This window comes from Poecilia formosa, unplaced genomic scaffold, assembly GCF_000485575.1.
Source record: "Poecilia formosa unplaced genomic scaffold, Poecilia_formosa-5.1.2 Scaffold6, whole genome shotgun sequence".
NCBI lineage: Eukaryota > Metazoa > Chordata > Actinopteri > Cyprinodontiformes > Poeciliidae > Poecilia > Poecilia formosa.
Window position 1 is genome coordinate 4,959,464 of NW_006799945.1, and position 70,870 is coordinate 5,030,333.

The 70,870-nt window shown below is 38.7% G+C and overlaps 5 protein-coding genes across 13 annotated transcripts in view; 3 read left to right on the forward strand and 2 right to left on the reverse strand.

Annotated features, from left to right (window-relative positions):
• Nucleotides 1-8,518: 8,518 nt before the first annotated feature.
• mtfp1 (mitochondrial fission process 1) lies at nt 8,519-15,163 on the reverse strand. Its single transcript, XM_007568942.2, has 5 exons — nt 14,892-15,163; nt 12,972-13,142; nt 11,729-11,856; nt 10,796-11,028; nt 8,519-10,009 (listed from the first exon to the last, which is right to left on the reverse strand). The coding sequence occupies exons 1-5, from the start codon at nt 14,902-14,904 to the stop codon at nt 9,943-9,945; spliced, it is 612 nt and encodes a 203-aa protein (XP_007569004.1). The 5' UTR covers nt 14,905-15,163; the 3' UTR covers nt 8,519-9,942.
• On the forward strand, nt 14,676-21,434 carry lman2la (lectin, mannose-binding 2-like a). Of its 2 annotated transcripts, XM_007568933.2 has the most exons (9): nt 14,676-14,895; nt 15,246-15,364; nt 15,577-15,694; nt 15,773-15,855; nt 15,980-16,012; nt 18,300-18,461; nt 18,551-18,665; nt 18,877-19,002; nt 19,121-21,434. In XM_007568933.2, the coding sequence occupies exons 1-9, from the start codon at nt 14,697-14,699 to the stop codon at nt 19,261-19,263; spliced, it is 1,098 nt and encodes a 365-aa protein (XP_007568995.1). In that variant the 5' UTR covers nt 14,676-14,696; the 3' UTR covers nt 19,264-21,434. The 2 variants fall into 2 exon arrangements, with proteins under 2 accessions (XP_007568995.1, XP_007568989.1); XM_007568927.2 differs by lacking the exon at nt 15,980-16,012.
• Nucleotides 21,435-27,976: 6,542 nt separating this feature from the next.
• wbp1 (WW domain binding protein 1) lies at nt 27,977-34,054 on the reverse strand. Its single transcript, XM_007568972.2, has 4 exons — nt 33,818-34,054; nt 32,791-32,893; nt 31,698-31,865; nt 27,977-29,350 (listed from the first exon to the last, which is right to left on the reverse strand). Exons 1-4 carry the CDS (start codon nt 33,878-33,880, stop codon nt 28,797-28,799), a joined length of 888 nt encoding a protein of 295 aa, XP_007569034.1. The 5' UTR covers nt 33,881-34,054; the 3' UTR covers nt 27,977-28,796.
• On the forward strand, nt 32,904-40,234 carry LOC103149678 (ADP-ribosylation factor-like protein 3). Of its 2 annotated transcripts, XM_007568962.2 has the most exons (7): nt 32,909-33,794; nt 35,391-35,508; nt 36,788-36,931; nt 37,096-37,212; nt 38,245-38,295; nt 38,498-38,683; nt 39,854-40,234. In XM_007568962.2, exons 2-7 carry the CDS (start codon nt 35,506-35,508, stop codon nt 39,899-39,901), a joined length of 549 nt encoding a protein of 182 aa, XP_007569024.1. In that variant the 5' UTR covers nt 32,909-33,794; nt 35,391-35,505; the 3' UTR covers nt 39,902-40,234. The 2 variants fall into 2 exon arrangements, with proteins under 2 accessions (XP_007569015.1, XP_007569024.1); XM_007568953.2 differs by lacking the exon at nt 39,854-40,234 and having other exon boundaries at nt 32,904-33,794; nt 38,498-39,409.
• A 16,256-nt stretch (nt 40,235-56,490) lies between these two features.
• The window catches only part of pax8 (paired box 8), a 15,553-nt gene continuing 1,173 nt past the window's right edge, over nt 56,491-70,870 (forward strand). Inside the window, exons 1-11 of one of the 7 annotated variants that reach the window (XM_016680198.1) lie at nt 56,491-56,705; nt 59,093-59,251; nt 62,550-62,715; nt 62,861-63,058; nt 63,161-63,237; nt 63,367-63,492; nt 64,228-64,406; nt 64,600-64,720; nt 64,916-65,176; nt 68,224-68,325; nt 69,353-69,442. In XM_016680198.1, the coding sequence (XP_016535684.1) occupies nt 59,230-59,251; nt 62,550-62,715; nt 62,861-63,058; nt 63,161-63,237; nt 63,367-63,492; nt 64,228-64,406; nt 64,600-64,720; nt 64,916-65,176; nt 68,224-68,325; nt 69,353-69,442 (1,342 nt within the window). In that variant the 5' untranslated portion in view covers nt 56,491-56,705; nt 59,093-59,229. The remainder of the gene's footprint in view (nt 56,706-59,092; nt 59,252-62,549; nt 62,716-62,860; nt 63,059-63,160; nt 63,238-63,366; nt 63,493-64,227; nt 64,407-64,599; nt 64,721-64,915; nt 65,177-68,223; nt 68,326-69,352; nt 69,443-70,870) is intronic. The other 6 variants (XM_016680204.1, XM_007569004.2, XM_007569021.2 and 3 more) reach the window with 6 other exon arrangements.

Sequence of the window (70,870 nt, forward strand, 5' to 3'; positions counted from 1 at the left end):
TGTTATTTAATGAGATCAGAAAATTAGCAATCACATGGCATCTTGTTTGATTTTGAAAAACTCACCGGCACAATTAAAAAAAAAAAAAAAAAGACGTTGCTCAGAAATGTGATTAGAGTACATTTAATAAGACTGCAAACGCAATTAAATTTTTAAGTAACAAAACTAACACAAGTTCACATAGTGACTTGAATGGAAGCATAAGTTCCACTCAATTCCCAGTTTCCCCAGTAAAAGCTGCCCTCACATAATTCAGATTCTGCCGCACATTTCAACCTGCAAACAGCAGAGTGTCGTCCGAGCGGCGTCGGGCGGCTTTCAGGAGAAAGATTACTACAGATAGTGCGCTTTAAGTGACCAGCCGGCATTTCCACTTGGCTGCTCCCTCTGATGCCACCTGAACAGGATTCAGCAGGAGCCTTCAAGGTCCTCATACATAATGCATCAGGAGAAGGTCTGCTCAGTTTTCATGTCCTCCTAATTCATTCCACAAAGAGGCTGCGGTCTACCGACACACAGGGTGCCCAGCTTGGATCACAAATCAGAAATTTTCACTTTACACCTGACACTTTTTTTTCACCCCCTCCCCTCTTTAAACCAGTGCTGTCATCAGGTTGGTTTCCATTCATCTCCAGAGATCAAAATGTTACTTACAGTGCCTCAAAAAGTATTCGTTTTACTCTTTGACATTTTACATTTCTTCACGTTACAAGTATAAACCTCATTGTAATGTATTTTTATTTTACCCTCAACAGGAAGTCATGCATAAGTGTGGGGTGAAATGAGAATAATTAATGTTTTTCTTTTTATTTGCGTATAAAAATGCGACAGGTGTAACATTCATTGGTATTCAGCTTTCCGAATTCTGGAAGAAATATATTTTAAATACAATTACAACGCCAAATCTTTTACGAAAAGACAAAAAAAATTCTACAAATTGAAACGCAAGCTAAAAGACTTTTGATAAACGTTTCGAACTCTAGAGTTTCAAGTTCTTTGTCTGAAGGCACAGTGTTAGACAGAATGGTGAAGAATGGCGAGCTCCTAGTCATAATTTTTTTAAACATATTTCTACTTATTCTCAGTTGGGTTTGACACGAAATTTCAGCACACTGGCATTCTTTGATCTAAGCCGATCTGTTAGTTCTGACTAAATGCTTAGGGTCGTTATTCGGTAAGAAGATGAACCTCCACCCTAAACTCTAGAGTCTTTTACAGATCCCACTAAAAATACAAACTTTTTTTGTTCTGTGATTTTGTAGAAAAGTTCAAGGGCACTTGCAAGACACTGTATAATACAGCAAAACAATATTACTAAATAAAGTTCTAATTTCATCAGGTAAAGCCTTTGATAGAATCAACATGGCGACTTATCCACCACGATTCTCCATATTCTTTGTCTTCACAATTCAGAGACACTTAGTGATACTTATTCGTTTAATGCTCGGTGACACCGCCGTGGCCTTGGCCATCATTTTTTATCCTGCCCTCCGCAAACTCCTTTTTGTGGCCGGATTTGATGTGCAGCAATTGTCTTTTGTTTCTCTTTTGCTCACAGCATAAAATCATTCATGGAAATCAATCTGAGCCAGGCCCCATCATCTCCATGCGTTTCAAAACATAGCCTTCTGCTGACCTCAATAAATTTACCGGCGAACGTAAAACATTTCAGTTAATGCCCTCAAAGTGGCCTTTCCACAAACACAGTCCTTCTATAAACGGGGGCCACTTAAAGCTCTCTGTGTGCCTGTGTAGACAGAGACTGGTAACGTATTCACTAACGTCGCATAATAGGATTGGGGCCCATTACTTATAGCTAACGATGCCGTGTGGTTCTTACAGTTTATGGTGTTTATGGAGCAAAGTCCTGCTGCACTTTTATGTAAAAGTCAAACAATAAAAATACACACTCTGAACTGTATGCAGAGATCAAAACACTTTGTCAGGAGTTATTTCCTATTGATGTAACCCAGTGTGCTTTCTCATCTGGTGAAACGTCAAAGCAAGATGTTTTATGCAGAACCACAGCGAAGCTCACATTTGTATTTCTAAATAAAATAATCAGAACTTGTCATTCCTTCTTGGGTGTATTCATAAATTAAGAAATAAAAAAAAAAAAACATCTAATGTGCATTTAGCACCAGAACTTAAGATGTATGTGCATTTAAAAAGACCAAAATAAAAAATAAAATCTTCATCCTAAAAATTCGTCCAAGAGGACCGAGAAATTTATAGAAAAATCCCTACAGGAAATTGTGCTAAATTTAAAAGGTTGGATTTTTTTTAGTTTAGAGCACAAGGATTCATTTATAAGATAAAATTAGTTTAGTTCAAGACAATTTAGACCAGTTTTCATTGATGCCAATATGTCCAAGAGACACTGTGAGCAAATGTACACTTAATTATTCATACCCCAGTCAGATTTAGGGTGAATGTATCTTTTAATTTTACCAGCATGCTAATTCTGAATGGAAGCAATATTCCGCTTTTAGAGCGGCCCAACCAGAGTTGCAAATTGAATCTGATAGAGAATCTGCTGCAGGAGCTAAAGATTAAAGTCTTTGAACGTCAAACACTTGAAGCTAATTCCCATTGCTAGTTCATCAAAATACCAATGAAAACCTGCAAAAAAGCAGCTCAGGAACCACAACAAAGGTCTGAAAGGATAAGATAATAAGGATTTTTCCATTGATTACAGAGAGAGGCATCAATACTATGCATTTACCATTTTTTTTTTTTTTTTTACTGAGTCTCTTTATTTATCATTTTATTTTGAGTGCTTGTCTCATTTCTTGCTTCTTGGTTAAATGACAAATAATTCTAAATATAAATCTAACAGGTGTAAAAATGTTGGCTGACCTGATGTAATAAACAGGACCTATAAACATCTTCATCACCATGCGCTGACCCGTTGTGAAACTCTTTTATAAGTAAAATACAATGCCTCGTATTTTAGTACAAAACAGCTGTAAATGACATATACAAGCCTTGGGTCTCTCTATTTACGTTGAATGCCTTTAATGTCTGAGCTCCGCAGCAATATTTCAGCACAATATGAATTGTGGACTCCTTCTCTGGCTTGTCATTAATTTAATCTTTTTTGTGAGGTTAATTTTATTTACTTTTTTTTCTACATGGCTCAAAGACTAAGATCTGTTTGCAAGCCTGTTTGCCTTTGCCTCCCTTTTTTGCTAACCATTGATTCAGGCCTCCTTCATTTTTTTTGTGTGACGGCTCAAGTAATTTGTAATTATTTGAGCCTTTTTGTGACGGCTCAAGTAATTACAAATTGTAAATAAATTTGTATTTTACGTTACAAAAAAAACTGCACATTCATTTCCATTAATTCATTATCTTCAACTGAGAGTGCCTTGGGCAAGAGAACCATCTTCTTCAGTGTAGTCTGAAGTAACTTCTCTTGCTTTTGGCAAATCACTTCTGCATCCACGTCTACAGTGATTAGAGTTTGCATATCCATCAGTCTTTATGTGGCAGAGCTGTCTCTTTACCTTCAATTCACCTGCAGATATTGCTTGGTTGTTGTGTTGTGTGTGTTTTTTTTCTTGCTCTAGCAGCAGGTTATCTGATAAATGATTAGATCTGAATTTGTAATCAACTCTTGGCACACAAGCACTGAAGAAAATGGATTCTCCATTGAATCACTTGTTAGCCTTAAGCAGGACAGCTTCCTTTGAAAGGAAAACTAAGAACAAAAGAATAAGGGAGTGTGCCTGAAGTTTATAAAGAAAACAACCATAACTACACATTAGCTATAAAAATTGGCAGATAGCATAAAATGTAGTGCAATTCATTATTTTTCCAGGAGCCCTAAATAAACCCAAGAAAACAACGATTCTATTTAAAAAACAAGATCCCTTCAAAATCAACAACAATAAACCATATCACTAAAGCAGATTAGAATACATAAAATTGCTTCGAGTGTGCATCACAATGAAGAGGAATGAGCATTAGCTAAAATACCGTATTTTCCAGACTGTAGAGCTCACCTCACTATAAGCTGCAGCTACAAAGTAAAAAAAAAAAAAAGAACAAAAACTGGAAATGTAATGGGCTATAAGCCGCTGCTATCTCGGCCACTCTCGGTTTCTCCAACGCTGAACCTTTGATTCGTTCATGCCGAGTTTACGTGCAGCGGCTCTATTTCCTTCCTGTATTGCCAGATCTTTAGCCCTCAACTCCATCATATAAACTTCTTGGTATTGTTTCCATGATTAGGGGGTATGGGTTTGAAGACATTTCTCTGTCGTGCCTGCTGCTAGCATGTGCTTGTTGAAAATTAGCACTTTATTCTTTGATTTACAATTTTGACTTCCAATTCTTAGCTTCCTGCTAAAGCGCTCCCTGGTGGTTGAAGAAAAATTCACAGAAAAGTCACACTGGGGTATAAATCGCATGGTTCAAAGCGTAGGAAAAAAAGTAGCGGCTCATAGTCCTAAAAATACGGTACTTAGATTAAATATTTATATGCCGTGGAAAATATAAAAACACATAGAATTAAAAAGAAAAAAACACAAATCTGAATCATGTGTCTTTTCTATGACTTCATGTTAGTGCGTCATAACCTGGTAAATCTGGGATTGTACTTATATTTTCTGCTCTTTTAAAGATTGCTTTCCCAATTGATGGTGTACAATGATGACTTTCTTTTGAAGTGATAATTGTGATATAATCAAACATCTGCACATCAGTGGCTTTGCTGCGCTGTTCTGAAAAGTCTGAACAACTTTTAAACTTGTACATTCTTGCATCTTGTGGTGGTCAGCAACATTCTGAAAATGCAACAAATTCTTATCTCCCGTCCAGCCATGCCATAAAATCTGCTCAGTGTGATTGATATTTATCATAGCTTATTGGAAATGAAAAGACTAGTTTTGCATATGGATATTAGGGTCAGTTGTGAGGGTGCAAATGAGCAGCTGAGGAGTTTTGAGAAAAAGAAAGAAAGGGGGGAGACAAGTGAGAAGGAGAAAGGGAGGTCTTTTGGCCACTTGTGGCCTTCACAACACAGGCACAAATCATAGAGGGACATGGCAATTGGAGTGACAGATGAACAATGCTGGCGTTTTCCAACCCCCTGTGAACAGGCTCATCCATCACAGCAAGGGAGATTAATTCAATTCATCAGCTTTTTGTCTCCTTGGGCCCCCTAATGCCACCTGATATTGCTCAAGGAGGACTTATAAATGTTTGTGGGTTTGATCTGTGCTCACTTGCCTGACACTGAATTAAAACATTACTCTCTACTCTTAGCAGTACACTGGTTTTTGCCAACAGCCTGACAGCCACTTCTGCCATAACTCTGATCGAGATGAATTTGTATGAAGTCCAAAACGTTTGCCAGAGGCATCCAACAAGACGTTAAAGCGAAGACTAAAAGAAAAGCAGAGGAGGGATTGATGGTTATAAGAGAAAATACAGACTCGCTGAAGAATTTATGGGAGTTGCATTTAATAACTGAAGGGAAACATTTAAATCATTGTGACAGAGAAAGGTACAGAGCCTTCAGGTATTACGGTCATCCGAGGCTAAAAGTTGAGCTTGACTGTTGGTTAGTGAATGTCAATAAATTATGGGGGGGAAAAAAAATTGCAGAAATTCGTCAAATGCTTCAAGTAAATTTTAAATATTGTACTTTGATCAAAAATAAGTGAGGATCAGTGTACCCATCCAGCGTGCACAATAAGTGTTAATACTGACATCTAGTGGCTTTTTGATGTCATGTCTCTGATATGCAAGAAACAAAAAAATAAAAATTGTACTTTGAGAGTTTCTTTGTAAATGTATACATTGACTAAAGACAAATATTTACAGGGATTTATTAGCCAATAAATTTAAGCAGACTCAAAATTTCTGGTGTTCAAAGCTAAACGGCCATGCAACCCACTCTGCTACTGACAGAGAAACAGTTGCAGGAAAAAGTTTAGCCTCAGTTATCTGTGGCCACAGCTGGCCTCACACTCCCAATAGGTGAGAGAGGGTATATGGGCAACAACATGAAGATGACAGCACCAACACCCTTCTCCTGGCTCTGATTGGTTGTGATGCCAGGCAGTGCGTCTTCTCCTCCCACTGTGCAATGAGTTTAAAGTCTCATAGAAGTTATACTCCTAGTGCAAGGAGAAATGCCCATTAAATAAAGACTCAAGTTAAATGAGACTGAAAATGTAAAAATTTGAACCATAAGAGGCTTTATTTTATATTTAGGCATAGGTCTTCTGAGGCATATAATGAATCCTGCCTCCTCTCCAGATGCAAAAGTAATAAGCTGTGCCCAGGCATCCCACAAGAGACACCAGCAATACAGCTGTTACAACAACAGTCTTCCACACTCTGGAGTCATGAACTTCATTAGAATCTGAGGGAGACAAACAAGAGTTATGCCAAGATGTCCTCAAAGCTGAGATATGCGACTTTTAGCAAAAAAGCAGCCACCTTCACCCAACAGCAGAGAAGATTCTGGAGTCGTTTGCAAATTGAAGATTTCAAGCGGCAACAGTCCATCTTCTTCTGAGGAGTTGTCAGGCAACACACTTTCATCTGGTGTAGCAGTACCGTCCATCACATTGTAATACTCTTCATTATCCAACTGAGTTATCCAGCGTCCATTAACAAAGACAAGAGAGCCTGGGCAAGATAGCACAAGCATGAAAACATAATGCAGAAGTCAGTCACTGACTAACTAGCTACAAAACAATGTCACCTTCTTACCTGCCAGAACAGTTGACATGGCCAAATGGGCCACAAGCACAAAATAGAACATGAACATGACTGCACTGAAACCCTTGGCAATTTCCTTTGCCTTTTATTTGCACTCTGTGTCAGCACAAGTGGAATCAGCTGTGCTCTGGCTCAATGAGGACCAATAACCTCGGCTCCTGGGTCAGCTGGTTTTCTACTTCTTTGAAAAGCCCCATTTCATTGGCCTACAGATGACAGGTGATAGGTATGTATGTGCAGGTCATAACTCAAAACTAGTAAATGAATGTGTTCAGACATATGTGGAGTTACATCTTAAAATTTAAATCCTGATCAAATCATTAATCAAATATTTAATAATAAACCCTAAATATTTTTTCTGGATGGCTTACTGTTATTTTGTGCATTATACCAAGAAATAGTTTAAAATGTAGCTGTGGCTACACAACAATGATAATACTGACTGTGATGAATTTGCACACAAGAATCATGATTAGAAATCTTCAAGCTGACTATAAACTGCAGTCCTGTCCATTGACTTGAATGCAGTGTTAAATAAGTATCCATCCAGACATCCATTGGCTATTACTACTCATCCTTGCAGTGTTGCAGAGTGAGGGACTGGTGCCCATCTCTAGCAGTTTTTGAGCAAGAGGCCTGGACAGGTTGCCAGTCCACCACAGAGCCACACACACTCTAAGGGCGAATTAGAGAATTCAAAACCATAACCACCAGTCACGTTCATGGACTGTGGATGGAAGTACCCAGAGAGAACACAGCCACAGAGAAAACATGCAAACTCCATGCAGAAAGACCCCAGGCTGGGATATTTCAGTCAGTCCATATTTTATTTCCCCACGGCCCAAAAACAACAGAATATGAAGATTGCACATGTTCATCATACAAATGAATTTAACTTTGTATGTCAGATCTGAGTCCCCACAATGTGGACAACAGCAATGAAACAAACTGTACATTTCTTTTCAGCTAAGGCTAAAAATGTGACTCAAGGTCACATTGATCAAAAAGTAAAAATTTCTAAAATACAATTTCTAAAACCTTTTAAAATCAGAAATGTTAAAATGTCATGTGAATATCGATGTGTTGCAAGGCAGGTCATCTCTTTTTGTTAGTGGCAGACATTTTAACATCATATCAGGAAAGGTCAAATAAAAATATATCAAATATTGTGGCTCAGTTTGAATTTACTGCATTTGGACTTGGACCTCTAGTTTTCCTGCTTTGATGAATTAAAATGTCTGGCAAACATACTTATGCATAAAGAACACAATGTGTGCTTAAATGTGTAAAACAATTGGCACGGTAAAGACATTTATGCTGTCAAGTCGTCCCACGACAAAGTTGTGCTAATTGCTGATGTCGACACCCAAACTTGTAGCAAAGTTTTTGCTAACCACGAATAAATGGAAATGAAAAACAAGAGGCAACATATTAAAGGGGCAGTACAATGTACATTGTGGGTATAGTGTCATTTTATAGCACAATTAAGTATAGTAAATATGTTACCTTTAGTTATAAAAATGCTATATATATCAAACATGACTCAAAAGAAATTTGACTTTGCAATTTAACACCTTGAAATTGGGCCTCTGTGTCTTTAAGAAACTCCTGCTCTTTCTGATCCTCTGCCTTCAGGAAGTCACCACAACGTTTTTCCGTTAAGCCTTTAATGTTGATCTTAGGAACGGTGCACTGAGAAGTAGCTCCTATGATGACCTCAGCAGATGTGCATTTCCACTAGGTGTTTGCCAATTGCTGCTGACTAGTCTGGAGGGACTGAGTGGGGGAATGAGAGGGGACGAGTGCTCTGAGGTGGAAACCGCAGCAGCAAGGAGGAGCTGCGTGGAAAAGATATTGATCAGTGAGACCAAGCGTTTTGCACACCTGATTGGCTGCTGTTGGAGATTCGAGGATGGCTCAAACGTAAATGAAAGAATCAAAGCAACACTCCAGGTATGATTTTGATGAGGGAATAACATTAGAACACAATATAAAGCTCAAAAAAGTCAATTTTACATAATACTGCCCCTTTAAACAGATGGCCTGGAGTAGCGTTCTCAGATGCCTGCAGTTCTTGTTATCAGATTTTCCTTCTTAATTTCTAAATATTTGTAAATTGAGGATATTTTTTAAATGCAGGAAACAATTCTTGCAATTTTAAACTCATCTGTACACACAATGTTTCCCTTGCATAGCTCATTATGAATTGCAGCATCTGACTTAAAGTTTCACAATTTTGACAAACGGTATCTTAAAATGTGTTATTCATTCCTAATATCTATTCAGAGATCACTATTACCTAATGTGTGATGTACCTAATCTGTGAACTGAAAAACTAAATGTGATTTCAATGCCCAGCCTTTGGAGGTAAAGTCAAATTGCACAGTTTTGCTTTTTCATTGGCTCAGGCAGAGTATACCTACAGTAGATATAAAACTCAGTACTGTATACGGTATTACATGATCTAAAATTGCCATTTCTAAACGTAAACTGATTTTATAGTGCATAGAATCAAAGAAGCTGGAACTACTGTGTAAAGAAGGCTATCAGTGAAAGCTCATTAACCTTAAAAGAAAAAAAAAGATTGAAAAAGTGAACCAAGTAACATCTCTTAAGTGCTGCAGTTTTTTTTTTCAGTAACAGAAACCTTTATCTTCAAAAAGAAGCAAAGGAAAAACTTTGACAGTGACCTGGCTCATTGACCTACCATTGTACTACAGTGCCTTTGAATATGGCTAATTATAACACACCAAGAGTTCACTGATACAAATGCACCTTGATGTTTAGTTATTAAGTGCTGCTTCACAAGCTACAGTAAAAAAAATCAGTTCTCTTTTGAAAGATGGCAACGTTTGAAGTTTTCCTTGTCTTATAGAAATTTGTTATTATACCTAAGCTAAACAAGCAGGTAAAGTGAAGATGTAGTATCATTTCTATATTACTACATTCTCATTAAGATTTATTTTTGGTAATACAACCCACACTGCCCTGAGGTTAAAACTGAGCCTACTCTGGAGCAGGATTTCCCTTTAAATCACCTGACCTTGTACATAAATATCCAGCTCCGTCATAAAAATTATGGTAATACAGTTATATCACTAAGCGAGTTTGAAATCTTCCACCATGACATGGTTGCTTTCCAGAGTGTCTGCATAATTGGTGCAAGTTTGCAGACTGGTGTGCTTCCAGTCTGCATGATCCTCTTTATTCGTGCTTCTTTCCATCGTTGTAGACCTTCCTAAGGCTCGAGTCCAGCAGGAAATCCACTGACCTACAGTGTGCACAGAGCAGAACATGTGATAAATAATGCATCATGTTGAACTTAAACTTACGACACAAACTGAGATGGTAAACTGAGACTCAAAGTGGCTCAAAGGTTAAGGAATTAAAATTTTTTGACTGTTTTCAGATTTAAAAATTTGATTACAGTACACCAAAAATATTAATTATATAAAATATGCATAATTAAAGTAGATGTATTAATTAAATATTCATTTAAAAAAATAACAAAAAATATATATTTTTTTAAATGTATCACTTTGTTCCATATGTTGGGGAAAGTCTCATTTGGATATCACCTAACTTTTCTCCACTACATGTGATGTTTACATTTAGGATTTTCTAAAAGTACCAATAATGTTGCTGCTAGTAAAAACAGCATATTCTTGATTCAGATTTTTTTTTATATCCTCCCTGAAGAAATAAATCCTACACTGACTTAAAGTTTGATTTTTCAAAAATGTTTGCTGTGAGATGATTCTGTTGCATTGAAAGTTGACTTCAAGGGTTCTTGTTATTCATCTCAAAAAGGCTGCATATAATCATGGAGGACAGTGAAGAGTTGCTACCCGGTAAACCCAGCTTTACACTGTAGCCGTCATCTTGCTGGGGTTTGCCAGTGTGCTAAAAATAAAATATGTGTCAAGGTTAATTTGTCAAGGTAGCAGCAAGAACAGCTAAAATGACTAATCACAAGTCAAAACCTCAACTGTGAAGTCTTACTGCAATTTACACATGATCCAGATACGACCGGGACAAACACACGTCGTCTGCCAACCTGTCTATTGGAGTGATGATGAAGGGGATGGTGGAGAGCCCAATAGCTGTGGTGGTCCACTTGCGAACAGGCAGAGGCCACTTGGTGGACTTGCCCAGCAGATACAGGGACGCAGCGCACACCCGGTTAATGGTGAAGCCCGGGATGATCACAGAGGCCAGGGCCTGCCACACAAACGTGTCCACGACCGCTACTGCCACTCGTGTCGTCTTCCCTGGATTGTCTCCGTGGGCCTGGAGGGACAGATGGAGGAGCAGAGGAGGAAGCATAGAGACTCAGTGGGTGGACAAAATAACTGGAGTGTTTTTTGTTTTTTTTTATTATCTGGTGGTGCATTGTATCCTTGTTTCCTGCTTTAAACTTACATAAACAGAAAATCACATTTACCTGTTTTTTTTATGTGTAATAAAACTGAAATTGCACGTTCCACAATATATTTTAAGTGATGATTGTATTATTATTATTATTATTATTGAGGCTGTAGTTCATGTGTCTAATTTAAAGGCATGGAAAGCAATAGTTATTTTCCTCTGACCAGATTTGTAAACTGTGGAAATAGAAGCTGATTTTCTTACCTACAAATTAATAATTTAAATGTCATTACTAAGCCTGTAGCAATAAGCAGTTAATCAGTGCTGATTATTAACATTTTTGAAGGACAATTTTGTTTACAGGGACTTCAAATCCATTTTGGTTGTGTGTGGTTTGAATTTCCTTTTATGTATTGTTTTTGGTTGCGTTTTATTTTTGATATTTAAAATATTACTCCATTAAAGTGTGGAGTGTTCTAAATGTCTCAAAATGTCAATATTATAATTTTTCTCAATGATTTCTGGGACAATTTATCGTCCAGCATGTTTTGTTATTGTGACAGGTCTAGCTATTACCAAATTTTCTTAATGAAAATACAATAAATAAAGGGTAATGTCTTACCACAGCTGCTTTTTTGCCTTTGTCCACTGCATCTGCGGTAACATAAGCAGTGGCCACAGCATAGCTGCCCCAAACAAAGCTCACTGGCACCAGCGCACGGAAGGCCTCCCCGACTTCATTGGCATAGCCTGGGGGAATACAAAAATAGATGCAGTTAGGAGTTTAACCTTGTTGTGTTCTCCAGATGTAAGAATAGTCTTGTTTCTGCAACCCAAGCGTCTGTTTTTAGATCTGGAAACCCAACACTTGATGACATAACTGAGTTTTCTATGAGTTTTTTTTTTTTAAACCAGGAAATGGAAATGCCTAGAGATGTTAGTATTACATACTCACAGAACAACTGAACACCCACAGTCTATTTGTGATACATAAACATGTCAGCAATATTTGTATTTGATATACAGGTCAAAGATGTACAAACGTAAGTTAAGAGACATGCAAGTACATAGTTATAATTCAAATCACATTTGGTTAATGATTTTTCCCTTATTTTTACGCAAACAAACCAAAAAACTGAAAGTCATACAAACAACTACAAGTCTTGATTTGTATAACACAACAATGTTCCAAAAAATGTGCAAATATTTCCAGATTTCTGTGTGCACAATCCTAAATATAGACATGGAGATAATTCCTTAACAGACAGGATTAGAACTGAAAGCTAGCAGATTATGATTTTATAAGGGGGATGAACAGATTTCCATGTCAGTACATTGATACTGCCCCCCAGTAAGAGGGAGGAACTGCTGCAGTAGATGCATAAAATGCCCTTCAGACCGGATACTGCTCATGCCCTTTACTTTAAATGTTTACAGTACTAACAGAGACAAAAGTCACTGTACTGATGCTGAATTCTATCTGCAGAACAATCAGACGGGAGTCTCAATTCGACTCAGAGGAAGTATAATGTTCCTTCTTTGTAGTTATGAGTCACTGCCTAAACTTGCTGAACGACTGTGCAGAACGCCTTAATACAGAGCTAAAAAGACTATTCGAGCCTAAATATTCAGCCATTCGTTTCGTTTTATAACATCAGAGACAATTTTCTGAACAATGTAAGACACACTTTGTGTCCTCTGGTAACAAACTATCCTTCAGACGTCAGGTTTGCTACAAATATAGCTTTAAAAGAGCGGGTAGCCAACTATGCTAACTCTGCTAAAAGCTACGGTGTTCCGACAGTTCCGGTGTCCTTATGTGCTCTGTTTTCTTACACAGACAGCAAGTCACTTCAAATACATACCTAAAAAGCGGACCCATGTGTCACGATAAATGTCAACCGTTTTTTCTTCGCTTGGACCCATACTTCCCTCTACTCCATCCCCGTATGATGTCCACAAATGCACGACGCGTGACGGGATCCGACGAACTAGCAGGGTCGTGAAGGGGGCGCGGTCTTTCCCACAGCATCCGACTGGCAGTACAATAGGTTACAGAACAAAAATCCAATATATGGAGCATCAAAAGTGCCACGATTTAATAAAATCAGTGAATCAATAAGGAATTATTAATAAATGTCATAACTAAAAACAAATATAATTCATTTGCTCATGTACATTGTTATTTCCTCCTTTCATAGTTCCACTACATGAACAAGCTATTTTGTATGCATGTACAATTTCAACCATTTATTTTCATTTTAGTTCAGTATTTTTTGTCAATAATGGTTAAATTGAAAGTCATAAAATTTTTCAAATATGACAAGTAATTAAATACTGTCTGAGAACTTTACACCTCTATTTCCACTTATTTTGTTTCTGATCCCCATTTGGGCCTGCCGACTCTTAGAAATATAACACATTACGACCCCTGCTCAAACCAAAATAACTCTAAGGGACCGTCTGTTGTTATCTTTATTGAAGTTATATTTTCTTGCATATATAATACATAAATTTATCAAGTTGTGGATGAACTAAAAATTCCTGGTCAATGGAAAAAAAATGGGTACAAAATAACCAAAGTTGTAAGCATACTGCAAAGAGTGAAACACTGGTGGTGTGCACCGATTGTGATTCACCAAGGAAGTCCCTGCACCATGCAGGTGCTTTGAACACAACATGCTGGACATCCCATTCAAACCTATATGTGACATGAAAAGAGGTCAACAGAGTTGTAAAATACATATACAGAAAATAAAGGCAATAAATTCTATGACAGGGTTGGTCTCATGTAATATGTGATACCTAGAAACTTATATTGTATCAGTGCAAATTTATATTGTCAGTGGATAGTTATGTGCTAAACTCAGGTTGCTGTGATAGGTTGTCATGGAACTTGATCTGCTGTTTGTTTAATGTGAAACAAACATCTTGACAACCGCCATTTATTTTTTACCTATAATGATTCTGCCCTTCTGAAAAACCAAGATGTCAATAACGTCATTGTAACTGTAGTAACAGATTGTTGATACTCTTAATCTAGTTAATTCGTCTATTAAACATCATGCATTTTATTTGACAAGCACTACTTAAATGTTTTATTGATGTGTTTACTGACAAATTTATTTGATAATTTATGTTTCTTTTACCAGTGCAGTGAAAAGTTAGAATTTTCCGCAATCTAAATAAAGGGCAGTTCACACTCCCAATGTTTAAAAGAATGGATTGCTTAATGTAAAATAAAGCTAGTTTCTCTAATACCGTTTGATCTATTATTTTTGAATACCTGTCAACAATTAAATATCAATTTCATAAAGATATTTCTTTAAAATATGGATATTTTTATATTGCCTGAAAGTACACAATTCAGAAAATTTACCATTGCAAACTTTTAAACAGTTGTTTGTTTCCAAGGATTCGTAGATGGAGACTGTAATTATTCATTTCTGTTTGTAAAATAATGCGACCAATTATAATCACGTATTATGACTGACAATCATATTAACCAATTAAAATGGGCCAAACAACAACACGGTGGCCCAATAGTGACGAAGCTTGCGTTCTTCGAGTTACGTGAGTTTTGACCCACCATGGCTGCCGTTAACAGTAGCAAGCTCAGCCGCTCCAAATCACAGCTGAACGTTATGTCCAGATGGAACATAATGCCGTACAAACTGCATTTAATTTTTACTTTCCTTCTTTTATTTGTAAGTCTGTGTTTTTCCGACGATGACCATGAAATGGAAGAGTTCCTGAAGCGGGAGTTTTCCCTCTCCAAGCCTTACCAAGGTATGCCATCCGTCCAGGAAAAGCGATGCAGGGGTGGGGGACAGTCTGGAGGACAGATGTTTCCAGAAGGATGCTTTCAGTAAATAAACGACACCTTTGTTAAAATGTATCGCTCGCAGCTTAACTTGTACGGAAGTCTTTTTCGGACAGAATACAACTTCCCATCTTAGATTTAGCTGTTATACTTTACTGCTGCGTTACCATACTATTATTATTCTCTCTTAATCTGTTTTGTCTCTGTCGTTATTGTGCCAGCTCTTTCTTTTTTTTTTTTTTTTTTTGGCTGACTAAGGAGACCTGCTTTGGTGTAGTCAGCTCTTTAGTAATGATTGTATCGTTTGCGGTCGCAGGTGTGGGATCTTTAGGCTCCTCCCACTGGGAGCTGATGGGGGATGCCATGGTAACCACTGACCAGGTGCGACTCACACCGGACATGCAGAGCAGACAGGGGGCAGTATGGAGCCGCATTGTGAGTAGCACAATCTATTTCTAATAATTGATTTACTGTTTTACGTGATTGATGCTAGTAGACCAGTCAGTCTCTCTCTCTTAGCTCTAATGTTAGCATAACAAATTTCTCCTATGTAGAGCAACATTTGCTTTAGAAATTAAAGCAAAACTAAAGGTTTCTTTTAATATTCTTCTGTTTGATGTCACTTTACCTTTTGCTCCGTCTTTTAGCCATGCCACTTAAAGGACTGGGAGATGCAGGTGCACTTTAAGGTTCATGGGCAAGGAAAGAAGAACCTCAATGGTGACGGTCTGGCCATTTGGTATACCAAGGAGCGCATGCAGAAAGGTGATTATGATCAGACATAATGCAATGTAGCTTTAACTCACACTATTTCTATAACACTTTACTTTGATGTGCCTCCAGGTCCTGTATTTGGAAACATGGATAACTTCACTGGCCTGGGTGTGTTTGTGGACACCTATCCCAACGAGGAGAAGTACATAGAGGTATGCTTCAGCAGTCCTGCCTAAAGTCGGGTCAGTGAACTAGCGCCTCACCCTGGCAAGGTGTTGTTGCAGATTCGTGTAAAGGGGCTGTGCTTGTGTTCTTTGTGCAATCATTTGGACACAGGCGCAGAAGAAGAGGTACACCCCGCGCACACAGGTAACCAGGTTCTGTGTTTAGAACAATGCAATGGAAATCCATCCTAGAGTTGCATGTCGCTCCCAAAACATATTGGTTTGTAATATTTTTTGTTCCTGCATGGTTTGCTGTGTAGTTCACTCACTGTTTTACTCACTCTAACATTTCACAAGACATTTAAATTGTTTTATATCCAAAATTAAATAAGAAACAAAGGTAACACTTTATTTGAAGGGGTGTGCATAAGACTGACATGACACTGTCATAAACATGACATAACATCTGTCATGAACAATAAGAAGTCTTTATGAATGCTTATGACAGTTGTCATAAAGTGTCATTCGGTAAATAATGACACTTTGCAAAGTTGCTTTAAAAGTCCATTAAAAGTGCTGACTTTGCATGATTTAGTAAATTATGATAATTTAATGCAAAGTTGGCATTTTTAATGGACTTTCAATGCAACTTTTAGAGCAACTTTGCTGCATCAAGAGAAATAAAAAGAAAGTAATAAAAAGAAAAGATAGAAACATTAAAAACATCAAAAAGAGATAAAGTCCAGTCATCTTTAATGGAGAGCAACTTTGAGAAATCAAGTCTGGGCCTTTATAAATTTGCTTCAATCAAAACTATTTCATAGTAGTTGTGTTTGTATGTTTAAGGTTGTTGTTTTGCTGGGAGGTGAATCTTCATCCCAGTCTCAAGTATTTTGCAACCTCTAGCAGCTTTTTTTTAATGATTTATTATTTTTCCAGTGTGATGTTACAAAAGGAACAGTTTGGTCTCATCTAGCCAGAGCATCTTTGACATGTTTGTCCTCTCCAACTTTCATTCAGCTTTCAGAAAAGGTCAGCAGAGTAGAGTGCTTGACAGATTTTCCTCTCTTGAGCTTTTAATATGTAAAAAAAACAACAACTTTACTTTTCCTTTCATTTCACAAAGACACACCACTTTATCTTGGATTATCACATAAAACCTAAAAAAAAAAGTTGTATGAAAGTTTATTTTCATACAATAAACAATTTGTAAGCGGGGTGTAAATACTTTTTCTCAGCCCTGCACATTTATGTTTTAACATGTGAGATGTGCATTGGGTTTATGCCATTTTAAAAAGGTCTTTACTGAAATGAGCATCTAGATGGCAGCACATACTTATTTAGTAGCAAGAAAAACAAGACCATCACAGATTCAGTTTTAGATATTTTTTCATTCTGAAAAGGAAATGAGATAAGAAAAGACTACATCCTGGGTACATTTTTTTATTTTATTATTATCACTATTATTAATATCCTGACTTATCTATATAGGGATTGCTTTCCCAAACATTGATTCTGTGAAATGTTTCAGAGCTCCTATTGTGATTTCCACTGTGAAATGGTGTCTGTTTTTCATACAGATACAAGCAACATCACTGCTAATGATGACTTTAGAAACTTTTGTGGCATTATTTTCCATATTTCTGACCTTGTTGTTAATTCATCTTCATATTATGGTTATATGCCATGTTAAGCATTTTGTCAAATGAAGTATTTAGTACTAAGTATTTAGGTGTTTCCTAATCTTTAAACATTTTGTCAGCATTAACACAAAAATAAATAAATTAATAATAATAATAATTAACATTTTTGTGTTTAACTTTTTTTTTGTCTTTGTGCTACTTTCATTCATATAAAACCTTAAAAAAATAGCTGATTGTTGCACTTTTTTATGTTTTTGCTCATATCTTATGATGCATCTCAGCATTTTATTTTGTTTTTGCTATCATGATGGTATTGTGACCAGAAATCATTGTTTGTCAAAATGTGAGTGCATGACTGGAGTCAACTTGCATGACCCCATTAAAAAAAAAACAAAAAACACTACTCACAAAAATAAAAATGAATATTTGAATTTCATGTGGAAAATGAAAAAAATGTGTACTGAAAGTGGAGCATGCTTTATATCCTACCCACAACTTTTCAAAGTTCTGGCTGAATCATCTGATCTGATTCAAATAGTAAACTCATCCCATTCGTCGGGTTTTTTTTTTTTCTCCCAGGTTTTAAAACAGCAGTTATCAAACCATTGATTAAAAAAAGAACAATATGGACAAATCACTACTGCAGAATTACAGGCCAACCTTCCATTCATCAAAATTATTGAAAAAGCCGTTTCATCAGTTAAATAGCTTCCTAAGAGCGACCAACTTTTTGAGTCGTGTACGTCCTCAAAGCGATCAGCATCGACATCTTTTGATGAGAGATGAGTTTAAATCAGATTCTCCTGAAGTACCTTTGTCGTCTCTCTCCTCCCCCTCTTCGACCACAAGAGGATCTTCCCGTTCGTTATTGCCATGGTGGGGAACGGCACGATTAGTTACGACCACGAGCGGGACGGTCGCCCCACCGAACTCTGTGGCTGCAACGCCATGGTGCGCAACCAAAAGCACGACACGTTCCTCTTCATTCGATATATCCGCCGCAGGCTCACGGTGAGAAACCGCCGACAAGGAGACACGGCTAAAGAACGCCTACGCCAGAAATTTAAAATGTTTTTGTTTGGCTGCAATCTGTGGGGCAGGTGATGATAGACATCGATGGTCAGCATGAGTGGAGGGACTGTCTGGACATACCTGGAGTGAGGCTGCCTCTGGGATATTATTTTGGAGCTTCAGCGATCACCGGAGATCTGTCGGGTAAATCATTGAACAGCACTGAAAATGTTATCAGCCACTGCAAATTGTTCTGCTTCATTTAAACAGAGATTCATCCAGTTAATCTGTAAAAATACACACACAGACCAAAACAGAAGGAAGGTTTTGGCTCATCTTTTCTCGTTAAATAATTTTTGGAAGACTCAAAATCTAAAACAGACTATTTATGTTTTGTTTTTCTAAAACTTGATAGATAACCATGACATCATTTCCCTCAAACTTTACCAACTGACGGTGCTGCGGAGTAAAAAGGAGGAAGAGGAGGAGGAGCAGGATGTAGTAACTATCCCCAGCGTGGACAACATGGAGCTCCTCAGATGTGAGACATGCGGACAAAAAAACCCAAATAAAACATTTGTTCCATCACATTTAGATAATTTAAAATCCTCTCTCTCTCTGTCATATTGACTTTTGTTGTTTTTTTCTCTTCTCTGCAGTGAGTCAGAATGAAGAAGGGATGAGTGGATTAGCCATTTTCTTCACTGTGCTCTTCTCCATGCTGGGATGCATCTTCCTCATCGTCATCGGCATGGTGGTCTACAGCCACTGGAACGAGAGCCGGCGTAAGCGTTTCTACTGAGGAACGCCGCAAAGGGCTCAGGGATTATGATGACTACTGTGGGCAACCGACCCAGCTGAGATCAGATGGGAAGTAAGACGCTGCCACTGAGCGGCGGAGCAGCGCAGGTTTTTTTACCCAGTTTGACAGAAGGAGGAGGAGGAGGAGGAGGAGGACAGGTTTTCCCTGCAACCGAAGCCATTTTTCCAGCAGTGGTTCTGAACCAGCTGGAGGGATTTACATTTTTCACCTCTGGTAGTTCTTCTAAGTAGCTATGTTCACTACACATACTCATAAGTTCCTTAGATGTAATAATGTTGTCCAGATGACTGCCTAAATTAACTTCTCAATATTTCAACTATGTTAAAAGTGTGAATTTTAAAATGCATGTCGGTCTTCCCTGGGCTGCACAATACACTGCAAATCTATTGTTATCCCAACATCTCTGTCTGGACTAGAGAGAACTGCCTGGACTGCAATAAATGCTAGGTAGTAACTGAAGTACGATACATGAAGCCTCTATACGTTTTGTAACACAAGTTGTTTTATTTAGCATGAAAAGTTTCAGAAGACGGCAAAGTCAGAAGCAGCTTTTTCAATGAAACGTTGTTTTTGAGATGGAAATAATGAATACATTTTGTCCAGAAGCTGGAAGGGTTTGCTCTTTATCTGTGGTATACGTTTATTACTGTAATTTTATTTTTGTATGTCTTATTCATATCTTTATTGCGTCATTCACCACTGCCATCGAATTTCACGTTTTCCTTACATCATGCAGCCGTATTCTTTCCCCAACCCGAAAGGTAAATAAATGAAACATTTTAAAATTTGGTCATTCTGTTGACCTTTTTAGCACTACATTTGATTATGAGCTTGAGAAAGATGTTCAACTTTAATTATTTATGCAGTTGATTTATTATTTAATTTACTCCAAAGCTTCTTGCTGCACTTTATGAAAAAGACAAAAAAGTTTAAGAGAAATACTATGTAAGATCCGTCCATTTATACTTTACATTAGTGTAGTTATTTTGAACTTGTTTAATTCATCTAATATAATTTAAATTGAATCTAGTTCGGGTTCTTCCAGCTGTTATGAGGCACAAGAGGTTGAATTGATGTTGAAAGTTTGGTTTGATAAAGAATAACATTATGAGGGAACTTTTAAGTTACCATATTTTCAGTTTAAGAAAAATGAGATGGACTTGTATGCTATCGGTGCATTTTGTGTGGGAGGAAAAACGCATGACGGCCAAATAGGTTCTTTTTATGACAAACTGAGATGGTTTGCAAACTAGTGTAACAGTTTTGTTTTTTTATCATTATCTGGATAAATTTAGTAGTGCCTTCCCTGAATTTTGTCTGGAAGGTAACATTGTATAAAAATCTCAAATTTTAAGTAACACATTTTTCATGTTGCATTAATGGATACTCTGTTTCTTGATCTTAGCTTAGGAAGGGATTCTGGACCCAATTTCAGCGTTTTCTACTTGTTTATTGATGTAACTTTGGTTCTGGTCAGGATTTTTAACAAAACTGCCTTCCTTCTTACCTTGTACTATCGCATGGTAACGTGTGCTAAAAGCTTAAGCTGTTCCATGGGCACTTAGCGATCCATGTACTGGATCGCTAAGTTTCCTTTAGCGATCCAGTACATATAAAGCGCCTTCTCTTAACCAATCAATGCCCTGAGAAAACGGAGTGGCGAAAAAAATATTGTGTTAAAGGAGCAGCAGCATTTTCTCTTTCCTTTCACATGATTATCATATGCTCCACAGACATTTTTGGCACCACCAGAATGGATCCTTATGTACCTGAAACAGGCTGACTACGCTAAGTTTAATTTTCTCCGTCTCAGAAAACTAAACTTAGGTTTAAATATGTGACAGTTTTCTTCCTGTGTCTGTTGAAGCTCCTTCCTATTAGAACCCCTGACTGTTTTTAATTCAATGCTGATTTAGCAAATATCTTGATGCAGAATTCTAACCTGTTTACAATATTTTTCATGGCATCCATTTATGCTTAAATTCATCACCCTCCAAATTCACAATCTTTTCATGAAATGGTGCATGAGGCCAACCCATATGCATTCACATTTAAAGAGAATCTTAACTTAAAAACATGCTGAAGTACCAAATCTAAGGTTTGCATGCATTTTTCTTAAAATGCAAAAACTGTGCATTTCAAAAAAAAAAGGAAGTTTTTGTTTTATTTTATTTTGAAAGGTGATATCAAGATTTTGTTAAATGATTATATTCTGCTTGTTTAGGAGACCGTGCTGCTTTGCATTCTCGAAGCAACACAATCTCCTCTCAGTGCTTTTTAGAGCCAGAAAATGTCAGTTTTTCAGCTTGTATGTCGTCCAGACTGCTGTTTACGTTTTGAGTAAAACTGATTTGAAAATGTTCATATGTGTTGAAGGCAAATAATTTATTGTTGGATGTGATAAAAGATATGAAGATATTTTATCTCTACTGGCTTCCACCAGTGCAGAGTTTGAACACGGCTAGTCTGGGTTTTTAGGCATTTACGAGATAATGTGGGAGAATTTAACTTTAAATATATTTATTAAAGATATTTTTTTTCCTGTGAGAGGCTTGAGATTTGTTAAGAATGTAAGCAACATAGCTGCTACAGACGGTCTTTCTTTTTCCTTACACTAAAATGACCTTTTGTTTGTCGTTTCTTTTGTTATGAGTACAAACATGTCTCTTGTCTGTGTTGCATATCTTTGCTGTCAGCACATACAGGTCTGACGCAACAGGCTGGTGTTGATGCACATCATCTTTATGCTTCATATTTGTTTGATTCTTTTTTGTAAGATGACTAGCATATTATTTCCCATGACACTCATTTGCATTCTGTGTTTTTTTTTCTTTAAATAAAATGTGTCTTATCTACAGTTCAATATAACAAATCAATTCTGCTTTTTTAGTCCCAAGTATTTCACTTTGGCATTTTGTAGGACAAAAATATATTTGCAAATGTCCACTTTATTGTTTTAGTATCTTTAAAATAAGTATATTTTGTTAATAGCACAAGCACTATTTCACAAAATTAAAAAAAGTACCTTTGATTACATTAAATCAGGGAAGGAACTGTTATTTCTTTTCATATTGTCAGTAAACAGTATCAAAGTATAAACATGCCACATATTTGTTTCAGAAATTTTTAATATATAATTATAAATCTGAGAATTTGTGTCCATATATCACTATTTATATTTCTTTTTTTTTCATGGTTCTGTGTTGCAGGACATCACATTTTGTCAATTAGTCTGACCATAAAGTCGGTGGGTTTATCCACACTGCTGTAAACAAGGTGATTGGTTGAGATACTACGCAGGTTAGCCAATCAGATGTTTGGGTCTGCTTGGGGTATTTTTGAGTTGCAGTGCATAGATTACAGTAAAACCAGAGTTTGTAGTTAAATTTAGAGGATTTAAAATCAAGAAAAACAGACAATCAGCAGAGCGCCAATGTTTGTTTTATTAAAAAAATAAAATACAAACGATGACCCAGACAGTACACAGTAGACTTGTAACCAAAAACCAAAGCAATTTCATCTCAGTCATTGCTCTTTTTTTTTTTTTTTCTTGTATTCCACTTTACTCAATTTGGCTTCTTTAAAAGTTACCAGCACAACAATGTAGAAAGAGTGGATTTTCCGTAGATGGCTGCTTCCCTTTCAGATTTACATGTTTCTCATTTTTGGCAAAAACAGAAAAAAAAACCCCATCCTAACCACAGCACCTCCTTGTGTTTGGTATTACCTATGTTTTAGAAGAAGGAAAAAAAAACATAATTTGTAGGTTTTTGTAGAAAAAATCCCACTGACAACCTAGATAATATTTCTTTCGGCTAAATGTTGAGGACTCATTTTGAATGGCCCTTTAGCCTAAAATCTGCTGGTTTAATGTAAGCCAACTGTGTTCCATGGTGAGGTCTTTCATGTGTATATTATAGAAAAATCATGGTGCTGTATTGAGAGGATTAAAGGCAACGGTTAAATATTCTCTGTAAGTTCATAAAGACGGAAAAACGAGAAGAAAGCTGCTCTGAACGGCAGCAGCAAAAAGAACATTTTCAACATTTCTCTTTGAGCATGCGCAGCTTTGACATGTGGTTTATCCAGAGTTTATCCATGAGTCAAGAGTGGAAAGTTATTGGGCAGCAGATACAACAAACGGCCAAAAAAATAAAAATAAAAGAAGGGTACGAAACATACGCTTTTTAACTAAAACCCCTCGGCATACAGAAGCTTACAGAGTTACCGTGACATTGCAGTAGCATTACAAGTACATTATTTTTAAAATACATACACATAGACTGATCGATTACAGTACAGCGCAGTGCCACGAGTGCTGACAGTCATATTGCTCGTACTGGTGCCCATGGACATCTGACGGAGAAAGGGGGTTGCAGCATATAACAGTAGGTTTATGGTTTTTTTTTTTGCATAGCCTAGTTGAGTAAAGTTCACAGAGATGCGTGATGCAGGAGGGCGGGAGGGGGCGGGGGGAGCGAACATCAAAACACGTGACAATCATGTAACGTTTCCTTTGGCTTTTTGAGAGACGGTGATCTGAAATCTGTTGTCGCTCTGCTTTTTCCACGATAATAACCCTGAGAGTGAAACTGAACAGACCACGGTCGGGGCGACCTCTTGGGCACGACCCGTGGACGACCTGCGAAGCGTGGAAATGACGAAGGCCTTTTGCAGATCTGCGTGGGTGGATGTGCCCCTTTTTTTTTTTTTTCGTCGGGAAGGTGGCGCAAACGGAGGCAAACAAGCAAATGCAGTTTCTGAGGGTGGAGTTACAGTCCACCGGTGACGCTCCACACACATCCACGCATGCAGACGGTTACGTGTGTTTTCAGTGTGAACATAACATGTGAGGAGAGACCATCACGCACCTCTGTTAAGGTTGACAAAACAAGAAGGCAAGGACAAAGCCTAAAATAAAGAACACACACACACACACACACACACTCAAGTTCATATACAACAGGTTAATATATAAATATGAGCTCCACCACATTGGAAAACAACCAAAGTTCACTTTACACATCTCTGTGTTCAGATAGTGGATCACTGTAACTGTGGTTTGAGAAAAATTAAAAATAAAAGAACAAAACCGATTAATCGCTCAGTAGAGCATACGTCTGATGACAATTTATGATTAATATTTAGCCCTTAGTCTCGGGAAATGTGTAAAAATAAAGGAGGGATTTACAAAAGAGCCCCTAACCTCACTGCCCTCCACTGCTGTAACTGGTATTAAATGTGTACATGTACAACATGCCTTGTATCCATAGCTCTTGAAGCTTTCCATGTTTTGTCGCATAGCAACCACAAACCTCAAGGTACCTTATGCTTTATGACAGACCAACACAAAGTAGTGCATAACTGTGAAGTGAAAGGAGGACTTCAAATTATTTTATATATTTTTTTTTCTTACAAACAAAAGATTTGAAAAACGTGAGGTATCCATATGCATTTTCTCCGATACCTCTAATCAAGGGTACAACCAATGACCTTCTGAAATCACATCCTTTTGTAAACAGAGTCAACCTGAGTATAATTTCACCAAAGGCTTCAGAACCTGGTTCTATGAGGAGCCAGCCGTGCAGGAGATGCAGCGGTCATGTGGAAGGAGAGGTTCTGGTCCGGTGGGACCAGAATGGTGGAAAACAAACGACGCAGCGATCTGAACGTGCCGTTCCCACTGCCAAACAAGGTGGTGGCAGCGTCATAGTGTGGGGATGCTTTGGGCCAGTGAGGCAGTTCAGAGTTGGAGAAAAATCTGTTAAAAAGTGTAAAAAAAAACAACCCCAAAACAAACAAAAAACTTTGGACAGGAGGAAATTCACCTTCCAGCAAGACGACACTAAAGATCTGGCGAGAGCTCCGGTGGAATGGTTTAGGTCACAGCATATTCATGTGACAGAATGGTCCAGTTAAAGTCTGGGCAAAAAAAAAACAACAAACGAATAAAAATCACTACTTAATCCGCAAAGAATCGGTGAAAAAAAATCTCTAGATATTAGACACCCATACATGTTTTTCCTTCGGATTATGCACAATTTCGTATTGGTCTGTGATATAAAACACCACAATACGATTTATGGTTGTTGGATGAAAGAGGATGGAAAACTTCAGCAGATGTGAATATTTTTTGCAAGGCACTGTGAACAACGGTGAGTCATTTCCAAAAAATAAAATGAAATTAAAATAAAAAAATAAAACAGTAACAGCAACAATCTTGCTTCCTCGTGCTTCAATCTAAAGCACAGAGAAGCAAAAAACAAAACTGAGCACAACAAATCTGGTCTGAACACATCTCATCAGTGCCACAGCTATAATTACACACAGTATTTTTTTAAATTCAACAACCACTTCTCAGCAACAAAACCACTTCAGTTCGGTGGCTTTTAAATGTACGCCACATCCTCTAAGCAAAGAGCCTGCGAACGTTTCCAGAACGAGATTAAATGCTACTTTCTACTGACACAACAGTGCTCCTTTGCTCTCTAATACAACCATGCTTGCACAAATATTACGATTTATTAAAAAAAAGAAGAAAAAAAAAAAGACGACTACATCTACTCTAATAAGGCAGTATTACACCAGTTTCCACATACAGAGGTTATATATATTATCTGTGCAGCTCTAATCAAGACATCGGCTCTATAGAAATGCAACAAGGCAGCTTAAGGTATGCTGTCAAGAAAAAAATAAAATAAAACACTGTTTATGAAATCTGCTTAGGGGTGTGCAGGCATGCTCACATTGCAACCACTCCTCTGCAAAGGTCATGTCAGAATGGCTTCACGTTCAAGCACCTGTTAGGTGACGCAGCACTATCGCAACAAAAGGACCGGGAACATTTTGATAGTCTCAGCCCGCGGTGCGTGGTGTGCATCGTTCTGTTCCGACATGTTCTGCCGTGTTCCTCTGCTACATTCTAGCCGCAGCAGCACTCTAACCTAACCAACTACAACCTAGAGAAAAAAAAAAAAAAGCTGCTGCAGGCCAATGAAGAGAGGAAACATTTTCATTCTGATGTGCAGAAACAAAATGACTTTATGTGTTTTGTGTGGAACTAATAAGAGAACTTTTTTTTTTCTCAAGCAACACTGAAGTGTTTTGAGTTCCTCCTCTTTATGAAGCCATGGTGTAAACTTCTTGTACAAAAGTCGGACTGGTGTTGTCTGATTCAGGCACTGAACCCATTTAAAAAAAACAAACAAATAGGCATGGACCAGCTATCGAGATCAAGGCTCAAGTTTTGTGCAGCTTTTCCAATCGTATTGTGATCAATTAAAACCCCTCCCCCACTTGTTGCTGCACACTGCTTTTCAGTTGGTAAGGAAAGAGCTGCTATGCTTTTTCACTTCTAAATTTAGCAGGTGTGTTTTTTTTGTGTGTGTGTAAATATTCTTAAAACATTATATTTCACACCATGATAATCTCCTAGCCGCCCATGCCCAGTTGGAATATTAAAGCCACTGATATTGCCAAAGAAGCAGCTTTAGAGCATTGCATTGTGGGTGCATGCGTGCACTTATCCTGTGAGGTGACCTGAGTTTTTACACACAATCAGAGCCGATGTATAAAAAGCTTGATCTTTTTTTTCTTTTTTTCCCAAACTTCATTCTTTTAAGGTTTATTTCCTGACAATAACTTGAAGAATGTCAGAGTAGGAACTTCATTACGCCGCGGCTTTCCCCATCTGTCGCATGTTTTTTTTTTTTTTGTTTGGGTAATATTCCAAGCGGACAAACTACAGTTCGGGAAAACAAGCCGCATGCATTAGTGCGGAACATGCAGTTCATTGCAAGCATTTCTGTGGTCGTGCCAAGACCAAATCGACTGCCGAGCAGAGCTTGCAACCATCTCAGCTTGCTAATGTACTGGCCCTCTGCTGCCAGTGGAAAAATGCCACTGCAAATCCCTGACACGGACAGCAGCTGTAGAAAGAACAGAAACCCACGACAGCACCAGCTACCTAGTTAGCACTCATCAAGAAAACTACATCAAGACATCGAAAAAGGAATCGCTCCACCGCTTTACCCCTAAAAATATTTAAACTGAGTTCCTCGGCCACCGTAGGGTAAGACCGTTGGACGTGATGAGCAGAGCAAGTATTAAAAATGACGGAATATGCTAATTCACTCGAATATAAAACACCAAGTCATGCCTCGTGCAAAAAGAAAAAAGCAAAACAAAAAACCCCATCAAAATCAGTGCTTTGAATTTTTACCTCACCGATCTCAAAAGCATATCTCATAATTTCGTCACTGCACTGTCAGCCGTACACAACCGCATCCAGGAAATCTGCTGCAAGGAATCAGGACACCTGTGGCATTTACTAAAGCAGAGCTGGTTATGTGATGAAAAAGCAAAGAACCAAAGAGCAACTACATCCTTCAGTATTGACATAAAAAAAAAAAAACAACAACATGCTGAGTGATAAAAATTACCTCAGCGCTAACAAGTTAAATAAACATAGAGCTCCCCTCAAGACCTTTTTTTGACTAAAGACCTGCCCATGTTGTTAGTACAAGGGATTTACTGCAGCTGGGAACTGAAGTAGGGGAAGATCGCATGCATACATGCATACAATCAATAAATCACTACAATGCCGAGCACCACTTTCATCATTCTAATTAGATACTAAGCAGCCCTGGTGACAACATTATGATATCAAAAGAGAAGAAAGAAAGAAATTATGATATCAAAAGAGAAGAAAGAAAGAAAACAAAACAAAAAAAAAAAAACAGCGTGACATTTAAAACACAAGAAGCGGACCTCTTCTCCGCTCAAGTGTTTTCAGCCCCTCCGCCCCAACATGGGCGGCGATGACCTCATAGATGACATCACTGTGCAGCTGTGGCCTAGATTTCACAGCAAGCACTCAGTACTTAAACGCATTAAACGGCTTTGGGAAGAAAAAAAAAAACCCCAACATAAGCTGATTCTAATTTTTGCAAGATCAAGCTGATTGCTGAAAATGTTTGTTCTTCCCTCAAACATGCTCAGTCTTGGGGGAGACCCGAGAAACGTCGCTTTGCCGTGTTTTGCGGCACGCTTCAAGCCTCAGTTGGGAGGGCAGGGCGGAAATGTTCTGACCTACGAGGGCTTTGGAACAGAAATGTGAAAGCAGCGCTGCAGGTGGCGGCGAGAGAAACGGTCACTTCTGCCTTCAGTCCAAAATGGCCGCTTCCTTTCTTTTTCGCCACTCAGTGACGTTCTCACGCCGAACAGAAGGTAGAAATATACCCGACAGAGAAGCAGAACGTTTGCTGGATCTTCCCCTCCAGCCCCCCGCTAAGAGAAGTATAGGGAATAAGCCGTGCTTTGCCCACATCGTTATTGTATCAATCCTAAACAAAAGCCAGAACTGATTAGTTAACATTATCATCATTTCGCAAATATTAGTTCAGGGAAATAAAGCGTAGCCATTTCCCCCCTGTGCCAATGACGATGGCGATAGTTATGGCCCTGTGTGAAGCTGGAAGCTGCATTAGTTTGCTAGTTGTTGATGCTGTGGATCACACCATGTGGTCTCCAGTGCTGGTGTTGGCGGACTGGCCGGGCAGCTCCGAGGCGCACTCCTTCTGCCTGAAGGTCTCCTGCGGGCGTCCGGAGCAGCAGTCCCTGCCGGCACCTTTGCACATCCTGTTTTCCTCGTCGCATTCCTCCTCCGGCCCCGAGCCCTCGTCCACGTCCAGCTGGCAAACGCACACCTCAATCCCCGAGTCGCCGGTCACGTGCCGGCGTCGGGTTAGGAGCTCGTCGTCCTCCTCATCTTCCCCCTCCTCCGCTGCCGCAGACAGCAAAACATCTACGTTCTCCTCTCCCCGGCTCTGTGGTTGGTCAGCTTGTGACATTGCCCCCTCGTCTGACGAGACGCCCGATGCCTGACAGTGTGCCGCTGGCTCTGCGTCAGGGAACATCCGTGGTACGGAGACGGAAACCGTCTGGCCTATTTGAGGGGCGGCAGCCGGAGCTGACTCGGGAGGGTTTTCAGAGTACGGGGGAGGCGGGGTCGGGGGGTGACCCACGACTTCTTCGTAGTCGGGAAGCTTGCAGTCATTCCAGAACCCTGAGGATCATAAAACAAGAAGCTGTAGGAGTTTAGTCCTTCACTACGTTGGTCAAAAGAAGAGGAATTAAAAAGGAAAAGGATATAAATTGATCTGAGCTGGCCTCCTATAAAAGCAATAAATAAAGAAAAGGACAAATAAATCTAACTTTTGATAGTTTTTCAAAGCATAGGTATAGTTTTAAAAGCACATTTTAACAACAAGAAAGTATTTGTAACCACATCTCCCTTTAAAACAGGAAGTGAGTATATATATATATATATATATATATATATATATATATAGATAGATAACGACAGGCATTTTGTCAATAACATTGACAAAATGATCTAATTACAATTTCATAGGGAAATTATAAACTTTTTTTCCAGCAGCTGGATGTACTGGTCATTTTTCTAGGGTTTATGCTTCACATGAATGCCAAGCAAAGAGACATTAATAATGCTTGCTCTTTTGTTTTGTTTTTGCATCCATTGTTTGTTTAGCAAATTTTGCACCTTTACCTATGTCCTGGTCAAACATCAGTTGCTTTTCAGGTTAAAGCTGGTTGCAGATAATTCACCCGTTCCTTTTCAAATCTACTGAAATTTTCCGTCATAATGCATTTGCAGATTTTTGTTTTCTTTTACTGCAGCAAAGTGCATTCCCTCAGGTTGTGTTCAGCCAAGAGTTCAACGCGCCCCTCCCCCATCACGTCCAGTGTGTCAGTCGGCTGTTTACGACAGCCAAAGATGGTGGTGATCCCTGTGAATTTCCCCACACCGATGGGGGAAAGAAATTTAGTTACCCAAGATTGCTCACGTAGCAAAACAAACAAAAACAAAAAAGATGAAGGGTCTGGCTTTGTAACTTAATTGGTTAATACTTTAATAGAGTGCCACTCATCACTTTCAGAAAAAATGCTGCTTTGACTTGTTTGTAGCAAGATGCAAAGAACACTGTGCAAGAAATAACTCAATTACGGCTTACCAACAGAGCAACAACAAGAGCATTATAAGTGTTTGAGGTTTTCATTAAACTTATTGTGGATACTATTACAGTCTGATAAAGCTTTGTTTTTTTAAAAGATGAGTTGTCTCCATTTTTACTGGACGACGGACGGAAGGCCTGCTAGACATCGAGAGTGTCTCTGTGTGAGTCACTGTCTACCTATGCACGCAGGTTGGAGTTGTGTTGTCATTCTTGACTTGAAATCAAGCTTGCTCGCTATGGGTTTTTACACCCCGACAAACGGGAAGCTTGTCCAACTGCCACTTGTGATATTATTGGACATGATATCCTTTTTGCTGCCAAGGCCTAGAGTGACCACTGACATTAAGGCGACGTCTCTGCTGCTGGCCAGTCACTGCTGCAGTTTCAGCTCAGCCACAAGTCTTCAAAACACAAAGATTTGCAGTCGAGTGCGACAAGACCGGGATAAATATCAGGTTTTGGCTCAGGAAAAATCAAGAGAAAACGCCGACCTCTGGTATCGGAACTGATAAAAGTATGTCGAGATACGGGAATTAAGGTGTAGTCAAAGTAGAGTACATCAGGAAAGTTTGTCACGAAAGAGATTTAATATTACTTGACTACAAGTCTGTATCTCATGATCTGTGTTCAGTATACAGAGGTAAATGTGAAAGAAGATCTTTTGGCAAAGAAAAAAAAAATCAACAGACACATACACTGAAACAGAAATAAAATGCACATTAATTGTGAGATATAAACTTTGGGCATGTGAGGCAACAAAAAACTGAAATTACAATAATTCCTTGCAAAAGTATTAACAGCCTTTCAACTTTTTGATATTTTTGTCATCCTTCAACCACAAAATTCAGTGTATTCATTAGGACTTTTTGCAAAAACCAACATGCAGTGTATAATTGTAAAGTGGAAGGAAAATTATATGATTTTGTTTTTATTCAAGGTGAGGTTGATGTGTTTAGGGTTCTGTACGGTGTTAGTGTTAGCCTCGCCTCACACACCTTGTATTTTGCATATTATTAAAATTAAAATTTTGATCTTATCTACACTGTGTTCCTTTTCGAGGCTTGAAGCAAACATTAAGCATCGTGTAGGGTTGAAAATCTGAAAAGTAACAAATACAAATACATTCCACACTTTTCTGATCTTTATTTGTAACAAGTGTGGAATACCATGCCATATGGTTTTCTTCCACGTACAGTTATGCACTGCTTTGTGTTGTTCTACCATAGATATTCACAAAAGAATTCAATTCAATTACGTTTGCAGTTGTAACATGACAAAATGTGGAAAAACTTAGAAGGGGTGTGCAGTATTTACTTTTGCAAGGCAGCGTGTTTGACACAAACATTCTAAACCACAAATAAATCACAATCTTACTTAAATTGAGAGGTGGCGGTGTAATGAAGGAGCTGGAAGCACCCTGATAGGCCATTAGGCTGATCTCACGTTGCCGTTGCTCCTGTTGTAGACGCATTTTAACTCTCCGGTGTCGGTAGGCACAACAGCAACTGAGCATTATGATTAGAGTCCATACCAACCAGAACCCTGAGGGAAGAAGCAGTCTCAGTTTAATCTTAGCACCGCTACCGTACAGGGTTATGCATAGCTAAAACAACTAGTGAGGAGTAAAACATCTTTAATTTTACTGTAAGAAATTAAAGAGAGGGAACTGAAATCAATTTAAAACACCCCTTATTTTTTTCTTTTGTTAGAAATTTAAAATGTCATTTTTTTAATAATGGCACAGGCACAAAGCATAGAAACTCCTAGATTTTTATTATAACTTTTTTTTTTTTTTCACATCTATCCAAAGTTGAAAAAAGATCAGGTGAGACGTAATAATTTTATCGACTTTTCCGGACCGTCCAGGAAAGCAATCCTTGTAATACGATATAATGTAAATGTGTTCTCAATTCTTTTTAGATTAATTTAATTTTATAAATGTACTTTAACCTTCCTGGGGTGTCTGGCTTTAAATGTGGATCATACCAAAAACTAAATATGTGAAGATAAAGGAGTGAAAAAATAGAAAGATGAAAGATGGACTTTCATCTTCTGAATGAACAGAATGATAATGGATTGATAGTTAGCCAATATAATGTAAGGATAGATAGTGAAAAAAAAGAGTGCATGTGAAGTAATGGAGATTAATAAAGGTGCAATCAAGGACAATGAATAGACTGATGGATGGTTTGAACAAGCAGGACTACTTTCAGAAAATGGGATATAGAGAAATTTCTGGAAATACAAATATTTTTCCATACTTGTCCAGACCTTAAAAACACTAAACTCCATACTTTCTCAGACTGAAAAGGAACCTTGAAAGCGCCTGATTCAATCACAAAGCAGGTTCTATATTCAATTTAATAGTCCCTCCAGAGAACCAACATTGGCAAAAAACGTGTATTCTTTTTTATCATTTAGTAGTCACACATTAAAAAGTGTGCGCACACTACACATTTGTACTTACACCATAGTTCGTAGTAGTACGTGCAGCATTCTGTCTCCCCACAGCAGTAACCCATCTCACAGCGGTACTGTTCATTATTTACCCCCGAACAAAACTCCTTTCCCTTCAGTACACAGGAGGAAGACAGAGTAAATATCCGAGCAGAAAAGTAAACAAATACAAGGCCAGCAAGCTTGTCCTTTCTAGTTGTCACTTCAATGTCACTTTCTATAAAGTTGGACATGTCTGTCAAATGTACATTTAAGTATTTGAAATGTACTTTCTTGTGGTAAATCCAAAAATGCTAACACTTTCGCCAGCAGGTTGTTAAATAAAAGTCACAGCTAAACCATGAAAAAAAATGCTATTTAAAATTGCAAATAAATTGAGTGACATTAGTTTCGTTTAGCTAAAGGCCAAATTAATACACAATAGTTGCTTTAAAAAGGCCCGAGGGTTAAAATATTTTAGTCTGGCTTTATTTTTTTATGCTCATAAGATTTTTAGAAAATACGCGATAACGAAATTCCTTCACTGTCACAACTATTGTTTAACTATTACATAGATGTTTCAAATATATTTATACTGTAGAGTACCTTTGAATGAGGTCTCTTTCTTATCAAATTGCTTGTACTAAGTTAAAACATTTATTTAAGGTGAAATGTTCAGTTAATAAGTTGCCTACTCAGTCTGCCAAGCTAACATCAGCAGCTATGAATAAATATGTCCATTCGCCGGGTACCCGTTAGCCAAACCGCTAGCGTTAATCTTAACACCTTGGGTTCTAACTCTCGAAATGGGCCATTGAAATACCATTGTGAATGCACTTTAGATAGAAAACAATTCTAGTTTTTACAATAACTCTTAAAATATGATGGGAAACTTTTGCTAACTGACGTCACCCACGGCAAACAGAAAGCGAACCGTGCCCTGTTTCCTTTGTGGAGGAGACAAAAAAAGAATCGCAGGCAGGCCTTCACCAAGCCCCGGAGCAGCGGTCTGGGCTGGAAGCTTACGCCGACAGGGTGAGCTCACAATACGGGCTTACCTGCACCAGACAGGTCCCGGTACAAAGAAGACCTACAATGGATCCCAGTGCTTTCTGTGGCATCTCTCTGGGTTATCTGCCGTGAACACGACAGGAACCATAAAGCAATCGGTCGGATCGACGACCAGCAGCAGTGACAGCGGGTGGCTGAAAGCTACCAACTAACGGTTCAGCCTGTCACACTCAGACATGTTTTTGTTGTTTGACCGAGAAACACTCCCCAGTACGGATATGAATCTGGAACGGGTATTAAACTGTAGGGGGCGCTGTGTGTAAGTGTTTGAAAAACCAAATTGAAAACAAGATTTTACGAAATAGATCTAAGTTTCTGTATAATATATTATCACTGCAGGTAAACTCTAAAGTCAATTAAACTCTAAAAAGAAGAAATAAAACAGGATAGAGCAATTCTTTTTTTGTGCCAGTGGGGAAATTCAATATGCACAACATACCTTCAAAAGAAAGAAAAAGTAAAATTGAACGTTGTTTGTGTTATAAAACCTTTTCAACAAGGAAACAGCTTGCATAAAAAAAGAAACGTCACTGTCTTAAAATATATATTGAAAAATTTCCATCCAGTAAATGTGATTACATAAACATTAGACATGGATTAAAGCATAATAGTCCAGATATATTTTATATTTTATAATGAATATGAATAAATAAATAAATAAATAAATAAATAAATAAATAACAAAAACTGAGATATTGCCAAATAGTTCATTATTGGAAACAATCAGAGCAGAAATAATAACAGACCAAATCATTTCTAAATATCAAATAAACAAATGTTATTAAAACTATTAATACTATAATAACATTATTACAATAATAATAATTATAAATAATAAACATAATTATAATAATTCATATACTACTATCATTAAGTAATATAATAGATATAGTTTTGGCAGCCTTCTCAACTCATTAAAATTACATAATGCAAAAATATTATGTTAACATGTTTGTTTTGTTTCCATATAACTCTTTTAACGAAAGTGAAACCTAGTCAAAAACCCAATTTGAAAGCACAATTTTTTGTCCTTACTGCTATTTAGACATTTGAGAGACTCCCTGTTGCAGTAATGGACTTTTGAGTTTCCTCTTTAGGGTAAATGGGCTTGTAAAAACATTCCATTGTTTTTACATAACCTGAGCCCAAACTCTAAGCAGTTCTTACAAAGGTTATGCATGAAGTAAACATCCCAGTGCCTGTGTTTAGAACTGTAACATCCGAATGTGGTACACCTTTTTTTGTGTAAATTAAGCAATATATGCTTATGCTTTAAGCAAGATATTATTATGTAATAATCAGTTGTGTTTGATCTGTGTATTGGACTGAAGTGGATTGGTTTGATTAAATTCAAACTAAATTTCTTTTTATATTCCTACACATAAAATGAGTCTGCTAAAGTTCTTTGAGACTACATTAGCTATAATGTGGTGTGATATAAATAGACTCAATTGAAAGAAGCAGAACAACAGTTGTTGTACAGTCAGGAAACACTAAATAATGAGAATACAAGAAACAAAATTTCTTAAAGGAAGATTCTTTTTCATTTTGTTTACGCAGACGTCAGAGTTTCCCTGGAAACAAAAACTTGGCAGCTGTTCAGCCGAGACACATGGTGAGGAAGATGTTAATCCACTCAGACTGAGCAACAACCGCAAAAGGACCCGTGGACACCATGGTGAGTTATCTCAATTCTTATCAGCAGGAGCAGATATTTAAAACCCGGGCTGCCAAACTCATGTTTCTAATAGCTATGGGCTGATTTAGTTCTGCGGTATTTATTGGAGTTCTAAATATGTCTTGGTAAGGTTGATGAGACCAGAGTTGATTCTGTTGGCCTGACATAAACACTTGGGGCTTTTATCCATTCTCAGTGCTAGCTTTAGTTCAAGAATGTGTTTGGTAAATTGTATCAGATATCCCTCTGGATAAACTAACAAAATAATACTTATCTGATTAAGTGACTGTGACTGTAAAGTCAAAGCTGCAGCGATAAAAGTCTAGTTAACCGGATTAGATTTCTACAAACTCATAAAACCACCGTCAAAACTAAAAAAAAAAAAAAAACATATATTAGCAAAATTAATAGCTTTTATAATACTGATGCATACAAATATCTTCTGAACATATTAGTACATTTATTCCACATATTACCAAGCATTTCTGCAGCAGCAAATTGCTCTGCTATAATCAAAGCCTAGCATGCTGCCTTCTATAGATGCCTAATCTCAGTCAACTGCACAGCGTCTTTGAGCTTCTGGTACATTTATAGACGACTTTAGAGACTAACAGCTAAATCCTTTGCTCTCTTCATCCATGGTTCTCATCCTATGCTACTAGTACCACTGGTGGTTGAATTGCCTTTCTTGAAATAAGATCTTAAACTATCTTAATGTGCTTCATGTTCAATGCTTCAAGTTCAAACCCCCAGTTTGGTATATTTATTGATTTGATCAGTGACCTGGCTAGCTGCTATTAGCGAAGCAAACTAACAACAGTTTTCTCTGTACGTTGTTCTTCCTAACAATGCATCAGGATTTTTACTAGTTTAGTTGAGTGTGGAAGCATTAACAAGAATAATAAACGATTTGAACCGCAGATGTCTCTTAGTTTTCTGTGCACAACACCCTATTGGATTTTGATAACAGGTTTCAGAAAGAAATCTTAGACTTTCCCACTTGGCATTCAGGCTTTTGTTAAACCTTCCAATCGGAGACTTGAAAACAGAATGCGGAATTAAATAGCATCCTTTGATTAATTGGACAGTTCTAATGGATCCAAAAATATCTATTCCAAACACGCTGTAGATGTTTTTAGCTGTTGGTTGAGTGAGTTGATTTTTTCCAGACTGGCTTTTGAGGTTATTCAAAGTTTGCAAGATACAGCTAAGTCATCTCATTAACTCTCATCCCACTGGGGTTTAACCGTCTCTAATATTCGCCGTGATCCTCCTGCAGGGCCTGCTGTCTATTCTCCGGAGACTAAAGCAGTCACCAGAGCAGGAGGTGCGCTTACTGCTGTTAGGGTTGGACAATGCCGGCAAGACCACTCTGCTCAAACAGCTGGCAGCTGAAGACATCAGCCACATCACCCCCACACAAGTACAGTGATACACACCCGCACACACAGAAACACTCTGTTTATGTCAAATTGTGAGAACCCACTACTTCATTTTCTAGTCAAACAGTCAGGTCATGCATCAGTTCACCTCCTTAGTGAGAGGCTGAGCTACCCATTAAACTTAATCTATGTTGGATTTCACCAGGGCTTCAATATAAAGAGTGTGCAGTCTTCTGGGTTCAAATTAAACGTTTGGGACATTGGAGGGCAACGCAAGATTCGTCCTTACTGGAGGAATTATTTTGAGAACACTGATGTACTGGTAGGTTCAGTCTGATGCTCTCATACGGCGAAAACTCTAGCACAGTGGTTCTTAACCTTTTTTGAGGTACCAAACCCCCCAGTTTCATATGCGCGTTCACCGATGAATGCGCACTGATTGGCTAAGCAGTGTAACATGATCCTCTGGAGCAAGTGATGGCAAAACGGGGCATCATCACGACTTTACTTCCGCGGCAGAGGCTCTGCCGAACCCCTGAGACCGACTCATCGAACCCCTGGGGTTCGATCGAACCCAGGTTAAGAACCACTGGTCTAGCAATAGAAAAAAGTAATTCTGTCTTCTGCTGGTCAGAAGTTTACATACACTAATCATGGACATGAATGTCATCTTAATTTTGGGCTTTTAAGGATCAATTTACTCAGTTTCTTTCTTTTTTTCAGGCTGAAATATTCATACAGAATATTACAAAATATTTTATTCAATGTAGACTTTCTCTGGTCTACCCAAGGTGAAAAATACACAGTCACCACTACTAATGTTTGTTTAATCATACCATAGCAAGTTGCTTTTTAGCTTAAGCTTTTTGGACCCTTCAACAAGCTTCTGGTATAGTTCTTGATATCTAAATACACTTCAGATATCAAGAACTATAGTCTCCAAAGAGCTTAATCGGACTTGCTTTGGAAACGTCAAAGCAAGTTTCCTGTTGGAACATCGACCACCTTTCAAATTTTGTCCAATTTTCAACCATCCAGCTGTTTGTTGGATTGGAGAAGTTGAATAATTTAGATGTAGCCGTACTTCTCCATTATGTCATTGACTTTGTGCAAGGCACCAGTGTTGCTGGCAGCAAAACAGCCCACATCTTGATGCTACTATCACCATCTCTAATGTTGGTTGTGGTTCAACTTTTCTTGTTCTTGGTGGAAACGATCTTAAAAGAAGCTGGAAACATGACTGTTGTTGTACAAGCTTCTCAGCCAGGATTTACTTTAGAATACTTCTCAGTCTGCTGACTGAGAGGTAAGTTTGTATAATGCCTCTTTAATGTGTTCCTTTTCTGGATTGCAGATCTATGTGATTGACAGCTCAGACAGGAAAAGATTCGAAGAGACAAGTTTGGTGAGACATAAATTTACTTCTGCTTGAAAAAAAAGTGCAATACAAATAGAAATTTAGATTAGGTATAGGCCATCCTGGAAGTACAAACTTAAACTATTTTATTTAAGGAATGGGCCTAGTTGGAAAAGACTTTATGCAATTACAACATATGCCAAGAGGTTCACCAAAGCATATCTGTTTCCATTTTTTCTTTTACCCTCAGGAGCTTGCCGAGTTGCTAGAAGAAGAAAAGCTTGCAGCTGTGCCGTTGCTGGTGTTTGCCAACAAGCAGGACCTGATGACAGCCTCTCCGGCATCGGAGCTGGCGGAGAGTCTCAACCTGCACACGATCCGGGATCGCATGTGGCAGGTGCAGGCCTGCTCAGCACTCACTGCAGAAGGAGTGCAGGTAAATACAGTGTGCCATGCAAACACAAATAAACAGAGGTCGAGACGGATTGAGCTGTTGAGTAACAACAACTGTGTTTTGCGGTCAGTTTTTGTACCCGGAATAGGGCTGTGCGCTTCTTTGACGTCATAGGAATTAAGAGGAAATATGGCAAGTTCTGTTAATCATATACAATTATTCACGGTAGCTTTCTATCAACCAGTTTGGCCTGTATTTACAATTTACTGATATCAATACCCTGTTGTTAAATAGAACTACTGCAATGCTGCCTACTGCAGCAATGTAGTCCTCATCTTGCTGCTTCGCACTTTTACAAACACTTCTGAAGTGTACTCAGAACTGGCCTTGGTCTTACACATTTTCAAAGTATTGGTCTTGCCTCAGCCTACGCTACTTTTTTACCTGATCGCTCTTGGAAGTGCTGGTCTCATGAAATTTTCTCAAGATCATGCAGGATTGCAAATGCAACCTTCTACTTTTATTGCAACTTTTAGTGATATACTCCTAATTGCATTAAAACATAACCCCATTATTTTATTTTACTTAGAGTGTGAGGCTCAGGGGTCAAGAGGATAAAAGACAGTTTGTTTTTAAAACAATATCCAACCCCCATGAGGAAATTTTTTGGTGAATAGCCTGTTTTGTCTAAACAACATACATTTCGAGTTAAAAAGTGAAAGATTAAGAGAGAAAAGACTTCCACGAATGCTGTGACTAAAAGAGGATAGTCAGATTTGAATGTCTTTGTTAGAGCTAAATGTGAACTGGAATTATGAGCAAACAATGTTCAGGTTTCAACATATTTTTCTGGGCAAAATGAATTAAATCATGGATCCAGAAAAGAAACATGCAAGAAGTCGCTCTGGTTAGATGAGACCAAATTATAAATGCATTCAAAACGTTTTGTGCAGAGGAAAACTAACACTGCACGTTAAGCCATGGCAGTAGCAACAACATGCTGTGAGGATTAAGATTTCATTTTTTAAAACTGAGGGCCTTTTATTTTCTTTCACATCACAAAAGATGCATTACTTTATGTTTACCAAAGTTAAGAGTTGATTAAAAACAATTGAGATTAATGTGACAAACTGAAAAAGTTTTACTTTGACAAGGTTCTGGACACCAGTAATAATGAATAATTTTGGTTCTTTTCTCACCTTTATCAAACAGGACGGGATGACCTGGGTTTGCAGAAATATAAAGTTTCGGAAGAGATGACCAATATCAGTGGTGACCAACTTACATAAGCACTTTATACTCGATCTATGCAGTAATTTTGAGAACGTTATGCGACGGCAGCAGAGTGTGTTAGTTTTTTAAATTGTTACTCTTGCCAATATGTTTTTGTTTCTTACAAAACATAATCTTACCAGTAAAAAAAATGCCAATATACTACCAAGGAAGATGTCACATGCTGTCTCAGACCTCCTTATTGTACTGTATACATAAGTGCAGTTTTGTTTAGACATTTGTAACATTGTTTTGTAGGTCCAAGCAAGAATTTCCTTTAGTAGTTTTATAAATAAAGATTCACTTTTGAGTTTTAAAGAACCTGTTGAAGCTGGTATGACTAATTTGTGAACACTAGAGGGCGACGTTGCACCACCACACGTCATAATTTCCAGTGATCACATCCTCTGTTTTCAATCGGTGCATCAGCGGGATGGTATTTATTTATTTTTTTATAATGGCTGATTTAGTTTTCATGATTATAAAGTTTTTCAGATTTTCAGCATGAAACCGTTTCTATTTATTCACAAACATAAAGCAAATTTCCGCCATTGAATCCGATAAACGTGCTTGTTAATGTTTTGCTTTCTCAAACTGTCCCTTCAGTTTCACAGTTAAGTTCCTGGTTTGGTGCAGAAAGCTTAACGTCTTAGAGAGATTCAGCGTGAAAACCCCTTAGCCTTGGTGTCCACAAAGAAGCTAGTTTCAAGACATCTTTCTCACCTGTGCGGTAAATCGTACAGAAACATCTTGGCCATTGAATTACTCAAATTCTCACCTTGTTCTCCACGATTTACCACAAGGCAATCGCGTTCCCTTTCTCTTTCTCGCTTATGTCTGTTAGCAGCACATTTGCCACAAGCCCAGCTAATCTGACCTGGATGAGTGCGCCGCTGTAGTCCTATAGGGGCATTTACATACAAACCTTTTCCAGGACTAATAGCCCACCGATACAATTTGCATTTATATAGCCCCCTTCATACCAACATGATTTGGCACCTTTGCCCATGATAAAAATAACCCTCCTCCTTTGGCCTTGAGTTACTGCCCTGCTGCTGGTGCTGTGTGCGCATTGTGTGAGTCCGTCCTCATATATAAGGTTGGCTGATTTTAATGTGCTAGAGCCGCCCGGGCCCCTGATGTAGACTGGGACAAGTGCATAACCTCTCAGAATGGGCCTCATAATGATTCAGCCATCAATGTGGGCTTTGGTCCCGTGTTCTGTTTGCATGTTTGCTGCTGCTGCATCTTAGATTTTTGTTGATCCAGCAATCTGGGACTCTTGGCCAGGGCAAACACTCACCTCACCAGGTAAATATTAATCCACAGCAGTTCTTTCTTTACAGACTGAAAATGAAGACCTGCATTGTTTTTTTGTCTTTTTGTTTTTTTTGCAAAGTTTTAAAGGAAACATGACAAGTATATATATATATATATATATTTACCTTTTTAAGCACCAACAGCATGTGAATTATATTGCAATGGCTGCAAAGAGGCCTTAAATCTCAAATGAATTAAACTTGATTTGCCAAGCACAAAGTGGATTGGAGCGAGCGGCCCTGGTTACCTTTGGCTCCATCATCAGAGAGGCAATCAGGCCTGCAAAGGGCCATAAATCACGGGACTTTCCCAGCCACTCAGGCCAACACAGCAGCCTCCCACACAGGGAGAAACCAAGGGGCAGAGAGGCCAGCTGACTCACGGGCCCGAAGAATCAGGGAGGAGGAGATCCTGTGACTTAATTAAACCGCTTTAATTCAAAGCAAAGCAGACATACCTTTCTTTTTAAATTACCATAAAATCAAATAAGTTGAATAGATATTTGAGATATCACAAAAAAATGGCTAAAAATGTAAAAAAAATAAATAAATTTAAAGTAAAAAGACAAAATGACTTTAAGGTAACACAGTAAAAAGTTCTTAATGGTTGGAATACATTTTAAAATTGAAGCTGGAAAAGAAGGTGTCTGTATTCAAGCTCCCCTTGTGCATATGAAAGCAAATCCATCCGTCTAGTATTTTGGAGTTTAAATTTAACATGACTTTATGAGGCAGATTTAAGAGTTTTCAGTCCAGGGAAGTAACTGGAGTATGACTGAGTACGACAACTTCCTATTGATTGTGACCATATTTGATCTTTTTCAGTCTGTCATCTGGATTTTCTTTAAATACTTATCTGTCAAGCAATGTCTTTCTGGTATCAATCAACATCGTACACAATTCATGATATGGAAGAACAGAATATTTTATTTCGCTGTCCTCTTCTGACACCACAGCAACACATTCAAACTTCACTCCAACTTTGCAAAAAAACACTATAACTTACCCAAAGTTCTCCAAAACCTTCAAATGCAATATTTTAGCAGTAATAATTTAAGCTTAGACTAAAAGACGCATGAGAAAAGTCAGATGACATCACGATTACTACTAAACCTATTTGCTAGGCCCCTCCAAAATCTTCATCTTAAATTTATGGTTGTAACTCACAAGTCAAGTTGTATCCACACTTGCAATTTTTATATTAAACAAAATGTTGAACTGATTCGTTTTTGAGGACCAGAATGCGAACCAAGTGTATTAAACTTTGCAGACATTTTTTAAAAAAAAGACAAAAATAGAACTCATAGACTAACTACTACTCATAAAATAAGAGTTAAGAATTGTTGTGCAAATCTGATCAGATTTAAACACATAAAATAAGAAAATGGACGTTTACCTCCTTCCGTTTTTCATGTCAAAATAAACTTTGTCCTCCTTGCAACCTTCAAATTTAAGATCAGTGAATGTAGCCTGTCCCTCAGAGAGCAATTACAATGTTGGAAACATTTCCGTAAAGCACCACAGCATCTTATTCTGCCTCATTCACAGACTGATTCTTCATGTAAATATAAATTGGTGCTGGATAATAACACAAACAACAAATGCTCACATTCCTGCCTCGGCTTCTTTGAAGCTTGGTTGGGACTCTTACTTCTTCGTGTGCTTTTATCAAACTGGAGAGCCGTAAACAGCGAGGCTTGAAGACCATAAAAAATTATCAGGGAATGGGGCAGAACATCACACCTTAGCATTTCAGAGTGTGGATGGGGTTGAGCCAAGGGTCAGCAGCAGAGGGGGGTCACGTCTGATGTTCCCGAGACAAAAAGCAGAAAATAAAAACAGTCGTGTCAGGAGAAACCTGGAGGCAGTGCAGATGAAACTATAAACGACGCAAACACTTTCTTTTTCATTTTGATCATCCAAAAATCTGATCGTTAAATCTGGAGTTGATACTACAGTGAAAGGAGGGATTCTTGGGATTTCAAGAGAATGATGGTTCAAAGTACAGTGAACGTGGACAAAATGAAGGAGAAGACCACTAACTCTTCTGGAGGTCACAACAACAGCATCAGGGTGAAATAAAGCGCATAGATAACCTGACCTGATAAAAGCATCCTCCCCTGTCTGCATCCTCACAGCACTGTGGTATTGAGAGGATAGTGAGGACATTGAAAATACCGTCACTATCTGAACCGCAGAGATTTCTTACATCTTCAACCCGAACGTTTTGAAGCGCAGGCCTCAGCTTGTCATAGCAACATTAAAAGCAGAACTGCCAACCAGCTACTCAGACTTCTGCTTCAAGCTGTCATAGTTATGAACATTGTAATATTGCATTTAATTCGTGTTTTATGTATTTGTGCTCAATCTAATAAATGTTTTTTTTCTGAGCATGACTCTATCTGTCTAATAACCCGAAAGAAGTAACATGCCGTTTGATTAGACGTGAAATTAATTTTGTGTATATTCATTTTGATTTTAGTTTTCCTGTAAAATTCACTGCATTTGGAGACGAATAATGCCTCATGTAGCGAAAGTAAGAGGCGTGAAGTGGCACGAATCAATAACTGGCTGACTGGTGTCTCGCTCTTCTCTTGCCTGAGGTCAGAGGTCACACTCTTGACCCCTCACTGACCCCATCTCTGGGAGGAAATAACACTTTCCATCGTCTCAAGCCTTCCTTAATTAACTGATTGCTCTTATCAGCTGACAGATCTGATCCAATTGTCTCCAACTCCCTCTCTCTCTGCGCTTCTATCCCCCCCTCCAGAACTAATAATTCGTCTTTTTACCACCCCTCACTAAAACAGAGACCCAACCCCATCTGTCATCACGGCGCACACTGACAGCTCCCCTGACATGCTTGGATTTTTACATTTGACTCAATCCAGGGGCTTACTTTACTGTAACCGATTCAATATTTCTCAAATGAGCTGGCCGATCTACATACACGCTGTGGCGGATGGGATGATCTATGGCGTCGCCTTAATAGATTTCCCAGGCTTCCGAGCCGAGCTAGTGAGGGAAAGGAGGCATAATCTGTGCAATAAAAACACAATTATTCATTTAAATCGCTTGATAATTTATGGTTTACGTGCTAGGCTTAAAGAAACATTCCCGTTGTCAGACTATGTTTATAATTCTATTTGCGCAAATGTACCCACAGTCATTAGTTGACTATCACAATATGTTATTTTCTGTCTAAGACTGTAAAATTTTTACTTTAAGGATTAAAGTCAATGACAAACATATATTATACGTATATTCAATTGGCCAATTGTGTCTAATAATGCCCAGAGTATCAATTTTAACTAATTAATCAGAAAAGGTCAAACTACTGGTCACTCTTTCATTCTTAAGCAATCCGAGGTGAGCCATACTTCAGAAACAGAATGTTTTTTTTAATGTTGCTTGACATTTAATAATGCTAATATTACATCATCGTTGCTATATTTGTGTAAATGTTGTAGCAGTGCCACACATGAGCAGAAGGCATGCATTAATCATGTGACTGAATCTTTCAACATCTCTCAGAAAATCAAATGAAATTCTGTATCTTAGAGAGTTAGATGCTCAAGAAAGCGATGCTGGAGCTTTATTTATCTAAAGTAGTGAAAGTAAGCCTTTGAAATACAATGCAAATAGACTATTTTGAGACAAGGATATTGCAGATATTGCATGTGTAATAGAATAAATAGTTTAAAGAGTTTAAAATTTCAGTCTGCTTTCTGTGGTGTCAGGACAGAAAGTTAAGATACATTTTATCACGATGTCTTCGATTTGTTTAAATCCCCGCCCACGCTGACTGTCTAACCGTTTAATGTTGTATGCTCAGTCTTTGAGTGCCCCCAAGTGGTCAGATAATTGTTAAATTATACACAGAATACATAGATCCAAATCCCCTGCGCTGTCAGCAACTTCAAGCATTCAGCATGCTGAGGAAAGTTAACTTTCATCAGTGCGGCCAAAGCATGAGGTGAAGTAACAAATGCATTCACACAAATATGGCTGCCAATGTGCAGTTTATATGATGTCTAAAAGTTACAAAGCTCTAGCAATAAGAGTTTTAACATGTCTAAGACATGTTAAAACTATACTGGCTTAGAGGTGGAGGTCACATTACATTTACTATCATATCAGATACATAGAAAGGACATGTAGGGTCTTGTTTACCTTAAGCTAGATGTGAACCAGTGTGGTGGTGCGGGCATTAGGCTCTTTGTTTGCTAATTACAAAGTCACATTATTTTGCAATTTCCCTAATATGAAAATAATCAGAGATATAAAATCGTATCTTAGTACCAAAGAACCATTCTTAGCAGACATCATTTGAGGACTCTGAGATCATTTGTCAGGTATTTTCTGCAAACACTGCACAGCATGCTGTCAAAGTGAGGTACAAAGACCGAGGAGATACTGATCAGTATCCCCTCGGAGGAATTCAAGAACGTCTGTCTCTCTCGTAAAACATCTATGTAACAAAAAATAACTTTTTGGTCAGGACTGCATATTGCATGACATGTTACAACATACGGCAACCTCGATTCAAAACCTTTTATTAGGAACAAAAAGATATCAGCCAAATCACGAGATGCTCTTAAATTGGTATAGACAAGGCTCTTGAGAAAATATTCACAACAAGAATCGGAAACCCATCAGACTGGATGTAAAGCAGTTGTTGTCTATGGTTTATTAAGTCTCAGAATTCACTTTACGCTGTCAGAACGGTTTAAGCTCGACTTTGGCGATATCAGTTGCATAACAGTTGGTCTTGGTGGCTTCTGGGAGTAAAAATGAGGCAACCAAAACAAAGCAAAACCTTCAACTGGGTTGTAAATGACTAGAAACAGCTGCTACATCCAGTCTGAGCTGAAGATTCAATATAATTAGGACCAGTTATTTCAGATAGTTTATCTGTAAATACAAAATAAGAATATTCCCCTCAGCAAAGTGTGAGAAATTCATTCTGCTGCTTTCATATTATAAATACATTTAAGATAAAATAACAATGAGAGATTCACGACTACGTCTCTGCGGCATTCTGTGTGAGACGGTGAGAGTGTGTGCAGCAGAGAGGCAGATAGGGAAATATTGTTTGTGTTTTTATTTTGTTTATTTCTCCCCCTCTTTTACATCCTGCTTTGCAAGCGCCAGAAAGGGTAAAACAGAGGGAGAGACGGAGAGTATTCTCAATTTCCTTCTAAAAAGAAAATTCATTTGCAGTTGCTAATGTAATGTCATCGTTGTGTTTACCGAGCGTGGATGATGTATAGGGGATGTTGCATTGAGTGAGACTGCTTAATGATGCATAGAATTAAGTCTGTGGTTTTCAGCTGAGCTCCCTTCTCTCTCTCTCTCGCACACACACACACACACACACACGCACACACACACACACACACACACACTCCGACTCCCTTCCTCTATCCTTCCCTCCCTCTCACCTCTCTCTTTTCGTTTAATCCCCACTCTCCTCCTCCTCCACCTCCTCCTCACACCAGCCTCTCTTTTTCCCTCTGATGCCGGCTGTCTTGGACTGTTGGCCACACGTTGCTCTGTGTTCTGTTGCTTAACTCCATCAATCACTGTGAGCGCACAGAAAATAGTGTGTGCATCTGTGTGTGTGTGTGTGTGTACGTAGGGGATGAGGAGAGGTGCGGAAAAAAGGAATATACGGTTGGAAGAAATAAGAGAGATGAAAACAGACTTTGAAGAAGGGCTAGTTTTAGGAACCTGGAGGGAAGGGAACAAATGCGTGGGACGAACAGCTCTTAAATTTTGAAGATCCGCCGGGGCCCCGGCTGTCGGTCCAGATAACTTCCTGAAAACTGTGTGCCTCTTTTGGACGGAACCGTGTTATTTCTGGCTCTCACTGAGCTGGGACCAGGGACAGTAATGATAATGATAATGATGATTATGATGATGATGCGTTTTTAGTGCTTATGTTAATGGTTATTACCTGAGCGAGATGAGAACCTGAGTGCAAAGAGTGCAGCTCTCTCTGAGCTTGATGAAACAAAAATGAAGAAGGCTGCCGCCTCCAAACTGGTGAATTTTGAGAAACTTTCATTTCATTTTGAGAAAAAAAAAAACATATAAAATTGTAGTTTTACAATTTTAATTAGAAATGCAATTAGCTGTTCTTGGAATTGAATTAGTGTCCCAATCGGGGCACTTTTATATGATCTGTAACTGTGTCTCTGACTAAACTCAACTCCAAATATCTGCACCCTGTGATTTTTATAGCCACCCCTTCCCCAGCAAGTCCTGTTACCCTCAGCCTAAAAAAAATATATTTTTCTATTTTTATATGCACAGCTTGCAAAACTGTTATAATGATGGGCTGTGTGCATTATTTCACGGATCTAACAAATCAGTTAACAATGGTAATTTTTCAAACGATTTCATGGACATTAACCATGTTAGTTAAAACCACTTCTTCTGTGCAATAGATTATGCTTAAGGGTGGGTGAGAGAGAAACGTTTGTTTGTTTCAAAGGATTTAAAAAAAGAGAGTACATGAATAACATTTTATAGCAGCACATTGTAGTTTGTCCTGCAAAAAGCCCCATCTGAACAAAATATAAACGTCAGTCAAGAAAAACGGATGTCGTGGCATTTTGAACGTCTCTGGTGAGAGAGTCCAGATTGGCACAGTCACAGTGCTGATGCGGACATTAAAGACAAAATCAAGTTTTAATTTTGCTGCACTTTGAAGCATGTAACTTATTCTGCACTTATTCATATCCCTTGTAGTCTTAGATGTAAATGTATTTTTATATGTGACCAAAAATTTTGTTTCAGTTTGGAAGTGAGACAGGCGTCCCACGAAAATCAAAATTGGTTATCAATAACCAATAGGAAAGCCTTCATTGGCACTAAAGCAGTTGAATGTGTCTTTTACAGCGTGGTTAATGTTAAGCAGTATTTTACAGTATTTAGCAAAGAAAACAAATTCACCGCATGGATTTATTCAAACACACAAATCAAGACCTCCAAATGAAGGAAGTGCTGCAAAAACATTTAAGATTCAGCTGGAAACAGATTATTTACCTGCTAACTGATGCAGTAAGAAGCTGGTGTGATTGTGAAATACATGCTCTTGGTGATAAAATATTCTTGGAATCAGAATAGGAAGGGACATTTTTAAAACAAACAAACAAAGAAAAAGAACTGGTAAACACATTAAAACTTGTAATCTTAAATACGTGTCACTGAGTTACTGCAGAAGCTTTAAAAACATATTGTTTTCTATATGGTTAAAATTATAGAAGAGGGTACTGTGAACCCCTGAATGACTGGTGCTCATGAAATCATGCACAAAAACCTGTGAGCATTTAAATCGCAAAAGGAAATTCAATGCACTCTCACGACTGTAGCTGTCTGGCCTAAATCTGGTCGCCTGTATCAGATCTGAGAAGATCCCGTGGGTCTCTGTGGATTTGAAGTCTTCGGGATGACAAGCCTCCCACTGAAAACTCTTGACCATAGAAACACAAGATGAGGAAGACCATGAGTATAACTGGTATTTAATTTCGACTTGGGATTAGTAAAGTATTTTTGAATTTGAGTCAAAAGAATAAAGAAATTGGCGAAAGGTAGCTTGCTAGCATATTATATCACCCTCTAACAAGCAGCAGTGTGAAACAGCAGATCAGTTAAATATTGTTTTGAATTGCCAATGCAATTCAATACAATAAGTTTGATAAGACCTGATAATACTATGATTTTAGATGGTAAACTACAATATGTTAAAAATCTAAAGCCGTTATTCAATGTAATAAGATATGATGTAATATAAAATGTCATAATACAAAATGATACAACATAGTCCAAGAGTAAGACAATATAACACACACTACCAGCACTTTACAACACAATATAATGTAATACATAAAATACAAACTGATACGAGACACCATTAGCTGGTACAGTCTGGTGTTGTGTGTAGCACAACCTGATATGATGTGATACAATATGGAAAGATATAAAGTGATATGCGATACAATATCGATACATTCAATACAGTATGGGCAGATATAAAATGATATGCGATACAATATCGACACATTCAATACAATATGGTAAGATACATGGTGACTGATGTGATTCAATGTGCTAATTTAAGCATGTTAGTAGAGTATAAAGCCTGTGCAGTATATAATGCAGACAAAGTTATTTTTGTTTGTAAGGTTGTGTTAAAAGAGCTTTAGTTAAAATATTATTTCTGCAGGTATTTTCAGAGGCGTAAACACATAGACTTTAAGTTTTTTCACTAAATGATTACACAGAACTGTCATGGGCTCCAGTGAGGCTGCTGCTTTTTTTTCTCTCAACTTGTTACCAACTAAAATAAGTTATATTTTACACCAATAACAAAAAAATACGCTTCTCTAGTCACTGCTAAAATAAGAAAAAGAAGAGAAAAGTATAATAAACAGTGTATCCTCAGCTTGAGAATGTATGTAATGCATGTAATGACTTTTCAGCACTCTGGCGATGTTTAGTTTGTGTGTTGATTTTCCCAGTTTCTTTATTTCTTTATTTTTTTCTTCTTTTTTTAAATCTTACTGCCGCATATCCCACTCAGTCACTCACTCCATTGCTTCGCTGTGATCCAGCTGTCCACACCATTCATCATCCCGCCACTTTCTCCCTCACAGAATTATTATTTCTTCGATGTGTTACTAGTTGAAAACAAATCCATTTTTCTGACCATCAATTCATCATCTGGAATGGCGAGTCACACTTGAGTTGTGAGAGCAAGTCGCGTTCTCGTGACTTGTACCGTGTACTTTGTGTATCCGGTGTAGGTGTAGCTACTGTACACGTTGAGCGTGTCTTTGTGCGCGTGAGAAGAAGAAGAAGAAGAAGAAGAAGAAGAAGAAGAAGAAGAAGAAGAAGAATGAAGGCGAAACGAAGAAAATTAGAGGTAAGTAAAAATGTTGTGACAGAGCAGAGTGAGAAGTTATTGGAGGAAGTGATGAGGTTGAGGGAAAGTGGAGCTCGTTGTGGGTTTGAAAGAGAGGAGGGGGCTTCCCTCTTCTTCCCGTCATCCTCCTTCACCTAACGTCTGTGATAATTTATCACTCCTCCTAGCTTCACTGACAAACTATTTGCAGGAAAATGAGTTTTTCCGCCACGGATTTGTCCTCTGGGAACAGAAAGGGGAGCCGCTGTGTTTTTATTTTCCACCGCGCACACACCCATCCAGATGTGTGTTTGCTCACGTGCGCGCACACGCATGGTCGTGAGATTTCCCGTATTTATTGGGAGGAGGGGGTGCGGAGGTGGTTAAGATAAATGAGGTAAATTAATAGAGTCACTGAGGGAAAAGATCTGCTTCCACGCCAGCAGACTGCAACTGACACACAAAGAGATCAACAACAACAACAACACACACACACACACACACACACACACACTGTTCCTCCCTTATTCACCTGCCTCCCTTCCTCTCGCACTCTCCTCCTGATCCCTCATTTGCCCTCCCACAGATGACAAATGTAACACTCAGACAAACAGCGATCGGGGCCATACAGCATAATGTCAGCTTGGATCAACACTGGGACAAAAGCAAATATCAAAGCATTGACACTGCATCGCTGGCTCCCAGCCTGTGTGTGAACGTGCACACGAGTGTGCATGCGTGCTTGTGTGTGTGTGTGTGTGTGTGTGTGTGTGTGTGTGTGCGCGCGCTGCTTCTGGCCTGGGTCGGGAGAATGCAATCTCAACTTTCAACCTCATCAACCAAGATATCGACAGTGTGCTTGACGGAGAATTACACAACAGTAAAGGCCTAATTATGCTGCTATTACCCTGGGCTATTCATAATCGTCAAACAGGACGTTATCATAGGAGGATCGCAGCAGTAAATTTGCAGGCGCTCTCTCTAATATAATGCCTGTTATATCATTACATTTCTTTGCACTTTATCGTCTGCTGACAATAGATGTAGCAGGATATATTCAGCCCAGTACAACTTACACCGCTTTGATTGCGTTGACGTGAACACATGGGCTGCACAGAGAGCTGAGTGTTGCATAACAGAGCCACAACACAAGGATGAAGCCGGACTAACATCCATTCAGCGACCACCATGTTCTTTTGTTTCCTTTTCGTCTCATCTCCTTCCTTCTGCCCTTCATTCCTTTCTTCCTTCCTTCCTGCTTTAATGTTCTGCATTGTCTGGAGCATCTTGTTCAATGTGAAAACGATCCAGAGTAAAACACACGTTAACCTATTTGCTTGTTGTGCTCAGTGTCTATTGCACCTTTCTTTAAATACAAGTTCAGAATGTTTTTCACAGTGAGACAGAGAGGCAACATGAGGCTCTAGAGAACTTTATGTTGTTGGAATAACTTCCTGCCAAAATATACAAATTTGTGATTTAGTTGATTAAGTCCGATTGTGTTGCTAAACTTCTTTTAAGACGCCATAAATTATCCTTCTTGTTCTGGGAAGCAGAAATAAATCCAGGTCGAATTTGTTTTTGGTTCCACGTCGGTCTAATCTTCACAGTATTGTTTCTCCGAATCGCCTTGCAGATAAAATGGCTCCTGAGCCCCAGTCCGCCTGCAGATCTTCTCTACATAGAGAGTCCTTCTGCTCTCTCTGCACCCAGTAGCCAAAACCCAGTGATGCCTGTTTCCTCTGGGCTGATGGGCATGACGACAAGCTCCACCAGCTTCTGTGATCAAAGATCCCCACAATTACAAATGTGCGTGGATCTGAGAGAACCAGCATTGCCCACACCGAGGTCATTCATGTAAATCATCAAGGCAATGTCCACAATGTTTAGCTGAATTCCAGCTCCTTTTCAGGCAGAAAGTGAAAAAACAGCCAAAGTCTGGTGAAATTTGAGAGACATAAAGAAAGATTTCCCTCCTGGCCACAGCTTCAGGTCACATACGGGCTTAACACAACTAAACATTATGCTCGCTGCAAGCCCCTCTGTTTCTAATGGCTATTACTGCCTGTTTGCCTTTGTGGGCCTCACAATAGCATTCATGCTGGGATTTTGTGTGAGTCTTGCTGGCAACAGTTATTAGCCCCCCAAAAGAAATCTGAAGGGGAAGCAGTCAAGAGAAGAACAAGAAGATTTGGGGGTCCCGACTGCAGCGTGAGGCGGGGGGCTGGGTGGGGTTGATGGAAAGGGAAAGGGAGGGATGCAGGGAGTGAGGTCAGAGGGTAACACAAAAGCGGAAATGGGGGGCACACGGGGAACAAAGGACAGGGCCGGACCAAGACGGGCACGGCTGGAGGGAGGGTGGACAGTGCACAAAACACAGGAAGATGAGGAGAAAAAGATGAGGGGGCAGAGCGGAGGGGAGCCCCCAGCAGATGGTAAAGGCCGGGCGAACAGAAAGGGGCGGCACCGAAGGGATGAAGGAGGGAGAGCTGAAAAGCTGCTGGCAACACTCATGACAGAGCAAAGAAGAAAGAGTCAACACTTCGACCCGTCTGGGTCTTAGTGGGAGCACTGAACGTCACCTGTTTACAGCTAATATATGCGGTTGGAGATTTGATCGTTTTAGGAATGTCATGCATCTCACAAAATCATTCAGACACTTTCAGGCGTTCACATTTTGTCACAGCAAACCGAGAAAAGTCGATAGATTTTACTTGGACTTGAGTAGGACGACGCAAAATAGTGCATAACTGTTGCATGGATGGCTTCAAAGTATTTCTTTACAAAAGCATGAAAAGCATGCTCTACAAAGCTCTACAAAGTGTTTCACTTTGTAGAGCACTTGCTTGGCTGTAACTACACTAAATTTTCCGTGGCTTTGTACATCTGGAGACTGAAATCTTTTCACATTCTGTCTTGCAAAACAGTTCGAGTTTGGTCAGACTGAGTGGACTGCGTAACGATCTAATGTTTAAATCTTCTCAGGTGGATTTGGGCCTAGACTTACACACGGTCGATCTAACGAAGAGATAAAACTCTGAGAATGATGCTGCCACCGATCTGTTTTATGTTGGAGATGGTGAGCCTGGGGTGATGAGCAGTTTTGGTTTTTCACCAAAAATAGTTTCTAATAAAAATGTTTGAATGTTTAATTTTGGTCTCATCCAGAGCACCTTCTTCATCGTGTTTGCTGTGTTCACTGGGTTCATGGGAGAAAAATGGACTTCATTTTGCATTTTTTTTTTTTTTTTTGCAAATAGCTGTCTTGACACTCTTCCGCCTGAGATGGACCTCTATTTGCTGAGTAAGTCACTTCTGGATTTTATTAAAGCGAATCAGAGTCAAGGGGGCTGAATAAAGATAAGCTTCACACTTAAATCACGTGATAATCTTAACATTTCGACCCAAAGTTTGTGCTGTTCAGAGGTGTGGGGGAAACTTCTAAAGTCATCAAATTCCACCTTTTCAGCACTTGTGAAAAATCATTACCCTAATGACTTCATCAATACTGTGTCTTTTCGTAAGCTATTATAAACCAATTACAGGGCTCATCTCCACCCGGTGACCACAAAAAGACATTTACCATCTCGGGTAAATGTTTCAAAGTTGTCAATGGATGTCTTTTTTTCTTCTTCTTCTTTTTCGGTGGAGAGCTCACGGGAGCGCGCAGAGGAACAGAAGGGAAGCGACGCATCACTGCGGGAGTGCGCACGAACACCCGTAGTATTTAATCTGGAAAGTTTATTTTCACGAACAGATGCTTGATGAGTATTTGACAGACATGTGCTTATCTATGATGCTGATAAATCACTCAACTCCAGCTCCCCCGATGTCAGAGAGTATGACGCGCAAATTAAAGGTTTCTGACAGGTGACCGTCGGGTTTCATAGAGAGAAGCCGCTTCCGCTTCCAGTTGTTTTCAGAAACCGGACACTTCGGGCACAACAGTGTAAACAGGAAAACTGTTGGGGTATGCATGAATTCTTACCTAAGGAGCCGGAAATGTTGGTTACTCTGACCTTTTACCCGCAGCTCCGGCAGCCACCTGTCGCCGCAGGTCACCGCACTTTTTTTTTTATAAATTTATTTACTTATTTTCTTAAACGTTGCTTCAAGAAGTATAAATCCTTACATAAACAACCTCTGTCCGAATAAAACATTGAATAATCACATTTTGTATTGAGTTTGAATAGAAAAGGACTAAAACTTCTAGATTATAAATCACCAAATTGGAAATTTGGTCCGCAACACAACCGACCGAGTAAAAGGAGCCGCGTTACTGACCCTGTGAGTTATGATTTTTTTTTTAACTTAATTTAGTTCCAAAAGAGGATGATGGTATTAAACGACATTAATGTGCAGATTTCCTACAAGAGAAAATATGCATTTACTTAGATTTTGTAAGAAAATCCCTTGAATGCATCTGAATGCATGCACAACTCTTATAATTTATAAATAGTCTTCAAGGGAGTTTATTTATTTACTATTTTATTAAAATTAAACTCAGTCATTCATCATAAAGTTTTTTTTTACCATTTGAAAAATAAAAAATAAAACTCCCAAACTGTTTTCCTAAACGTTCATATCTGTTTTCATTTATTTATTTATAGTCTTGCTGAGAATCTATTACTTCTGCCATATAAATCTAAGACAACTAAACAACTTTGTATTTGTTTATCCAATTATTTACATTTAGCTGAATAAAATAAACTAGTAAAAACGTGCCTTTAAATCTCAACCTGGAAGCTTTTTATTTTTATTTTTATTTTTTGAAAGAAAAGAAACACTCTTCATCTTTTGCAGTCTTGACTGGGGTGTGTTGTATGAATCTCCTCTCCCTTTGGCAAGTTAGGACATATAATTAAGCTCTAATTTAACTGTCTTCCGTTTCCAATGTGACAGATAGCGATCGGTGAGTTTTAATCCGTCGTTCAACTCTTGGTAACCTCTCCTGAGCCACCTCTCCCTGCAGGCACTTGTCCTTTTCTCTCCTCCAAACAACTTCTGCCTCCACCTGATGTGAGGAATCCCTCCAGTCTCTCTCGATTGTTGTGTTTATTTTTAAAACAGTGCTCGCTTTTGTCCCCATGTATCGAGGCAGAGCGGTTCAAAGACGACAGATGACGAACTTCAGTGGCAAACGGATGAGATAAGAGTTCCAGCTGCAGGAGCTTTGTGTTTTCATTCCTTCTTCTCCAGTCATCAGAAATCTGCAGTTATGTGGCTTTAACTTTTCCCGAGATTTCTTCCCCTGATAAAAACCAAGGGAGTAGATGGAAGGTTTTTATTTTTTATTTTTAGGAGACAGACGGCACGGTGCCATGGGATGGCTGCCTTTAAAGGTGTTGTGTTTGTTTTACAGACTGGCGAGAACAACTTCGACAGTGTTTTAAACGCGCCGGGGTCCCGACACCCCGCTGTGACGTGGCGCACGTTTGAGGCCTGCATCAAACAGGGAAAGCATGGAGAATCAGCACGTCTGCCTGTGCAGTTTGGTTAGAAAAAATATATATATATTTTTTCAACTTGAAGTTAAATAGTTTTGCAGAATAAAGAAGTCGGAAAAGAGCAAATTGAGTCGATTTATTCAGTTTGTGCGTCTGCTTTTCACATGTTTTATTGCTTTCCTTGCAGTCAGAGGAGGCGAGCTGTTTAACTATAGCTCTGTTTATAGCAAGGTATCAAAAAGCAGCATCCCGAGCCGTCGAATCTATCTTTGTTTCCTAAAAGCGCGAATTCAGAACCGAAAGTGGTTTGTGAAGCGCGTATTACCTTGACAATAATTTATTTGAATTAATGGGCACATCTTAATTTGTCTAATATTTGTGACTGAAAGGCATTTCATTCATCTGAGTCAGATGGGCAAGTGGAGGAAGAAAACGCCTCTTTGATTTAGAATTGAAGTTACCAAATTTAGAAAGAGCATTAACTCAATTCAGACACAAAATAAACATTATTAAACGGAACAATGTGTCTTCCTTCCTTTCCCCATGTGATTATTTTAAGCTTAAATCAATGCGTAAAAGCAGACTTGGGGCTATTGCTTTATCTAAAAGTATTTAGAAGAAGTTTTCAGCCAGTTCTCAGGTGCCTCACTTGATCAAGACAGGAAGAAACTAAACGTCCTTAAACAGTCTAATCAAAGCGCGCCTGACACTGGATCTAAATGGAAACCTCAAGTGTTTCCGTACGCTCACTCAGTGGGTGTTATGCCACCAAAATACCAGATCAGTCATCCTCTTTTTTCCCCCTCCTCTCGTTTTTTCTTCTCTTTTTTTTTTCTTTTGCACAAAGCCACACCTCCCTCATCCTCCCCGTCCAATGGCATCAGCGCGCAGAGCTGCGCGCAGCCCGGTTGGATAAAACCTGGGTCAGTGTTGGCTGCACACACACAATCTAACAGCACACAGTGCAGTCAGAGTCAGGACACACACCGCGTTTCACCGCAACAGACTCATCAGTGGGATAATAAAACTATATCTGCTGTGGATCTTCTGTTTATTATTATTATTATTATTGTTATTGAGCCAGAATTTTACCTGGAGCTCCATCGTGGGAAAAGGTAAGCTCGGGTTTTTCCACGCCTCTCGCGGGATTTTGTTGCCTGTTTCCTTTCTCAGTATGATGGAAATTTGTTGAGCAGCAAAAGCGGAGCTTTAATTTGTTCTTGGAATGCTGCGAACTGCCGGGAGACGGAGAGAGCGAACTGCGGGGGTCTCAGTGGTCACCAGAAAACTAGATAGACGAGGAAAAAATAATGAGTATGAAGTGAGCAGCTGATATGACCCAGAAGTTGTGGCTCAAATTGAATATATTAAAACAGAGATTAATTTTACTTGAACTAGTCTGTTACACCTTACTTGCTCTATTTGTTTGTTTGTTTGTTGTTGTTGTTGTTTTTCAGGTGGTTTTCTCTGTTTGTTTTCTGCCTTTATAGTTTTGGTGAGCAAGAAATAATGTTTAGCCTGTAGCGTTTGTTGATGAGACAATAATGTAAGCAGTTCTCCTGAAAATCATAAACCACGATCCGCATGCATTAGGTGATATCTGTGTGTGTGTGTGTGTGTTGGGGGGGAGGGGGGGGGGTTGGAACCGTTTCTGTTGTCTCCTTTTTTATTATTAAATTAAAAAAAAAATCCTAAATATTAAAACTTGAAATGAATCCCAAGAACACGACTTAAGTAACTCAAACCTACTTCCCGATATGTTGGATATGTAGTAGCTAGAGCAGATGCTAATGCAATAAAGTGACATTTTCTTGAAATTAAATAATTTATTACTTTGAAAAACTACAGCAATTTCCACACAGCTTCAGAATTTTTTATTTAATTTTTTGTGTTACATGAAGTGTAACACAGTTTTTAAGTTTCATATAAAATACGAAAAAAAATGCAATATAAAATAACAGAATTAATGACAAACATTGTGTTAAATGTAATAGTTTATTCTCAGAGTGGCGATTTTCAACAAAGGAAGTTTACAACGAAGCAGGCTCAATTAATATATTCTGTATTGGTATATAAACAAATAGGTCAGAGTCATTCATTTTACTGTAAAGCTTATTGGGTTTAGATCTAAACGTTGTTACGTGTAGCAAGAAGAATAGCTGGAGTAAAATATTTCAATATAAATAAAATGACAAAGTTCAGCCTCTGTTGAGTACAGGCTGAACTTTAAAGGTGTTTTCACTGATGGGGTTAAACTTAGGTAATCTGATGATGACAAAGTGAGAGATATGAAGCTAAAATCAGGCCGTATGAGTGTATTTTGTCACATCATTGCTTTGGGATAATTATTTCAGGTCACATTCAACAGGACAAAGCAGGAGGTGCTTCTCTGAAAGTCAGTGTTTCACTGTAATGTTGAGTGTAATTATGCAGCTTTTCCTTAGGAATACAGATGACTTTCGATGCAGGGAAGTCAAGCCAGACTCGCATTCTCTGAAAAAGTCGAATTTTCTGTCATTGCTCATAAATTCTGAACTTTTTAAAGCAGAGAGCGGGGCGCCGAGCAGATGGAGCCTTCAAACAAGGCTTTGACTCATAGTGTCTGACAATTGATTTAACAGGTGCTCAGAAATTGTCTCGGCTCTTAACTCTCCTCTTCCTTTTTGATGTTGGCCACTTTTAACTTTTAGGATATGAAACTCCTTCAGTTTTTCCATGGATATCATTACACGCACAAACCTGTCATTGTGGGGTTTTTTTATTTTTTATTTTTATTGTTGTTGTTTTTTTGTTGTTTTTTTATCTTTTCCGCTTCTTCCAGGCATGCAGTAATTTATTTGGCATTTTAGAGCTCTAGAGCTTTGAATGATGTTCCTCACTTGTATGAGTCACTTAGGATGAAGGCATTTGCTAAATGACAAAATGTAAATGTAATGCAACTTGTTTTGTCACATTTGAAAACAAGCAGACTGGCACAGAAGAATTATGTTCGCTCAAACTAAAAGCATTTGATCTTGGCTTGTAATGCTCAATGCAAACCAACAGACCAAAAAGCAGTTTATTTCTACTTCTATGTGCCTTAGATAGTGTCTCAGATTTGTGCACGTTGTTCCCTAAATGTCATTCACCAAAACCAACCACTCTACTTTTTTGTAGTCACGCAAACACCATTTATTGAGTTCAAAATCCAAAAACAAACAGATTTATTAGCTGTAGGCATTATTAGACCAATCTGTTCTCAAGAAAAAAAAAACTGAATTAGAGTGGATTTATCGTTTGCATTTCACACATGCCAATAAAAATAGTTTTTCACATTTGTCCAGAGGCCTCTGAGACTTCCCTGATTGTCTCATTAACACACATGGAGAAGAAAACCAGACATGTGCGCTTCTCCATCCAGGAACAATTCAAGTTGGATGTGATAACGTGTGAAAAGGCGAGCCGCGTTTAGGGAAGCTCGTGACACAAGCTGTCAGTTTCATGCTCTGCTGTCGTCCCGCAGTCTGACATCGGCGCTGGACTCCAGAACACACCCATGTCAGACGAGGCGGGAGGCTCACTGAAGGCGCTTTAACCGGGACAGCGGTGGAGCAGGGCATCACGTTCAGCTGGTGGAGTAGGGAGTTAAAACTCAGGGTTATGTCCGGAGGCACTGGGAGAGGTAAGCAAGCTGCCTCTGCTAAGCTCTCTGATTGAAACACGAATAAATGAAGAAAGAAGACCTTACATTTCTGTGCCTTCGAAAGCTTGGATCTGTCAACTTTTTAATAATCTGTTTGTTTGTTTGTTTGTTTGTTTGTTTTGGTATTCTGAAAGAATTGAAACAACATGGAAACAGAGAACCTGTAATTTTATTTCTGCCATGTTAGGCTGGCAGAATAGAAAACATTTAAGCAATATCTTGTAGTACATTACACAGGTGCACAAAAAATACTTATTATATTTTAAATAAAAAATAAGTTTTTATGTGATTTTTACATTCTCGGTGGATTTAAAGTTAATAATGTGGGACTATGAAAACCTTTAGACTGGTTGCATAAAAACACTCTACACCCTTCAGACTTTTTGACAGTCTTGGTAAAGATGTGTGTAAAGCTTTAAAATAAATATCTTGTTTTTTCTATTAGCATAATTTCACACAGAAAAAAAGAAGAAATCCTTTAATTAGAATATATTTGTTCAGTGGGTGTAGAACCAAAAATCATGTGTTGAGAAATTACAAAAATGCAATGAAAAAATAAGCTAATCAAAACTATTGTGTTTTATTTATTAATTGCTATTTTGAGAAATTAAGTATTTAGGATTTTTTGTAAATTAATCACTGATCAGATTAACTTTTACTTATTCATTTATGACTGCTTCTTCTCCTGATCCAATTTCTCTCTTCGAAATGTGAAAGTCAGGAAAAGATAACATCAGAGTTTATTGTCATTCATGCTAAAAATTAACATGTTTTTTTTTATTTTTTATAGTGCAGCAGCCAAAATTCACTTACACCAAAATGAAGAAGAATTCAATATTTAAATGTGAGCACATTTATTAAGGAGGAAAAACAAATAATAAATCCATGTTAAAAATTACTTTCAGACAAACAAATAAAAAAATTCTCCCCAACAATTTGTGTCAAATAAATGGCACCTTAATCTCTTTGTAATGTTTTTTTTTTATTTTATTTTTTATTTTACTTTAATTGTATTACTTGATCAGTGTCCATAACTTCGTGTTTTTTCTGACGTGACATGAAGGCCAATATCTGCTATAGCCATTCTTCAAAATAGTAAAAACAAGAGAACATGCTATTCAAGTTATGGCTAGGAAAACAACCCTTAACCTAAGCTAACTCAAACAGTAACAATGCATATGTTTAGAATAAGCTGATTTTGTGACGAGGGCAAAGGTTTATAACTCCACCCCGCAGAGTGAGAGTAATAAATGAATGTGAAGACTCACTCCTACATAGTTTTGTATCTATCTATCTATCTATCTATCTATCTATCTATCTATCTATCTATCTATCTATCTATCTATCTATCTATCAGTTTAATAAATTCTTGCTGTGTTTGTCGGTGCGCGCGCGTTGCTTGTGCGCGTGCAGGACCCCCCCGGCTGTGCTCCTCTTTAATATCCTGCAGGTTGATGAAGCTTGGCGGGCAGGTTTTTTTTTTTTTTTTTTCTGCCACACTCGGCTGGCAGCGTTAATAGAGGCTGCCCTCCTTCGTCCGGCCGCCGTTTGATGTGGAAATGAAAGCTGGGGGACTCAGTGGGTTAAATTAAAAGCGCTGCTGTTGTTCTGGACGCTGAGCAGGGAGTGTTGGGAGCTGAGGTTTTCTTTCTTGTCGCGGCGCAGGAAAAGCGCACCGTGTCTGCTGCTGCTGCTTCTTGTTGTCGTTTTGAAGGAGCAGCTCCTGTCAGATCCGTGAATGAGAGCCTCTATTATGCATTTATGTATTTAAAACACGGCGACAGCTATGATCTGAACCTCTTTTGGGGGGTGGGAGGGGGAATGTCAGCCTTTCTCAGCCAGAGACATGATACGCAACAAACCGAATTATTTTATTTCCTTGGTTTTACCTTTTTGTGTGTGTGTGTGTTTGGCAATTGTTGTTTGAATGCTGAAACTTCTGTATAGTACTTCATGTTATATTTGATTGCACAAAAACATTATTAATATAAAAGCTGATTGAACCAATTTGACATCGTTTTAAAATAAACATGTGGAAGAGTGACATATAAGACCGCTGTATGTCTGCGACACAGAGGCTACATTCACACACAGTTAAGTGGCACATAAATGAAGAATGGGTATTAAACCAGCAGGGATTATCCATAAGGGGATAAGCCTAAAAGAACAATTAAAAAATCATTACTCATAAAGAATAGACTTTGTTTTCAACGGTCTGTCCTAAAATTATATCTGTTTTAAATTCATGTTTAACTCAAGCTGAAATTTGTTGATATTTTATTATAAAGAAAACAATATGTTATTAAGCAAGTTGTTTTCTTTTCTCTCTATAAGAATAGGGTATATAGTCACAGCAGCCAATTAAATAACTATGTATCTTTGTCCAAACTACATTATGTGGGAAGCTGAACTCAAACTCACAACCTTGCAGCTGCATTAAAAAACAAGAGAACCCCAAAGAAAGAGAAAACAACTTCAAAGGGGGCAGATATACCATCTATAAAAGAAAAAGAAAAAGAAAAAAAGACGGATAATATACAAAACATATACAAAAAAGCTCAAATATGGGGGTCTTAAAATGAGTTGAACAATGTAAATTTGTGCAGTCATTCCAGTAATTTCACTGCTTAGGACAGAAAGTTGTGTTTCCATCTGATGGTTCTGTTATAGATGTTATGTTAAGTTCAAAACATAAATGTTGAGGGTATGAGGAGTTTCTGACCATTTTCAGAGGTCTTTACCCCTGAAACAGAACTGGGCAGTTTCAGCAGGAGACATTTTTGTCTCAATAGGGTAGGGCACAGTTATTTCTAATAATTTAACCCTAATCGTCTTCTAAGGTCAAGCAGTTTCTTACATGAAAACAATTCATTGAAGCAGAAATATTTAACTGCATTAGCCCTTTTCCCTGAGCAGAAAACTTTATCACAATGTTGATGTTTCTGCTGCTTTTTAATTCAAGTTTATCAAATCAAAATTTATTGATTACAACTTCTGCTTTTAGTTTTCATTTGTGTAAAAGAATTAGCTTCTTTTCTTTGCAAATTTGAAAACCTCAAAAGCAAATTATGAAGACACTAACTGTGTGTTTTAGATCTTTTTTTTTTTTTTTTGTAATATTTCATGGAGCCAAACCGAGGTTATTTATTCACTAAATAGGACGGGGTCATGGCTGCTCGTGATTAAATCAGCAGACAGAAGTTTGTGTTTGTGAAGTGGGTTGAGCTCTCTGAAGTTCCATGACGTTTATGAGTGTTCATCCCCCCTCCTCCCCCAGGCCATGGGGGTCTTAACCAACTAGGTGGAATGTTTGTTAATGGCCGTCCGCTTCCGGAAGTTATCCGGCAACGCATCGTAGACATGGCCCACCAGGGGGTCCGACCCTGCGACATATCCCGCCAGCTCCGGGTCAGCCACGGCTGCGTCAGCAAGATCCTGGGACGGTGAGCGCAGCGACGGACAGTGTTACTCCACTTCCTTTTGCAGTGACCTTTGAGCTGTTTGCTTCTCAGAGACACATTTGGTGTTTTGTTTTTGTTTTTTTTTACAAAATGTTTTTTTTATTAACACAGTAACCATCTCTCACAGGTATTACGAAACGGGCAGCATCAAACCAGGGGTAATCGGCGGCTCCAAACCCAAGGTGGCCACGCCGAAGGTTGTGGAGAAGATCGCAGAGTACAAGAGGCAGAATCCCACCATGTTTGCCTGGGAAATCAGAGATCGACTACTGGCGGAAGGGGTGTGTGACAGCGACACGGTGCCCAGTGTGAGCTCCATTAACAGGTGAAAACTCAGTGACATATCATAACTGAGTTAATGCAGTCTTTCAAGCGTTTTTAGAGGCTTAATAATAAAGAGGGTCTTCATTTGTTTGTTTGTTTGCAGAATAATTCGAACTAAAGTTCAACAGCCTTTTAATCTCCCACTGGATGGAAAAGGTTTGAGTCCAGGACATACCTTAAGTAAGTCTCTAATATGTATAAAACATTGGGTCATAAGATTAAGTTTATGACCTTGTGGGATTAGGATTACTGGAAAAACAGCTGTGCTTCTCTGGCTCAAACCTGAGGGTTTTCCTCTCTGTTTCCCAGTTCCCAGCTCAGCCGTCACTCCTCCAGAGTCGCCTCAGTCAGACTCTTTGGGCTCCACTTACTCCATCAATGGCTTGTTAGGAATCCCCCCGCCAAATACAGACGGCAAGAGGAGCCACGATGACAGTAAGGACCGAATCTAATTATAACTATGCCCAGAGTTGCTGGAAAGAAGTGTTTGTGACACCTAAACACAGAGGGTGTGAGAAATGAGCCTGTGATGGGTTTTCTTTTTAAGGTTCTGGGGAAATAAAAGGTGGGATTTATCTCCAGATTCTCCAAAATCATGGTCATATATGTCCGCTGTTTGTACTTAAACTGCATTCAACACACCATCATAGAGTTTACACTCTTTAACGTTATGTTAAGTATAAAATACTGCTAAAACAAATAATTTATTCACGCTGCCATGTCTTGAACAAATTGGGAGTTTGTAATTTTTGTAAGGAAAGAATGCCCTGGAAATCCATCTGAACAATCTTAAGTCAAGTTCATTGAAAGGTCTACACAGACACTTAAAAGTATTTATCATATGCTTTAATCCTGCAATTTGGATGTGAAAATAAAGTTTAAAGAGAAGTGCTTCCAAAATACAGCCCTGAGGGACACCGTAAGTTAAGTTAGTTTCTTCTTAGGACCATTTTACCCGCGCTTCTTAATAATAGCTTTTCTGTCAATTAATTACAGGATCAAGTCAAAAACAAGCAAAAATAGATTCCTGTTTTTATGTCCGCAAATAATTTTTCAACCTTTTTATGTAGTGAATTCTCATACAAAACGACAACAAACAAAAAAAAAACAGAGTATTTGCTACTTTTGAACTCCCTCCTCTCCTTCCTCCTCCTCGCTGTGTTGATCCAGGTGACCAGGAGAGCTGTCGGCACAGCGTGGACTCCCAGGGCAGCGCGGGCGTCCCGAGGAAACAGATGAGAGTCGAACACTTCTCCACAGCTGCACAACATCTGGACTGTGGGTTTGATCGTCACCACTACCCGTCAGACTCCTTCAGCTCCACCTCAAGCAGCAAGGCAGAGCAGGTAGCAGTAAGGGATGAGTCTAAAGTTATGTTTGCTTCAGTCTGAAAACGGTGCAGAGACATTTCTGTACGCCCTTTCTTATTATTTCAAATGTTATGCTTGTTTATTTGTGAGGAAATCCTGTCACTGAACTTTGCTCGTGCTCATGCTGAAGCAAAATTTGGGCCGATATCTAATCCCTGTCTTCCATCTTTAGACTTTGTACCCGCTGTCGCTCATCAATGGCAATCTGGACGATGCCAAGACCAGCCTCTCAACAAGCAGCTCTGTCATTGGACGAAATCTGTCAGCACACCCAAGCTACACTGTAGTAACCGGTAAGATACTTTAGGTAACGTCTCCTGACACATATCAGAAATGCAAACTGGCATCTTTTAGGCTCAGACGTTTCACTCCATCCTCACCTTTTCCACATTTCAGCCTACTTCATTTTAACCCCCTGCATTGTGTTTCTTACATTAAGCATTTGTTTCCATTTCTCTCACCCGCTCACTGCGCTCCGGCTCTGAAAGAGCCCCTTCAGACTCTGCCACTCTGTCTGAAGCAGGAAATGTCCCCAGAAGTGACCAGTACGAGCCCCTCACCAAATATGGTGGCATCCACCCTGGCGTACGTGGAGCTGCAGGCGCTGCAGAAACCTGTTTCTGTCAGCAGCAGCTGCAACGGCACCACCAGCAGCAGCAGCAGCTCCAACTCATATCCCAATGCCTTCAACTCATTTTCCCATCATGCACCGATGTACGGGCAGTTCAGCAGTCAGTCTATCATGTCAGGTAATTCACCCATTCATCTCATGTATGTTCACGATCATAATGCAACAAGTATCCGTGTTTCTGACCATTAGTGTGGGAGTTTTTTTTTGGGCGGGGGGGGGATGCTGCAGCTGAGTCACCCCCATTATGAGCAGCTGAGACCACATGATGTTTTGAAAACCTTCACAGTCCACTTGCTGAAATGAAACATCTTAAAACATTTTCCAGTTACAGTAACCTCACATCAGTATAACAATAACTAACATTCTGAGCAACCGGGGGCTGGCTGAAAGTTTCTCCAAATTACTATTGTGTTTAGTATTGTCACGATCACTTTTTCACGCTTTTTGGCTCATTCATTAAGGGCATGAACATGATTATTTTTGGAGCTTTGTTGGTTTATTTGTGCCAGTTATTTTCCAGGTAGGAAAGACTATCCAAAAAATAAAAACTAGTTGATCCCACACAGATTTATTCTATTTTCACTGAAATGATTCAGATCATAAAACAAATTGTAACATAAGGCAAATAATTTGACATAATTCAATGGAGTTTTCAAATTATGGTTTAATTTATTAAGGGAAAATGATCAATCCAGACCCACATGATCCTATGTAAAAGTTTATATGCGGTGACAGCCAGGTACAGCATGTTCTTATTTGCAGTTTTACTGCTGTTACATTTGAGTTTTCTTGGATGAACGACCTGTTTAAGGTCATACCGCTTCATCTAAGTCAACTTTAATTATAACTTTTATTCTACAACACCAAAATCTTCCTTTTGGATTTTTTTTTCTTTTTTTTTTTAACTATTCACAGCTGGATTTGTCGGTGTACTATGGGTCATTTTTACTGTTGCATAACCCAAGTGATCATCACACTACCACCCCAGTATTTGATTGCAGGTTTGATGTTCTTTTCTAAAATGCGACGTTAATTTTATACCAGATACATTGGGATGCAAACATTTCATTAAGTTCTGGTTTTGTATTATCAGTCCACAGAACATCTTCCTCGTAGTTTTAGGGATCACCAAGATGGTTGTTTGAAACAGGTCTTTGTGTGTTTCATAGTCAGCAGAGGTTTTGACCTTCAAACTCTCCTATAGAGGTCATTTTTACCCAGTATCTTTCTTCCTGTTGAAGTTTGGATACCGACAATAAGGCGTACACAGTGATAGATGTTTGTTTGTAACCTTCTCCTTATCAGTGTGTTCTTGGCGCAATTTTGGTAGGTTGTTAATCCTAGGAAGATTTACCACTTTTCTATGTTTAGTCCATAAAATGACTTTGAATTGATAACATTGAATTTTTGAATTTCTTAGCACCGGGCCATGTTGTTTTACTTTTTAATATATTTTATCCTACTTCATGTCATCAGACATGTTGCAAATCAAGTCATTTCTTGATTCCACATCTTAATCAGTAATAATGAAATGGGGTGATATCAATTAAAATAAATGAACTCATCATTTGTAATTCTGGATTTACTCAAATTATATGTGTTGTATTAAAATTGTTTGATGATCAGAAATATGTGTGTGTGTGACATAAAAGCTAAGACGGAAGTAATACACAGGATGGAAATTATTTTAATTCACTGGAAGTACTGGAACAAATGTGCAAAAAATGTCACTAATATCTGAATAAATATCTTTAGTGAAGTTGCACACAGTTTTTGTAGCCATTAAATGCCTCCTAGCATATTTCCAGAAAATGATGAGTTTATTTTAATTTACTGCTTAGTTTCTTGAAAGTGACTTGGCTAAAGCATAGGTCACAAGTGTTCAATAGAGCTTAGGTCAGTGGTTTAGGGAGGCAGCTCCAGAAGACTAATATTAGCTTAATTTAATCATGCTAAAATTTGTTTTTTGTGTGTGTGTGCGTGTGTTTAGGTCATTTTTCTGCTGGAACATCTAATTTGTTTGAATTTTCATCCCTCAGTACTGCAAAACAAACATTCTGTACCAACTTCAAGTTTGAGTTCATGGATCGTAGATAAGTAGATATTGCCTTTACATTTAGGCGTACGCTGATGTTTTGGCTGAACAAATCTTCAGGCTTATGGTTGAAAAGATTTGTATCACTGTTGTCTTTTTTTAAACCAAAGGGTTTGGGGGTCTTTCTGCAAAGAGTTTGCTTGTTCACCCTGTATATGTGTAGTTTTGCTACAGTAAGGTCTTCTTACTGTGCAAAAACATGCATGTTGGGTTAATTATTCTCTCTAAGCTGCTCTTGAGAGTGAATTTGTTCATACATTGAAGTTTTGTCTTGTATGTCTCTTTAGGCTGTCGACCTGGAGACGTCGATTTTGCAATCATGTTTATTTTATCGTAAAGCACCACAGTGAAATTATCTTTTTTTTTTTTTTTTTAAATCTTGCTTCCAAATCTTTTGCCCTGTTATATAATTTATTTTAAAGAGAAGTTTGGGAATTTGGTGGTAGTTTTCATTCTTCATTCCAGCACTTTGTGAAATGCACAAGCAGCAAATTATCCAAACAACGTGATGCTCTGTCTTGTCATGTTTGTCTAACCTGGTCGTCATTTATATGAACATTACCTTCGTCTACAGTTTGCAGCTGCAAATTTCAGTCAAGTCTGAAGATGCCGATTTGGATCTTCTGTCTTTATTGGTATCTTCTGTGTTCGTGAAACTCATTTCATTGTTCACAGGAACAATCAGATTCCACTTTCCATTCAAAAATAATGTATTAGATCTTGGTCTTGAAAAGTTAGAATACTCCATTTTATTAAAATAACTTTTTTTTTTTTAAATCTTCAGGTTTTATCTTGCATAAGCATTTCACCAAGGGAATAAAACATCTCAAATAAATGAATAAAATACTAACAATTATTATGACCAACATGTCCAGGTGTTTACAGGTGCCAGTGTTAAATGTTACTGGGCTACAGGAGGTTTTGAACTTGCTCAAGGTTGTTTTTGAAAGCAAATTGAATAAAAGTATTAATTTAGTGAATACGGCGCTAATGTTTCTTGGGTGCTTACTCTCCAGATTGGCCGATTCTCCACAGTAAGACGTAACCCAGTTTTATTTTTGTCGTTTCAGGGCGTGACATGGTGAGCTCCACCCTGCCAGGTTACCCGCCCCACATCCCCTCCCCGGCCCAGACAGGATACTCCTCCTCTGCCATCACAGGAATGGTCGCAGGTGAGCTCCACAACCCACGGAGGGGCATTTAAAGTAAAAAGAAGCAAACAACGAATGAAATGCAGGAAGAGAAGAAAACGTCGGATGGAGGTTTGTAGTTTAACAGGGAGGGAGGCTGAGTTAATCAGTAGCCTTTGCCAGGGTGGTGATCTGTGTACATGTGCACGCGGGTGCACACAGGCCCGGGGGGTACATAGAACAGGCTGGGGGGTTCCGCCCTGCTGCTCACACCCCCCATCCAGACACTTCTGACCACATATCGCCATGGGAACCAGGGGGCCCAGCAGGGAGATGCAAGCAAGGGTGGGCGGGAAGAGATGTGAAGTCTGGATCCAAACCGAAGAGTAGGAGGTCTTTGTTGCGTGTGTGTGTGTGTGTGTGTGATGTGCCTTTATATTTGAAGTCTGCCCTCCGAAGCGCGAAATGAGAGGGTCTGATTTATTATTTTTCTGGTGGGCTCACAGTGAGGAAGCGTTGATACACAATTACCGAGTGAAGGAGGAGGGGGTGTGTGGAGGGGTGAGGCAGGAGGAAGAGGAGAAGGAGGAGGTGAGGGGTGGTGGGGGGGCTCAGGGCTTCATTCCAACCAACATAATTACCAATTAGATATTGGAATGTTATAAAAAAAGAGAGAGAGAGAGAGAGAGGAAGAATGAGTGTTAGTGAAGCTAAAGCAGGAAGTGCAGGACGAACAAAAGAGGAGGACGTTTCAGGGGGCAGCGACTGAACGATGCGAGTGGCTGAGCGCCGCAGAAGAAAAAGGGCGCGGAGGCTGGGTGTGTGCACGCACCGCTGGGCTGAGGGATTTCACCCTCAGCCATCCACCTGCACCGCAGATTAATGGTTTACATGCTGCACTAACTGCTGGTGAATTATGAGCTAAGCTCCAGCAGTTGCTGGCACGCAGACAAACAGCCCGACTCCGTAAAGCATGTCCCCTCCTCGCCCTTTAATAACAAATGTCTTCATGAATTTTATCTGCGAGATGTGTCTCCTGACATCGTTTTATTTTTCAATTATTTTCCAGCAGGTGCAGACTACTCGGGTCAGTCCTACGGCCATTCGCCCTACACCTCCTACAGCGAAGCCTGGAGGTTCACCAACTCCAGCATATTGGGTAAGCAGAAGAAGACTCTGACAGCGTTGTGCAAGGTTTCTCATTATGGGTTATAGGTTAGCAAGTTGAAAATGACCTCTACAATGAAAGACAAAATTTGCAGGTGTTTGAATTATTTTTTTTTCCTGCTCATGCAAAGAAAGCCCTGATTTTCCTTACATTTAAAGAGAATCACCTCTGCTGACCTTGTGATGCAAAAACATTAAAGCATGATTTGAATTTGAATGAGCAACTTCCAGAAAAGTGAGCCCATAATGCTTTGGTCACATTTTCCATCGGACCATTTTGGTCCTTGTGGAAAAAAAATGTATCAGGATGTTAATTGTTTGAGGTGTTTTAACAAAGTGAATATTTTTTTTTGTCTTGATGTTTTTTTTTTTAATTTTATGTCTTCAACCTTTATTTTTCCAAAAATATCACATCAAAGCTGCCAGACGGTTTTAAGATTTTGCCAAAAATGAATAAATTAAGCAAATCTGAAAACACTGAAGTAAACACAGAAAGAAGCAAAATTTGCAAAATGCCACATTGGTTTAATGTAATGTATTGCAAATACGTAATCTATCGATAGTGCCTCTCAAAGCTTACATCCAAACTTCGGCATGGAGCAAAGAATACACGAACTCATTATATTTTATTAGGATTGAATGTTGTTGATTTTGTTTATCTGTGAAGTGGAAGGAAAGTTACACATTGTTTACAAAAATCCTGCAAGTGGTTGATTGCCATTGTGTTCAGCACACTTTTTCCTGCAATTAATAAAATCCACTAAATCCAGGTGCCTTCAGAAGTCACTTACTTAGATTCTGGAAAGCATTTACCAGTGAAGCACCCAATAGATCCATGATAACTCTGGAGGAGATGTGGAGAACTACGGCTCAGGTGGAACAGGTAGCCATGCTTAAGTTACCCAGTGGGAACAGCAGATATGGAAAAACTCTACTCTTGTCACATGAGATCAAAACATAGCTTTTGACCTGCAAGACAAACACCATCTATGGGAAGAAATTGATGCCCTGAACACACGATTCTCAGGAAGAAACATGAAAGTGGTAGCGTGATGCTGTGGGGATGGAAGACAACTCATTAGAGTCTGCAAAGACTTAAAGACTGAAGTAAAAGCTCACCTTCCAGCAGTACAACAGACATAAGTGAACTAACGAAGCAGAAAAGGAATGAAATGCTTTATATCAAAGTAAATGCAAGTCTTAGAATGGCCTAGTCAAAGTGTAGAGCTTATTCTAACTAAGAAACTCTGGCGAAACCTGAAAAAAATGTGCACAAATGTTAAACTCTGTTTTCTATATCCATGTGTTATTTCTTTCCACTTCACATGCATGCTGAAAGAAATTCAATTTGAAAGAAATTAAAGGGGTGTGAACATTTTTTTCACACACACGCCTTCCTCACCTTAGAGATTTTAAAGTA

Excerpts from the sequence above, each read along its gene's own strand:
- lman2la (XM_007568933.2), top strand. The coding sequence starts at position 14,697 with ATGGCTGCCGTTAACAGTAGCAAGCTCAGCCGCTCCAAATCACAGCTG. Across the intron at positions 15,695-15,772 it reads CAAGGAGCGCATGCAGAAAG|GTCCTGTATTTGGAAACATG; the intron begins GTGATTATGATC and ends ATGTGCCTCCAG. Across the intron at positions 19,003-19,120 it reads CAACATGGAGCTCCTCAGAT|TGAGTCAGAATGAAGAAGGG; the intron begins GTGAGACATGCG and ends TCTTCTCTGCAG.
- mtfp1 (XM_007568942.2), bottom strand. Across the intron at positions 11,029-11,728 it reads AAGGCAAAAAAGCAGCTGTG|GCCCACGGAGACAATCCAGG; the intron begins GTAAGACATTAC and ends CTGTCCCTCCAG. Across the intron at positions 10,010-10,795 it reads ATCATCACTCCAATAGACAG|GTCAGTGGATTTCCTGCTGG; the intron begins GTTGGCAGACGA and ends TGCACACTGTAG.
- wbp1 (XM_007568972.2), bottom strand. The coding sequence starts at position 33,880 with ATGCCACAGAAAGCACTGGGATCCATTGTAGGTCTTCTTTGTACCGGG. Across the intron at positions 32,894-33,817 it reads CCGGGACCTGTCTGGTGCAG|GGAAAGGAGTTTTGTTCGGG; the intron begins GTAAGCCCGTAT and ends TGTGTACTGAAG. Across the intron at positions 29,351-31,697 it reads ACCGCCACCTCTCAATTTAA|GGTTCTGGAATGACTGCAAG; the intron begins GTAAGATTGTGA and ends TATGATCCTCAG.
- LOC103149678 (XM_007568953.2), top strand. Across the intron at positions 37,213-38,244 it reads TTGAGAACACTGATGTACTG|ATCTATGTGATTGACAGCTC; the intron begins GTAGGTTCAGTC and ends TCTGGATTGCAG. Across the intron at positions 38,296-38,497 it reads GATTCGAAGAGACAAGTTTG|GAGCTTGCCGAGTTGCTAGA; the intron begins GTGAGACATAAA and ends TTTTACCCTCAG.